This window comes from Adiantum capillus-veneris, chromosome 8, assembly GCF_014529385.1.
Source record: "Adiantum capillus-veneris isolate H3 chromosome 8, ASM1452938v2, whole genome shotgun sequence".
Taxonomy (NCBI): Eukaryota; Viridiplantae; Streptophyta; class Polypodiopsida; order Polypodiales; family Pteridaceae; genus Adiantum; species Adiantum capillus-veneris.
The window spans coordinates 35,723,339-35,795,427 of record NC_140938.1 but is presented as its reverse complement, the minus strand read 5'-3'; the positions used below and the strand labels follow the sequence as shown (position 1 = coordinate 35,795,427).

Below are 72,089 nucleotides of genomic sequence, written 5' to 3'. Positions count from 1 at the left end.
GGCTAAAAAGACCCTAAGGTTCAGCCCATTAAGACTTCCAAAATGCTAAGGTTCCAAAATTCAAAGGTTGTGTCCAAAGGTCAACCCTAGGGAAACTGGATGATTTGTGTGTGACCAAAAAGTCTTTGCAATCCCTACTTGGGAGGGGGCGAGCCTTGGGAGTAGGGGATGAGAGAGAAAGTCACACACACACACACACACACAGGCTCCCTTTACACAAAGGGAATTAGGGACACATGTGAGCTCCGTAGCCCAGATGCCCACAAGGTGTACCCAATTCCTATTGGATGGCCTTGGAGGTGGACCAATGAGAATTAGACTAGAGTAAATCTAGTTGCAAGAACAAATAGCAAGAGGGCTCGCCCAAGAGAGAGAGGGGGCTGATTTTTGCAAGGCATTATCACACACACACACACACAATCTCATGTGTGAAGAAAGAGAAGACTATCTCTTCCCAAGCTTTAATGGAGAGCTCATCACCTACTCCAAGCTTGTGAGATAGAAGCCTACATCAACACACTCTTGGCATGTGGATGGAAATCCAACCAAGAGCCAAGCTTCAATGCATGCTCATCTCCTCTACCAAGATAATTACTAAGCTAATCTATGCTAATATGAGTGATTATGTGAGGAGATGCACATCTTTCTTGTAAGATACTCCTTCTTCCTCTCAATCTACTCTCATACCCTGATAGCTCTCACCATCTTCGAAGGTGTGTGAGTTCTTGGTTCTGAGACCGGGGATAATTGATGTTGTGTTTGCTAAGTGTTTTGCCTAGTGCATGGAGATTTCATCTTCATTGCACTAGCTACTCTTGAAGGAACAGAAAGAATTGTATTGTACAATGTCTCTCTTGATGGGAGAAACCATAATACAAAGCCTTTTGGAGGGGGGACTGACTCCATGCAAATCCGGTCCTCAACTGTTGTCAATAGCTTAATTTCTCTCTCTTTTTAAAGTATTGTTGATGCTATCTAACTAGGTGTTATGCTTTTGTTGCTCTCTCCACCCAAGCACTCTTGTAATTCTTATTAGGAATCTATTCTAATGAAATCCCCTCTATGTTCATGCTGATTTCCGCTACACACAAGTTTTTAGGCCATTAAATGTTACATTGGTATCAGAGCACAAGGTTTCTCTTTTCTTGCTCAAGAAGGGAGGTCCTCAAGCTAGCTATAAATGGTTGGTATTATTAATTGCCTGTGAGTAAGTAGAATAGGGATTTTTCAGCCTTGCAGAGCGCCTGCCTTTGTGCAGTTAACGGGGCATTACCGTCGAGAGCTATGGTCTTAATAGTGGAGTCCTACGGGTCTTGCCTACGGCTTAACCACTATTGAGCTATTAGAAGCTTGACAAGAGCCGGTGCTGTTTTGTTGTCGAAAGACCCTCTCTTCTATTCCTTGCAATTAATGGTATTCGAGCCTCGGGTACAATAGCTTGCGTGCTTTTTCTAAAGGGGTAAAGAGGAGTAGCAACTAGGGCTTGAAGTGCCAAAGTACACCTAAAAGTCGTTAGAATGGCTGACAATAGTAAAGAGAGTGAAATTAATGTTGATAAATTTGATTTTGCTGATGAGCAAGCTACTAATGATGCTCCGATGCTTGTTAACTATCTTGTTTCTAGGCTTCAACAAGCCATGGGAAATCCATCTCTCCAAAGAGAAGTGCAACGGCAGCTCCGTGCTCACGGGATTCTCCAAGCTCATCACCATGACGAGAGAAAACCTAGGAAGCCTCCTTGTGAGACTCCCAAGGGAGGTCTCTCTCCGATTCGGGAAGAAGAAGAGAATCCATATGAAGGGCTCAAGAATTTACTTCTTGATGATGCATCTCCTTCCCAAAGGAGAACTCAAGAGCCTCCACCGAAGGAACGAGAAAGAAGTGAGTCTCCCACCACCTCGGCGGAGATGGCTCCACGAAGACGGCGGGCTAAACGCTCTCCATCACCACCAAAGCGGAGAAGACCATCATACTCTTCTCCGCGCCATAATTCAAAGAGGGATGATAAAAATCAAGAGAAGAAAAAGGCGAGAAAGAGGACACCCTCTTCTCCATCTTCTTCATCCTCTCCCTCTTATAAAAGTGATGGTAAAGACGACGAAGATCAAGACAAGAAAAAGGCGAGAAAGAGGTCACACTCTTCTCCACCTTCTTCAAATTCTTCATCTTCTGAAGAAAGTGATGGTGCAACCTTTGAACCATCAAAAAGAAGAGGCCATAGGAAATCCTATGCCGCATGGAAGAGGTCGTCCAAGCTCAAAAAGTTCAAAGAGGGAGGAAGAGCATCTCTTTCCTTACCTATGACGACACCTTTGGTGCTATGAACAAAGTCTTGGCCTTTATCCAACAATTCGATGCGGAGTTTGGAGATGACGGCTTCACGGAGTCCTCTAAGCTACGCCGGGTAGCTATGCACTTTAAAAAGTCCTCCAGGCAATGGTGGTCTAGCCTACAGGCCAACAATGAAGCTCTACAAACATGGAAAGCTTTAAGAGCTTCCATTGTGAATCAGGTTTTGGACAGCGATGCCAAATACAAAGTACTCACTGAAGAAATGACGGAGTATGTCAACTCCCAAAGGCCACGCACCATATCAGCGGTTATACACCATACTATGGTGGCTTATTGAATCAATTTCCAAATAGGGGCTAAAAGAAATTCTAAGCCCACGAAAAAAAAGGTTCCAATGAGCCTAAGGGGAAGGACAATGTCCAAAAGTCTCCTAAGGAAAATTCCAACAAAGCTAAGGAGAAAGAAGCCTACAAAGGCAAAAACAAACTCTCTCCTGAAGAGCTTGAGCATTATCGCAAGGATAGCCGATGTTTCAAGTGCGACGAGCAAGCGCATGTGTGCCATGCTTTTACCCAAAAGAACACCCGCCATGACCTCCTAGAGCTACCTTGGTCTAAATCCAAGAGGAGAAATGTAACATTTCATGGCCTAAAAACTTGTGTGTAACAGAAATTAGCATGAACATAGTGGGCATTTCATTAGAATAGATTCCTAATGAGAATTACAAGAGTGCTTCGGTAGAGAGAGCAACAAAAAGCATAACACCTAGTTAGATAGCATCAACAATACTTTCAAAAGAGAGAGAAATTAATCTATTGACAACAGTTGAGGACCGGATTTGCATGGAGCCGGTCCCCCCTCCAAAAGGCTTTGTGTTATGGTTTCTCCCATCAAGAGAGACATTGTACAATACAATTCTTTCTGTTCCTTCAAGACTAGCTAGTGCAATGAAGATGAAAGCTCCATGCACTAAGCAAAACACTTAGCAAACACAACATCAATTATCCCCGGTCTCAGACCCAAGACCTCACACACCTTCGAAGATGGTGAGGCAGGGTATGAGAGTATATTGAGAGGCAGAAGGAGTATCTTAAGAGAAAGATGTACATCTCCTCACATAATCACTCATATTAGCATAGCTTAGCTTAGTAATTATCTTGGTAGAGGAGATGAGCATGCATTGAAGCTTGGCTCTTGGTTGGATTTGCATCCACATGCCAAGAGTGTGTCGATGTAGGCTTCTATCTCACAAGCTTGGAGTAGGTGATGAGCTCTCCATTAAAGCTTGGGAAGAGATAGTCTTCTTTTTCTTCACACATAGACTGTCTGTGATAATGCCTTGTAAAAATCAGCCCCCTCTCTCTCTTGGGCGAGCCCTCTTGCTAATTGATTTTGATATCCTCCCATTGGACCTCCCTAGGGCTAGCCTATCACAATTAAGCAGCATAAGTGATAGCGTTCTGACATGTGTCCCCCTTTCCCCTTTTGTGAGAGCTTTAGGTAATTTAATAATTCAACTAAACTCTCATTGGACCCCTTTGCCTCCTGGCCAATAGGAATCAGGCAAGCCATTGGGCTGTTGAATGCTCATTGGACCCCTTGGGAGACTGTCCAATAGTCATCTAGGAGACTTAATTCTCATTCGTTCTTTTATTAATTGTTTTTAAATGAATTACACTAGATTTACTCTAGCCTAATTCTCATTGGTCCACCTCCAAGGCCATCCAATAGGAATTGGGCACACCTTGTGGGCATCTGGCCTAGGGAGTTGACATGTGTCCCTCATTCCCTTTGTGTAAAGGGAGCTTGTGTGTGTGTGTGTGTGTGTTTGTGTGTGAATTTCTCTCTCATCCCCTTCAAGAAAGGCTCGCCCCCTCCCAAGTAGGGATGCAAAGACTTTTTGGGTCACACACAAAGCATCCAATTCCCCTAGGGTTGACCTTTGGACACAACCTTTGAATTTTGGAACCTTAGCATTTTGGAAGTCTTAATGGGCTGAACCTTAGGGTCTTTTTAGCCCATTGTTGCACATGGATCTTTTGTAGATGGCCCCCCTTTTGGATCCCTATTTTCCCTCTTTTGGATCCCTACTGTGGCCGGTCTGCTAGCTTAACCAATATTCTAGCTTTTTCTGCCCTGACACTTCCCCACATTAAATGATCAGTTTAATATGAGAAAATCATTTAGGAGAATTAGATATTGATTATTATGACATTACCTCTCTCATGAAATCATAGTCGTCCTCGGCTATGGTGTAGAGAAGATAAAGCATATTCATGAGTCCTTTTCTTAGCGGGTAGAGGATCCCTATGTTACCCTATGACATCATTCCACAATGGATGACTAGTCCATTTGGCGCTTGAGAGCCTGAGGCTTCCACAAGCATGTTTGCACATTAGTCCTATCAGTCTTCCATAGTAGAGTGACAAGCTCTACTTGGTGTTTGGGAGACGTCGTTTCCGCAAGCTTGATCTAAGCATGCACACTACTTCATTTTTGTGCACAATAAAAAAAAAGAGAGTCTTATAAGACAAAAAAAACTTTCTTCATTTTTAACATTCTGTACATTTGCTTACTCTTGGGAAGCATTGTAAGCATTGACAAGGTTTAGGTTATCCTTTAATTGTATGCCTTGCATCCATCTAGCATCTTCAAAAGGATAATTCTTAAACTTAATAAGATATCGTCGGATAGTCTTACCGCCTCTTAATACCTTGTCTTCATGTCGGAGAATGGACTCGGGCTGCAGCACCTCCTCTTGGTCGTCGATCTCCTGTGGGTCTTCAATAGTTGGTTCTTGAGGTGGCTCTCCTTTGTAAGGCTTTACTAGGATCACATGGAAAGCATTGTGCATGAGCCAATGATTGGGCAACTTGAGTTGATAGGCCATCTCATTGATTGGCCTAAGAATCTGGAAGAGGCCATAGTACCTTTTTGCTAGTTTAGCATAGTACTTTTGGTGGCCCGTAGGATTCTTGCCCGTCGTGTGCCTTAATCGAGCCTTGGGAAACTTTAATAAGACCCAATCATTTTCTTTAAAGGCTTGGGCACTTCTGTGCTTGTCAGCAGCAGCCTTTTGCCTTTGTTGTGAGATAGAGATAGCATCCTTAATCTTTTGAAAAGATTCTTGTAGGTCTCGGCTATACTCATCTGCAGCGAAGATCTTCCCATGTACCTTAAATAGCAAGGGACTTTTTGATCTTCCCTCAATTACCTCGAAAGGTGCTTTTCCCGTGGAAGTATGTACAATGTTATTGTAAGCATACTCTACTAAGGGTAAGTACTTCTCCCATTGGGATCTTTGATCTACTTCCGTTACATAGGCTTTTAGTAGATCGAGAATTGTTAGGTTAGCTATTTCACTTTAGCCATCCGTTTGTGGATGATAGGCCGAAGAGAAGTTTAGCCTTGTCCCTAAATTCTCAAAGAGACCCTTCCAAAAATTACTGGTCATTCTAGGATCTCTATCCGACACTATGGACATTGGCAAGCCATGGTACTTGAAAATTTGTGAAATGAAGAGGGTTGCCATTTGATGGGCTTTGATAGTCTTTTTGACAGGTATAAAATGAGCTTGTTTACTGAACCTGTCTACTATCGTCCATATTCCCGTATTCCCATGGATGGACTTAGGCAATCCAAAGATAAAATCCATGGATATGCTCTCCCATGGTGAATTAGGGATTGGCAAGGGTTGAAGCCATCCAAGTTGCTTCCCTCTATCAAATTTTGTCTTTTGGCATACCACACATTTAGAAACATACTCTTGTATGTTCACTTTCATGGTAGGCCAATAGAAATATGTTTCAATTCCCTTTAAGGTACACTGAATCCCACTATGCCCCGCATAAGGTGGAGCATGAGATTCATACATTACTTTCTCACGTAGTGAGTTAGTAACGCATAGTCTATTGCCATAGAGAAGATAACCATCTTGTAAAGTAAATGGTTCTTCTTTCTTCCCTAATGCAAGGGCTGAAATCACATCTCTAAAATCGGGATCAATAGCATACTCATCTATCATTGAAGAGAGATCATTGTGAGTTGCTATGGAAACCGCATTCACTCTCCGCCGTCTTGAGAGTGCATTAGCTACTTTATTATGCTTGCCAACAATGTGAGCAATATGAAAATGAAATTGCGAAAGGAAATTTGCCCACCTCGTTTGTTTGTCGGAGAGCTTGGTCTACGTCATGAAGTACTTAAGACTTTGGTGATCCGTTCGCAGAATGAAAGGAGTCCCCAATAAATAGTGCTTCCATGAGTCTAAGGCATGTAGAACTGCAAGGAGTTTCTTTTCATATATGCCTAAAGCTTGCTCAATAGGGTCGAGCCTTCGACTCTCATAGACTATGGAGTGCCCTTCTTGGAGCAAAACAGCTCCAAGGCAATCACCACAAGCATCACATTGGACCTCAAATGCTTTTGAGAGATCGGGTAGTGTAAGCACACGTTGAGAGATAAGCTTTTCAAAAGCATTGTTCTCCTTAGCAGACCATGTATACCTAACGATTTTCTTTGTTAGGTCATGTAATGGTCCCGCAATTTGTGAGAACTTTTCTATGAAGCGTCTATAGTATGCACACTTACCTATAAAGCTTCTTAGTTCATGAAGATTCCTTGGTTTAGGCCATCCTTTTATTACCTCTAGCTTTGATGGATCCATTTGGATGCCATCTTGAGAGATAATGTGACCTAAATACTGAATCTCTTGCAAGAAAAATTCACTTTTCTTTCGATTAGCATAAAGTTTATTCTCTCTCAAAACTTGAAATATTACCTGGAGGTAGTGCTTGTGTTCGTCTAATGAATTAGAGTAGATGATAATATCATCAAAGAACACTCCAGTGAAGGTTCGATGAGGCCTAAACAGCTTCTCCATCAAGCGGTTGAATGTGGCTAGTGCATTGGTCAAGCCAAAAGACATGACAATGTATTCATAAAGACCAAATGTGGTGCGAAGTGCGGTCTTTACAATGTCTTGATCAACTATCCTTATTTGATGATAGCCACTTTTTAGGTCAATCCTACTGAAGTAGGTCGATCCTTGTAGCTTATCAAATAGGTCTTCCACCCGTGGAACAGGAAACCTATTCTTGATAGTGATCCTATTTAGTGCTCTATAGTCGACACACATACGATATGTGACGTCTTTCTTTTGCACTAATAGCACAGGTGAGAAAAATGGAGATGAGCTAGGCCTAACCATGCCCTTCTCAACTAACTCATGCACTTGCCGCATAATCTCCTCTTGTTGAGCTTGAGAAACTCTATAAGGAGGTTTGTTAGGCGCTGAACTTCCTAGAAGAAATTCAATTGCATGGTCATCACTACCTCGTTTAGGAGGTAGCTCACAAGGGATGTCGTCAATAAAAACATCTTGAAACCCCTTGAGAAAATTGGATAGCTCTAATTCTCTTTGGTGGCTTTTATTTTCTTTTGCTAAAGCATTAGGTTCATTTTGAGAATCTTTAACAAAAATCATGTACACGGAAATAGAGCTCTTTATTGACTTGTTGAAAGCTGGTGTATGTACAATGGGGATAGTGTTACCCATTTCCTTAGCATCTATATACATGTCTTTTTCCCTGAACTTAAAGGAGATTCTCCTTTCAGGAAATTTAACATTGGCAGCCAGGCGGTCAAACTATGGTGCCCCTAGGACTACATCCTCATGCTTGAGAGGAGAGATAAAGAAGTCCTCTTTGTCCACATAGCCTTGGACATGAAGCCTCGATTTCCCGATTAAGGGAGTGACTGAAGCTTCTTGCCCCTTGAAGGCACTATCTGCGGGTAGGACATCTCCCATCTCGTAAGCTTGTATGCCTAGCTTGGTGGCAAACTCTATAGATATAAAATTGTGAGTAGAACCAGGGTCAAAGAGAATAAAAGCATCATGTTCTCTTACCTTTCCCCAAGCATGGCATAGAGGAGATCCTTTGTGGTGAGTTTGGTGAGTCTCCTCCTCTTGGATTTCAACCAAGGAAGCTCTAGGAGGATCATGGGAGTTGTTCTCTTGGGGACAAGCGTGGTACGTATGCCCTTGTTCGCCACACTTGAAACACCAGTTATCCTTGCGATAACGCTCCAGCTCTTCAGGAGAGAGTTTGTTCTTACCTTTGTAAACTCCCTTCTCTTTAGCTTTGTTGGAGTTTCCCTTAGGCGACCCTTGGACATTGTCCTTCCCCTTAGGCTCGCTGGAACCCTTGTTTTCCGTGGGCTTATTATTTCTTTTAGCCCCCGTTTGGAAATTGATTCGAGAGGCCACCATAGTATGGTGTATTACCGCCGATATGGTACGTGGCCTTTGGGAGTTGACATACTCCGCCATTTCTTCGGTTAAGCCCGCAAAAAATTGTTGCTTTTGCTCTCCAAAATCCAACTTTTTGAAGACAGTGGCTTTGAGTTGTAGGTCCCAAAACTTGTCTACATATTTGTGGATGGATTCATAGGGAGAGAGCTTTAAGCTTCGCCATTCGGTGAGAACTTTGTCTTCGGCATCGGTGGCCAAAAGCTGCTTGATAATGGAAGCTCTTAAAGATTTCCATGTTCGTGGAGCTTCACCGTTGGCTCGTAGGCTAGACCACCATTGCCTGGCGGACTTTGGAAAGTGCATAGCTACATGGCGTAGCTTAGAGGACTCTGTGAAGCCCTCATCTCCAAACGCCGCATCAAATTGTTGGATAAAGGGCAAGACTTTGTCCGTATCACCAAAGGTACCATCATAGGTAAGGAAAGAGATGCTCTTCCCTCCCTCTTTGAATTTCTTCAGCTTGGACAACCTCTTCCATGCGGCATAGGATTTCCTATGGCCTCTTCTTTTTGATGGTTCAAAGGTTGCACCATCACTTTCTTCAGAAGGTGAATAATTTGAAGAAGGTGGAGGAGAGGGTGACCTCTTTCTCGCCTTTTTCTTGTCTTGATCTTTGTTGTCTTCACCATAACTTTCATAAGAGGACGAAGATGAAGAAGATGGAGAAGAGGGTGTCCTCTTTCTCGCCTTTTTCTTCTCTTGCTTTTTATCATCCCTCTTTGAATTATGATGTGGAGAAGGGTGCGATGGTCTTCTCCGCTTTGGTGGTGATGGAGAGCATTTAGCCCACCGTCTTCGTGGAGCCATCTCCGCCGAGGTGGCGGGAGACTCACTTCTTCTTCGGTGGAGGCTCTTGAGTTCTCCTTTGGGAAGGAGATGCATCATCAAGAAGTAAATTCTTGAGCCCTTCGTATGGATTCTCTTCTTCTTCCCGAATCGGAGAGAGACCTCTTTTGGGATTCTCACAAGGAGGCTTCCTAGGTGTTCTCTCATCATGGTGATGAGCTTGGAGAATCCCATGAGCACGGAGCTGCCGTTGCACTTCACTTTGGAGAGATGGATTGCCCATGGCTTGTTGAAGCCTAGTAGCAAGATAGTTAACAAGCATCGGAGCATCATTAGTAGCTTGCTCATTAGCAAAATCAAAGTTATCAACATTAATTTCACTCTCTTTACTATTGTCAACCATTCGAACAACTTTTAGGTGTAAACTTTTTAGGTGTACTTTGGCACTTCATGCCCTAGTTGCTACTACTCTTTACCCCTTTAGAAAAAGCACTCAAGCTACTATACCCGCGGATCGAATACCATTAATTGCAAGGAATAGAAGAGAGGGTCTTTCAACACCAAAACAGCACCGGCTCCTATCAAGCTTCTAATAGCTCAATAGTGGTTAAGCCGTAGGAAAGCCCCGTAGGACTCCACTATTAAGACCATAGCTCTCGACGGTGATGCCCCATTAACTACACGAAGGTAGGCGCACAGCAAGGCTAAAAAATCCCTATTCTACTTACTCACAGGCAATTAATAATACCAACCATTTATAGCTAGCTTGAGGACCTCCCTTCTTGAGCAAGAAAAGAGAAACCTTGTGCTCTGATACCAATCTAACATTTAATAGCCTAAAAACTTGTGTGTAGCGGAAATCAGCATGAACATAGAGGGGATTTCATTAGAATAGATTCCTAATAAGAATTACAAGAGTGCTTGGGTGGAGAGAGCAACAAAAAGCATAACACCTAGTTAGATAGCATCAACAATACTTTAAAAAGAGAGAGAAATTAAGCTATTGACAACAGTTGAGGACCGGATTTGCATGGAGCCAGTCCCCCCTCCAAAAGGCTTTGTATTATGGTTTCTCCCATCAAGAGAGACATTGTACAATACAATTCTTTGTGTTCCTTCAAGAGTAGCTAGTGCAATGAAGATGAAATCTCCATGCACAAAGCAAAACACTTAGCAAACACAACATCAATTATCCCCGGTCTCATAACCAAGAACTCACACACCTTCGAAGATGGTGAGAGCTAGCAGGGTATGAGAGTAGATTGAGAGGAAGAAGGTGTATCTTACAAGAAAGATGTGCATCTCCTCACATAATCACTCATATTAGCATAGATTAGCTTAGTAATTAGCTTGGTAGAGGAGATGAGCATGCATTGAAGCTTGGCTCTTGGTTGGATTTGCATCCACATTCCAAGAGTGTGTCGATGTAGGCTTCTATCTCACAAGCTTGGAGTAGGTGATGAGCTCTCCATTAAAGCTTGGGAAGAGATAGTCTTCTTTTTCTTCACACATAGACTATGTGTGAGTGTGTGTGATAATGCCTTGCAACAATCAGCCCCCTCTCTCTTTTGGGCGAGCCCTCTTGCTAATTGCTCTGGCTATCCTCCCATTGGACCTCCCCAGGGCTAGCCTATCACAATTAAGCAGCGTAAGTGATAGCGTTCTGACATGTGTCCCCCTTTCCCCTTTTGTGAGATCTTTAGGTAATTTAATAATTCAACTAAACTCTCATTGGACCCCTTTGCCTCCTTGCCAATAGGAATCAGGCAAGCCATTGGGCTGCTGAATGCTCATTGGAGCCCTTGGGAGACTGTCCAATAGTCATCTATGAGACTTAATTCTCATTGGTTCTTTTATTAAGTGTTTTTAAATTAATTAAAATAGATTTACTCTAGCCTAATTCTCATTGGTCCACCTCCAAGGCCCTCCAATAGGAATTGGGTACACCTTGTGGGCATCTGGCCTAGGGATCTGACATGTGTCCCTCATTCCCTTTGTGTAAAGGGAGCTTGTGTGTGTGTGTGTGTGTGACTTTCTCTCTCATCCCCTACCAGAAAGGCTCACTCCCTCCCAAGTAGGGATTGCAAAGACTTTTTGGGTCACACACAAAGCATCCAATTCCCCTAGGTTTGACCTTTGGACACAACCTTTAAATTTTGGAACCTTAGCATTTTGGAAGTCTTAATGGGCTGAACCTTAGGGTCTTTTTAGCCCATTGTTGCACATGGCTCTTTTGCAGATGGACCCCCCTTTGGATCCCTATTTTCCCTCGTTTGGATCCCTACTATGGCCGGTCTGCTAGCTTAACCAATATTCTAGATTTTTCTCCCCTGGCACTTCCCCACATTAAATGATCAGTTTAATATGAGAAAATCATTTATGAGAATTAGATATTGATTATTATGACAAGGAAACTCACCACAAAGGATCTCCTGTATGCCATTCTTGGGGAGAGGTAAAAGAACATGATTCTTTTATTCTCTTTGACGCTAGATCTACTCACAATTTCATTCCACAGAGTTGTCCACCAAGCTAGGCATAAAGCTTACAAGATGGGAGATGTCCTACCCGCAGACGGTGCTTTCAAGGGGCAAGAAGCTTCACTTCCTTAATCAGGAAATTGAGGCTCCATGTCCAAATCTATGTGAACAAAAAGGACTTCGTTATCTCTCTTCTCAAGCATGAGGATGTAATCCTAGGGGCACCATGGTTTGATCCCAGGTTTGCCAATGTTAAATCCCCTGAAAGAAGAATCTACATTCTCAAAAGGAACCTAATGCTTTAACAAAAGAAAATATAAAAAATCACAAAGAATTAGAGTTATCCAATTTTGTCAAGGGGTTCCAAGACGTTTTTATTGACGACATTTCTTGTGAACTACCTCCTAAATGAGGCAATGATGACCATGAAATTGAACTTCTTCTAGGAAGTTCACCGCCTAACAAACCTCCTTATAGAGTTTCTCAATCTCAACAAGAGGAGATTATGCGGCAAGTGCATGAGTTAGTTGAGAAGGGCATGATTAGGCCTAGCTCATCTCCATTTTTCTCACCTGTGTTATTAGTGCAAAAGAAAGACAGCACATATCATATGTGTGTTGACTATAGAGCACTAAATAGGATCACTATCAGGAATAGGTTTCCCGTTCCATGTGTAGAAGACCTATTTGATAATCTACAAGGATCGAACTACTTCAATAGGATTGACCTAAAAAGTCGCTATCACCAAATAGGATAGTTGATCAAGATATTGTAAAGACCGCCTTTCACACTATGTTTGGTCTTTATGAATACATTGTCATGCCTTTTGGCTTGACCAATGCACTAGCCATATTCAACCGCTTGATGGAGAAGCTATTCAAGCCTCACCAAACCTTTACTGAAGTGTTCTTTGATGATATCGTTACCTACTCCAATTCATTAGACAAACACAAGCAACACCTCCGAGAAATATTTCAAGTTCTAAGAGAGAATAAACTTTATGTTAATCAAAAGAAAAGTGAGTTTTTCTTGCAAGATATTCAGTATTTAGTTCACATTATCTCTCAAGATGGCATCCAAATGGATCCATCAAAGTTAGAGGTAATAAAAGCATGGCCTAAACCAAGGAACCTTGATGAACTAAGATGCAAAGAATCTCAATGCTTAGTACAATACAAGTTTTTGAGTTACCCATATGATCCTGGAGGAGGTCATGGGATGACAGGGGATACAATTGCTTTCACAAGTTACCATGAGGCTGGAACATACCGGAGGATGTGCAGGTTTAGAGGGGGTGGATGTCGTGCTGTGACACGTACATAGTGGGAACGCATGTTGGGTGAAAGCATGTTAACATGTCATGCTTTTTCATGTCCCAGACAATGCTAACTAGCACAATCTTGACATATGCTAACTAGTACAATAACTTGAGCTACATATCCAAGATCTATGACATATGATATATCAATAGAAAACACTTGAAACAAGGAATCCAAATGTACAACCTCCGACAAATTTTGATATTATTTGTAAAAATTTTACCGGACGCCCAACTTTTCGAATATGTGCTAACTTGAAACTGCTAACTAGCACAAAAAGCGTGACAGGTTAACATACTCTCACCCTGCTACAAGATCTATCTTGTAATTGTTTTAGATACATAATTATGTTTCCTATAATGTACATATGCATATTCAAGTATAATAATAAGCCTTCTTTCTCATTCTATTATTTTTCTCAAGGGTAACCTATTCTTACTTTACCATCAGAAAATACTATGGGAAAAGCGTCAATAGCTCCGCCTCTTTAACTTGAGGCAAAAAAAAACATTGATTCTTTATTTCTACTATCTCATTATCATCTCACACCTTAGCTAGATCTTATATCTAGGGTAAACTCCAATATATATATATTCTATGTATTTTTTATATTTTTCTTTTATTTCTTTTTAAATAGCTACTAAGGGGGAATCAAATCCTAGTGGGACACTAGGTGGCATGATTTCAAAGATACACTTATTTTAATGCATTATTGCAAGCATGATTACAAAGCTTTATCAAGGAGAAATGTCATGCTTTCATGTGGCATGAGGTGTCCTTTGGAATCAAATGAAAGTCTAAGCTAAGGGGACCATAGGAAGACTTTTGTTGCCAGAAATGGACCCTATTTTGATGATTTTTTTACACAAGGTTCCAATCCGAATTGGAAAACGATTTAAAAAAGAAAATCGTAGCTAATGAGCTGAATGTTCTGCCCATATTTTTACTTTTTTATTTGGAGCCACGATTGAGGAGATATGATCAAAATAGTAGACCCCAGTCTGCCCATATCATGCAGGGACAGCTCATTTCCAACTTTTCCAGTTTCTGTTCACACTGGCTCTTCTCTTCTTGTGTAAACCCTTGGGGGTTCCATTCAACTATAAAATGGGACCTCTTCTTCCTTGAAAAGAACTCAAGCATTCAAGCCATTGGGATGAGAGGAATTCATGAGGGAGGCAGTAGTAATGCCAAATTGTACTTAGTCATTAACATAAGCCTAAGCCTACACTTTCTCTTAGAAGAAGACTAGCCATTCTTGCAACAAGATAACCTTGGAAGATCAAGTCTAATCAAAGAAGTTCTTGCACTTGGTGTATCAATCAAAGTGGAATTATCCACTCTTCTTCTCTCTCCATCAATAATGGTGCCGAAGGGTTTGTCAAGTAAGATGCGTTCTACATTAATGTTTTCTTGATTTCTTGTTGTTTTCTTTTTCATCTCTAATCCTACATATATATATATATATATATATATATATATATATATATATATATATATATATATATATAATCTCATCTCCTTAACCAAACCTATCCCTCTCACTCTTAGTAATTCATCCTCTCTACAAGTTTTAGGTTCTCTTTGCTGTAGGTACATCTCTCCCCGTAGTATCTTTATTGCCTACGGGCAAGAATAGGGATTGGGAGGGAAACTTCTCATCTCTTCACTTCTCTCATATCTACATTTCTCACATACTATCCTAGATTAATAATCCACATGATGATAATTTCTATCGCTTTCACTCTGTACGATCTATTAGAATTAACGTATGGATTAGCTGTAAAATACACTTTTGGCCCAGAAAGGCTCAATGAAATACTTCTATCACCGGATCCCATTATACTACCTCTCTTAGACTATAACTTTTCTTTTGACGTAAGCATAGTTATCTTGCTATGAACCAAGAGGATTTGTATACACAATTAATCCTCATCACTAGAAAAAACATATATATTATGGTAAGCACAAAACTACAATTTCGAAGAACGATTCGTAGCCTATTTGGTCAGCCAAGATTGAATGCCATTAACTCATCTATTAACCCTTTCATATTACCCATGATACGATATGACCATAGCTTTGATGTTTTCATCTTTGTGTTGTTTTGATTTTCTCTTTTGTGTTCTTTCTTTATGTGTGTGAGTGCAAGAGAGAAAGAGTGGAACTTCTTTAATTGCACTTCCTTCCAAACGCTAGTTTTCCAGGAATCTATGGTTTAACTCCTTCATATAGTTTTTTGGAAGTTCTCTCACAAACTCTCACAGCCATAAGCCCGGTGCTTTCCTGGCAAGACCGCAAATTTCTCGACAACGAAGACCAAGCTCTCCGACAAACAAATGAGGTGGGAAAATTTTCTTTCGCAATTTCATTTTCATATTGCTCATATTTCTAGCAAGCATAATCAAGTAGCGGATGCACTCTCAAGATGGCTGAGAGTGAATGCGGTTTCCATAGAAACTTACAATGGTCTATCTTCTATGATAATGAGTATGCTATTGATCCCAATTGTAGAGATGTGATTTCAGCCCTTGCACTAGGGAAGAAAGAGGAACCATTTACTTTACAAGATGGTTATCTTCTCTATGGCAATAGACTATGTGTTACTAACTCCCTAGGTGAGAAAGTAATGTATGAATCTCATGCTCCTCCTTATGCGGGGCATAGAGGGATTTAGTCTACCCTAAAAGGGATTGAAACATATTTCTATTGGCCTACCATGAAAGCAAACATACAAGAGTATGTTTCTAAATGTGTGGTATGACAAAAGACGAAGTTTGATAGACGGAAGAAACCTGGATTGTTTCAACCTTTGCCAATCTCTAATTCACCATGGGAGAGAATATCCATGGATTTTATCTTTCGATTGCCTAAGTCTATCCATGGGATTATGGGAATATGAACGATAGTAGATAGGTTTAGTAAACAAGCTCATTTTATACCTGTCAAAAAGATTATCAAAGCCCATCAAATGGAAACCCTCTTCATATCACAAATCTTCAAGTACCATGGCTTTCAAATGTTCATAGTGTCGGATAGAGATCCTAGACTGACCAGTAATTTTTGGACGGCTCTCTTTGAGAATTTAGGGACAAGGCTAAACTTCTCTTCGGCCTATCACCCGCAAACAGATGGCCAAAGTGAAATAGCTAACCTAACAATTCTTGATCTACTAAAAGCCTATGTCATGGAAGTAGATCAAAGGTCCCAATGGGAGAAGTACTTACCCTTAGTGGAGTATGCCTACAATAACACTGTAAAATACTTCCATGGGAAAAGCACCTTTTGAGGTAATTGATGGAAGATCAAAAAGTCCCCTGTTGTTTAAGGTACACGGAAAGATCTTTGCTGCAAATGAGTATAGCCAAGACCTACAGGAATATTTCCAAAAGATTAAGGATACTATCTCTATCTCATAGCAAAGGCAAAAGCTGCTGACAAGCACAAAAGATCCCAAGCCTTTAAAGAAAACGATTGGATCTTACTCAAATTTCCCAAGGCTTAATTAAGGCACACGACGGGCAAGAATCCTACCGGACACCAAAAGTACTATGCTAAGTTAGCAAAAAGGTACTATGGTCCCTTCCATATTCTTAAGCCAATCAATGAGATGGCCTATCAACTCAAATTGCCCAGAAATTGGCTCATACACAATGCTTTCCATGTGAGTGTACTAAAGCCTTACAAAGGAGAGCCACCACAAGAACCAATTATTGAAAACCCACCGGAGATCGAGGATCAAGAAGAGGTGCTGCAGCTCGAGTCCATTCTCCGACATGAAGACAAGGTATTAAGAGGTGGTAAGACTATCTGATGATATTAAGAATAGGCGGTAAGAATTATCTTTTTGAAGATGCTAGATGGATGCAAGGCATACAATTAAAGGATAACCGAAACCTTGTCAATCCTTACAACGCTTCCCTAGAGTAAGCAAATGTACAAATTTTTAAAAATGAACAAAATTTTTGTCTTATAAGACTCTCTTTTTCTTTATTGTGCACAAAAATGAAGTAGTATGCATGCTTAGATCAAGTTTGCAGAGACGACGTCTCCCAAACACAAAGTAGAGCTTGTCACTCTACTATGGAAGATTGATAGGACTAATTTGAAGACATGCTTGCGGCAGCTTAGGCTCTCAAGCACCAAATAGACTAGTCATCCATTCTGAAACGATGTCGTAGGGTAACATAGGGATCCTCTACCCGCTCGAAAAAGGACTAATGAATATGATTTATCTTCTCTGCCACGTAGTCGAGGACGACTATAATTTCAAGAGAGAGGTAATGTCATAATAATTAATATATAATTCTCATAAATGATTTTCTCATGTTAAACTGATCATTTTATATGGAGAAGTGTCAGGGAAGAAAAATCTAGGATATTGGTTAAGCAGGAAGAGCGGCCACAGTAGGGATCAAAAGGAGAGAAAATAGGGATCCAAAGGTGGGGGGCATCTGCAAAAGAGCAATGTGCAACAATGGGATTCAAAGAACTTAAGGTTCAGCCCATTAAGACTTCTAAAATGCTAAGGTTCTAAAATTCAAAGGTTGTGTCGAAAGGTCAAAAGCCTAGGAAAATTGGATGCTTTGTGTGTGCTCAAAAAGTCTTCATGCATCCCTACATAGGAGGGGCGAGCCCTAGAATTAGAAGATCAGACAGAAACACACACACACACTCCAAGCTCCTTTACACAAAGGGAAAGAGGGACATATGTTAGCTCCCTAGCCCAGATGCCCACAAGGTGTACTGAAATCCTATTGGATGGCCATGGAGGTGGACCAATGAGAATTAGTCTAGAGTAAATCTAGTTTAATTAATTTAAAAACACTTAAGAAAAGAACCAATAAGAACTAAGCTCTCTAGAACACTATTGGACAATCTCCCAAGGGGTCCAATGAGCATTCAGCAGCCCAATGGCTTGCCTGATTCCTATTGGCCAGGAGGCAAAGGGGTCCAATGAGAATTTAGTTGCATTTATTAATTACCTAAAGCTCTCGCAAAAGGGGAAAGAGGGACACATTTTAGAAGGCTATCACTTATGCTTCTTAATACTCATTGGCTAATCCTAGAAAGGGCCAATAGTGTTGCAGCATGAGCAAATAGCGAGAGGGGTCAACCAAGAGAGAGAGAGAGAGAGAGAGAGAGAGAGAGAGAGAGAGAGAGAGAGAGAGGGGGGGGGATTATTTTTTCAAGGCGTTATCCACACACACTCACACAAACTCATGTGTGAAGCAAGAAGACTCTGTCCCTCCTTCTCAAGCTTTAATGGAAATGTTATCACCTACTCCAAGCTTGTGATAAGGGAGGCCTACACCAACGACTCTTAGCTTTGTGATGCAAATACAACCCAGAGCCAAGATTCAATGCATTCTCATCTCCTCTACCATGCTAATTACTAATCTAACCTATGCTAATATGAGTGATTATGTGAGGAGATGTACATATTTCTTGTCAGACTACTCCTTCTTCCTCTCAATCTACTCTCATACCCCACTAGCTCTCACCATCTTCAAAGGTGTCGGAGGTCTTGGGTCTGAGACCGTGAGGGAATTGATGTCGTGTTTAATAAGTGTCGTGCTTAGTGCTTGAAGTTTCCATCTTCATTGCACTAGCTAGTATAGAAGAAACGCAAAGAATTGTATTGTTAAATGTCTCTCTTGATGGGAGAAACCATAATACAAAGTCTTTTGAGGGGGGACGGGGCTCAAATCCGGTCCTCATTCTCATTAGGAATTTATTCTAATGAAATTCTCACTATGGTCATGCTATTTTCCGCTACACACAAGTTACTAGGCCATTAAATGTTACATATATAGCTTAAGTAGATACTACAGAAGCTATTATAGCTACATAGAGATCTTGACCAACTATCACAGAGCTAGTGTGTAGAACACTAACTCCTTAATAGGTATATGGTAGCTATGAAGCAGCTATGGGCTGGTAATAGCTACCTCATACTAGTAAAATAGCTAAACATTAGCTATTGGTTTCTTGTAGGGTATACCTTCTTATTCCCTTATTGAAAATATAACTATTACCTGTGTAATAGGCTATAGCTGCTAATAGCTGTCTGATTCTTGTTTAATAGTTGTACATCATGTTGAAAGAAATCTTCTAAACAACATTAGGTTGCTATTTTCTTTTTTAGCTAGTTGGTTATTGTTTTCAAAAGGTTACCTTTTTTTTTTTGGCAGCTTTATGTCCTCTCAAAACAGTTGATAGTGTTCCAAGCACCTTTGTCTTCACTCCACTCAAGAGCTTAGGTGGACTTGGAATGCAGTCGGTGGAAATCACAATCGTCTCTGAATGTTGGGGAGAATCTTCAACGAGGTTTTCTTGTAGCCAGCTAGGTAGTGAGGTTATCTTGCAACCAGTTCCAGGTATTGTTTGCAAGCTTTAGCCAATTAATTTCTAACTACTACACAATTATTAACTAGCTTGAAGGTACTTACTACTTTTTATCACTTATTCTATTACAGTTGCAAAGATTCTTGTAGCAGAGGCAAAGGGAGATGCCACAAAGGACAAGGCAAAACTGCAAAAGCCTACAAAAGGTGGGAGGCAAAAGAAAAGGTTGCCTATGAGGTCGATTGTAGTGGCACTTGAAGCGGACAATGAAGATGTAGGCAGCGATACATTCATGGAGTAAGGCACACTTGATGTTGGGGAAGATTGTGCAGACACTCTACAAGACATGTTTGCACAAGCAAGAAAAAGGAAACAAGGTTCGGCAAAGCCACCACCCAAGAGATAGAAGAAAAACGTGGTCAATGTGAAGCTTCTCAAGATGGTGGGGATGCCGCAATAAAAATTTCCATATGGAGCTCCATCATGGAGTATAACTTAGTGAATCGTTTTTGAGAACGCTTCCCTGGTTTACGTGCAGTGATGGAAGGATATATTGGGCCGTCCTTGTGATGTGCTCCAGAGGCACAAGATAGAGGACAAAAAACCTGTTTTCTTCAAGCATCAGGACAACTTTTGGAAAAGGTCTACTGGTCAATTTGGGCCTAAGAATACTGTACTAGTTGATGACATTGCATACAAGTGTCTATTTTATTATGATGGTAACATTTGTATTGTGCCAAAGTTTGGCTCCCATGATGATACATGTCAAAGGCCCTTCCTTATGTGCAGGCTTGGCCCATGGCCGTGGGAATACGTACAGTCAGAGGACAAAGAAAACTTTGTTGCTAGGGGAGGAGATGTGTCTAGCACTTGGGCAGGAATCTATTGTACTAAATTTAATAGATAAACATGGGAGCAAAAACCTTGAGTGTTGTAGTTTTTCCAGATTAGGCCGTTTTGAACTGAAGACCCTTGACAATATTATAAAGGAGGCAGATGACACAGTGGGGGACTCCAGTGTGCAGAAGGAGGCCATAAAGCAGGTGTGGGACCAGCCAGGTACAAACGGCTTGGACAAAAGTGTTTGGGCACATTGATGCTTGGGCACATGGATTGGGACATTTTGTAGTTATTTGTTGATTGCAAAATTTTTGTAATTATCTTGTACATTGTGAAATTACATAAATATCTCTTTTGGATTAATTTCAATTCTCTATTTCAAGTAAATCATCTTTAAGCCGTCTCTGGTGTGAGACCTACATGTATGCTGAAGGTAGTGTTGGTTAGGAGTCTTTCCTATCTACCTTTGTTTCACTCAATCAAAGAAGTCCACAGTTTTTCTTTAGTTGTCTTTCTTAAATAATGCATCAAATTTTCATGTACAATGTAATTTGGAGAGAGGCATATGTGGTTGCATTTGGAGAGAGGCCTTCACTTTGTATTTGACAAAAACGGTATAGATCGTCTTGACCTTGTCCTCATTTAGCATATCCTGCAATCAATGAGTTGCAAGGGACAACACCCTTGACAGAAAGCTCTATCAAAGCTTCTCATGCTTTTGTGAACCCATCACATTTGACGTACACACTAGCGATTGTGTTTCCTATGATGTGTGTCTTTGTAAAGTAACCAAGTATTGCAAATCTCAGTGTGTGTACTAGTAACACGTTCAAAAGCCATATTACTGGTTGCAAAATCCTTGATGCGGGACGTTTTTCATGGTAGCCTAGCTTATATTTGTATGTAGAGGACCAAGTTTCAGTGATGATACACCAAATATAGATTCCCACCAGATTTGGTGTACATATCGATTAAAGAAACGTACACACAAAGAGTTCATAATTTTGCAATCTATTAGTGAGTTCTTTATCGTCAAGGATTGTTGTGCTTTTGCAAGGATTTGATTTGGTGTATACTTTAAGCTTCCTTACCACAACCATGCTAGGCATAAAGTCACTCACTTTGCATCTGCTGAAAATAGCCCAGAGCTTCTTTGCCAAAGTCAGGTTGGCATATGGTGCTATGTGCTCCTAGCAACAACATTTCAGACAGGAAGCTCATTAAGGATTTCTTGTGCTTTTGCAAGAATGTCACATGAAGTATATATCTTTAGCTTCCTTACCACAACCATATATTGGCATTTCTGCAATCACTGCACTCCAACAAACAAAACCCTTGAAAGGAAGCTCATCAATAACTTATTTTTTGTTTTCTTGAGTTCACCCCTGTCAGGATCTTGCGCGACGCTACAGAATTTTAAGGTGCAACAGAGGTAATGGAAGTAGGAGAGAGGATCCAGCAATCAATGTGCTCCAAGAGACAACATTCCAGCCACACTCACCATAACTGCCTACCAAACACTACAATCAAGAATTTTTTTTGCATTTTTCATTAATCCCTTAATAGCAATGTAATCAAGAATTCTCTCACCCATGTCAATCTCTTGTACAACATCACATGCATTCAAGTCACAAGCATAGGTATGGGATTTGTAGAGGCTTGCACTCCACATCTGTTGAAAAAAACCCAGAGCTTCCTTGCCTTAGCCATTTTGGGCATATTTGGCAATCAACACGCTCCAAGGGATGACATTTGGACCAACAAAGATTGACAAAATGGGTGATAAGACTTGTTTGCTCATAAGAATCCAAATGATCTAGATTACATCTCCTATGGCATGCTATTGCATACAAATTCAAAGTCCTCCGGCAAGATTTGATACAATCCCATAGCACCCTAGAATTTTTTCATTGGGATTTTAATACAACTAGCAAGATGGGAGTACATGAAGCTTGTAACAATAATTGTCAGACTACTTATAATAGACGCCCTTCAAAATGTAAGACCCAGCTTCAACACACCACCCCAGCTGTCGACTTCATGTGTTTTGAGAATCTCTAATGTGTGGGTGCATTTGATTAGGTAAAAATCAACACCTTCTTTGCTTCCCTCCTTGGCATTGATAGTAAAGTTGTCACCCACTTAGATTGGGTCACTCAATGCTTCAAAGTGCCCTTCATAAGCAGGATCCTTCAATCTGTCGTCTCCATTTGCACCGACACTTTTGGCACTTTTGTGGAAGCTCGGGCTAGACACATGCGTTTTGTTACTGCATTTCCTCCACTCGATGTGGATGCATGCATTACAATAGCAAGATAGCTGCCTTAATGCGATGGAGCAACCATCTTGCTTGGATTAGCCCCAAACTGAATGCATGGAGTGTGTATTGGGGATCTTGTCACAATCCTAGCTATTCTCTCATGACACTTCTCCAAGATTTACCTCCCAAAACACACGCTCTACCTGCTTATGCTTGGACGGATAGTGAGCAATGGTTCCATCAGACTAATGTTGGCAATGAAATTGCACAACATCAGCTACGCATCTGAGTACAATCCATTTCACTTCAATTGCTTTTGTATAAGTTCCCTCTTCACAACTATCCATGCCCCATCATGTTCTCCTTTTCCGTGGCCACTTCCAAAGAAGTTCCACACCATCACTTTCCCTGTCAAACCAACATATCTACCAACAAAATAGAAAGGCCTCTTTGCCTTCAATTGGGATGTCGCCCCATTCAACCAAACCCAGTGCTGGCTAATATCTAGGCCTCTATCTTTTATCCATTACCAATGTAGCATAAAGCAGTGTTGGACAAACAAAGTGTCATGCATCTTATCATCAGAAATGAAAAAGTGCAAAGTCTTTCTTAATTCACCTGAATCGACATGGTAGTAGGTAATCTGTACAAAAATGGTGATCTGAATGGAATAGTAATGCATTGGTTGAATGAATAATTCTCAGCAAACTCTCATCTTCTTCTTCTTCTTCTTCTTCTTCTTCTTCTTCTTCTTCTCTCTCTCTCTCTATGTGTGTGTGTGCGCGCGCACTCTCTGAGTTGCCTATGACTTGGACGAGCTTCCCACTAGCCATTTTGAGCTCTACTTTGACTGTTTTTGATTTCCTGTTTGTAGTATTTTTCATGGGTTTTCCTCGTCTTGAGGTTTCCCTTTCGTAATTCAATCTGACATTACTATATATATAAAAAAAAGGCATGCATGCGTGCGTGAGTATTTGTGTACAAAAAGTGGGGTAAACCCTTTGCATTACATAAGATCAACATATACAAGAGATATGGGAAAAACCCTGAAAGATACACAATGAGATACAACAACATCTTCTATAAAAGGCCTGATGCAACAGATACAACAACATCTTTTATAAAAGGCCTGATGCATGCTTTGAACTGCTCAACCTGCCATTGATACACAACGTCATGTTTGGTGAACTTTTGAATATGCGTCTTGATTACCTGTAATAACCCAACAGTGCTCATATCCTGGCATATAAGCTCCTTTATTTTCTTCTTCTTTATGCCTTCGCTGTTTCTTACTTCCACATCCTCCAATAATTTCACTTTGGTGGTTCTTGAATCCTTGAGAAGCTCCTATGGATATCATACAAATTCATCCAATAGAAATAAACTATTCACACATATAAACAATTAGGCAATTCTCAATAGCTACTAACTGGCAATGTTATATAAAAATTATACATAGCTACTACATGGCATGCGCTTTCATTCATACCTATGATACTTCCAATAGATGGATGGGATGTGTGATAAACTTCTTTTGACCTGTTCTCTTTTGACATATGTCCTTCTTGTTGGGGGACACACGAGTCTCAAGAGTCTAGAAGTTCTCTACCAAATCCTTGACCTCCTTAGGTATGTGACTTCTTGGAAGACTTTGATGAATATCACAATGCACTATTCTCAATTTGCTAGAGTAGCTGGTATCTGGCTCCATACAAGTTCCTTCTATGAACGGAAAGGAGCTTGGAGGAAGCATTAACATTAAGCCCTCGTGCATCCTCTTGGTATTTTGAGCTCACAAGCATCAGCATGGTAGACCTCTTGAGGACATTTCATCTTCATTTTGTGGCCTCTTCAAGTATTGAAGCATGTTCCGGATATTTGCTATGAGTGTGTCTGCAAAACTTGGTGTTGGTGCCTTATCACCGTGAAGGTCTTCAACAGTGAAGGATGTTGAATCATGAGCTTTAAAATGTCTTTCTTAGCATTCATGTCCATTGCATTTTTTTGACGAAGAATATATCGTGCAATGTCTTTGGCTACCTCTGCTCTTTTTACCTCATCGTTAAATTTCGGACAGCCTTGTGGTTCTCCTTCATCCGCGCTGTTTCTTTGGCTACTTCATCCAGTTCTACTTTAGAAATGTTACATTTGTCTACTTTTTTTTTCATTCTAGCTCTTTTCTCTCTCTTGCGGAGGGACTCATATTCTCTGATTATCATGTCCTACTTCAAGAGATGGAATGCATGAACCTTTGGCAAACAAAGAAGAAACGCATGTCATTGAGACTTTTCCAAACAAGAACACTCAAAAAGAGAGGAAAAACTCATATTGCCAAAGCACCTGCTCCATATTATCCCCTTCAATTAATGCAAGCTACATTATTTCTTCTATTCATCCACAAAGCAAGAGAAAGAAAAATGGTTACGCATATTCCAACTACGAAGAAGAAGGAGGCCACAAAAGTAGTTCTGATCTTAGCAAGAAAATAGAATTTGATTGATTTAGATGCTATGAATCAACCATTGATTTAGATGCTATGAATCACTTAACTAGATTGAACTCTATGGTTTAGTTAGAAGTGGCTACAAGAAAAATAAGCAGAAGCTTATCAAGAGGAGCCATGTTCCTAATTTTTTGGTTGATGCTGCAAGAAATGTTTCTCCATGCCCAGAAAATAGAATTTTCACATTGATAGCTTCACCTTAACTTGTGTGTGTGTGTGTGTGTGTGTGTGTGTGTGTGTGTGTGTGTGTGTGTGTGTGTGTGTGTGTGTGTGTGTGTGTGTGTGTGTGTGTGTGTGTGAGAGAGAGAGAGAGAGAGAGAGAGAGAGAGAGAGAAAACAAAAGGCTTGTGTGTGTGTGTGTGTGAGAGAGAGAGAGAGAGAGAATGAGCTGCACAAACAGAACAAGAAGAACGGTTGTAATGTACCCACTATCATAATTTAAGTTTTTACTTTTTAAATGTTTTCACTCCCATAAAAGAGCTTCCTCACTCCCCTAAAAGCTATGTCGCGGACACAGCTTTGGTGTCCACCCTAATATGATTAATTTTTGTCTGCATGTGTCTCACAACAAGCCCACCCAAGCTAAGTCTTTTATGTCTTTCCAACCATGCCTGTGTGACATGAGCCTAAGGCTATCTTTAGGCCCATGTCACAAGAGGCCGACGAACATTAATGATCTGGCATCAAAAGTCCAGATGCCCATGTGCTTAAAAAAGGGCTTGCCAGCATATGGAGTCACACCAAGCAGTAGACGGAGAGCGGAATGTTGACAAGTCAACAGACCAGTGGTTCCCATGCACCATACACTAGATTGATATAGGAGGGGGGAAACACAGTCTCTTGCTTACTCTAAACAATGCCTAAAAAGTTCAAAAATTTATGATTCCCTTGCCTTGCACTCTTAAAAGTGTAAGTAGATCTCTCAATACATACCTCAATCCATAAACCTACATGACTTTGCACACTCTGCATTCAACTTCCCCAACTCCGCCATCATACTCCTTTTTGGATGCAATGCTACAAAGGCAAAATCCTCTTCTAATTTGCAAATGAGTAGCACTGCATGCATGGCTTATGAAAAAGAGTGCAAAAAAAACATAGATGAGATCCATAATTGTGATTAGTATATGATTCCAAACAAGGAGCTCAATCCTTCCCAAGACATGAATGCCTTAGGTTGCAAGCAAACAATGTTCTTCATCGCAATAGATCCTTCTCTTGTTTTCTTGGCATGGAAACCACACATTCTTCTGCTCAATTGGAACACCACAAGCATAGATTGGCTTGCTTTGACTTTCCAAGATCGTATGGAGTGTTTATCAAGTGATGGATCATGTGGCCACGACGGCCTTGGCAAATTTACATGTTCCACAAATATTTGCTCTTTTGAGAATACCAAGTCCACAAATTGCCGCTTTGCCTGCATGATCACCTACTTCTCCGCCTCTTCTGCAAGGTTCTCTTCTCCGGCTCCTCCCCATCTCTCTCTCTCTCTCTCTCTCTCTCTCTCTCTCTCTCTCTGTCTCTCTCTCTCTCTCTCTCTCTCTCTCTCTCTCTCTCTCTCTCCCCCCTCCATGTATGTGTGCATATCCATGGGAATACGTAATTGGCGTGGTCTCAACAAGAGTGGGAAAGATGCAAATGAGCTTAGGAACCACAACCAACTATGCACAAAGACGTCACTGACTTCATTCATTAACAGAAAGAGGCCTGCAACATTTCAACCATACATACATGCAACCTAGAAATTACATTGACATATGAAATGCTACAATCACAAAGGACATGGAAACTTGTAAAAGTGCCCAAGCTTGTTGTACCTCAGCCATGACACAAAAAATTGCAACACAAAACTCACAATCTAAAGTACCCATACTAAATGGAAAAAGAAAAAAATTCAGTTGATCAACCATACATTTCATCATCAGATGACGAGGCTTGATCTTTGCCGTCCTTAGTCTCCAATGAATCTCCAAACACAATTACTGCATTCCTCCTAGTATTCTCTTTGAAGAGTGCTGTAGCAAATTTTCACGTTGAATAGCTCCATGCGCTTTCTTCTTTCCATCTGCTGCACTCATTGATTTTTCAATGTGCTCTTCAATATCCATGTCGTCTTCTTTGTTTTCCATGACAATATCACAATCTTCTTCTTGCACATCGCTAGCCTGACCATGAGCAATACACTCCTCATTTGTCAATGGCCGGATTGCATGCAACTCCATTAAGCTAGTGGAAGTTGTCCTTCTCTGTTCTTCTATGTTGTCAGCACTCTGAAGGTTTTACTCTGCTTCAACAATCCAATCATTGTCAAAATTGTGTTGATGCACTAGACAAATATTATGTAGCACCAAAAAGCAACGACCACACTTGGCACATCGCTTAAGCAAGATATCAAACTGAGCCTTAAGCATGCCAAAATCTCTTTCAACAGGCATGTGTGTACTTGGCTAGATGAAGTTCCAATAATACCTATCCTCAGGAAGGCCTTTCTAATTTCCTTCGAATGGGACCAACATGTAGGAGTGTGCTAGATATGTGCAATCATCGACCAAGCAGTAATCTCCCAACTCTCCTCTTTGACATCTCTTTCCCAGCATACTCCTAGAGAAATTCTTTGAATCACGGACTGACCTGCCCATCCCACATCATAGTCCCAAATCATGCAATTGGTAGAGACTGTTAATTGCAGCAACACGGAGTGAAATCCCTTTGTGTTGAAGTAGTCAGCATGATTAAATTTTGGTGCTATGATGGGTATATGTGACCCATCAATTTCACCACAACAAGTAGTATTCCTCAAAGAGCTTCAAAGCCTACTACTAATTGTGTCATCCTTGCCATGGATGGCCAAAATTTGTCTAGATTATAAAGACCAACTCTTGTATGGTGGAGTAGAAGTCAAGAATGATAGATGTAGTTGTACTACAAGCCATGACTAACATGCCTGCTAACACTTCAATGTTTGATCCACTGGAAAGCGTGTGAACCGCAAGAGAAACTCTCTTCTAGATGGGGTTATAGCATTTCACATGTTAATGTTTTCTTCTTCATTTGTGGAGCCACCATCTTGCATAAGTACTCAAAAGTTTCCATGATGATTCGTAAAGGTCGCTTGAACATGAGACTTGACCATGACCCTAATAAGAAACTTTCAAGGTAGTTTTGCGATTGTGCAAAATCCCATCAGACCTTCCATTCATGATCTTGTCTGCGAGTTGAGATGCTATCCAAAAAAGACTTGATGTGCCCAACAGTTTGCACCAAATGCACCCATGCCCTCACAATTGAAGCATGGCTATTCATTGATCCTGCGACCTCCAACATAAGTAGCACACACATTCTTTTCATAGCCAAATTCTGGTCCTTGTCCATGGATATCTTGTGTAGCCTAACAAAGAGTGGTCTAAGTAGTCAAGTTAGGTTGATGAGAAGATGGTTTTTAAGCACTTAGGTTGGTAACAAACTGATTATAAATATTTAGAAGTACCAAAGCAAGTAAATAAGTGATCTTGATTGAAAAATTCAATAATTAAGTGTCCATTCAAAACAAATACCCATGATGAGAAAAATTTGAAATTAGTCTTCATTCAAACAAGTTTTTCAGGTGGATGAAAAACTAAACTTAGATACTTTGGAAACCAAAGCTGAAGATAAATAATCTTGACAAGATAAATCTGAAATAGGTGCTGCTTTGAAAGTAGTACTCATGAGATGAGTCAAAGCTGAAATTATATAAGTATGGATGAAAATGAAAGCAGAAACAAGTGTTACTAAAAAAGTCTGTGGAAAATCCATCCTACCAATTCTTCCTAGATTCTTCCAGAAGCTCAACAAGATTGACTTGCAATGCTGCAAGAATATCTAGCTTTTGTTTTTCAAGTGCTTCCATTTGCTCCCTCGACTCCTTCAACTCTTTGATCAAATGTTTACCACACTCAACAAGGTGCAAGATGGATTGGTCTTGCATTTTCCAAAGTCTCTTAGATCACAAAGTTTTGGAGCCCTCCTCCTTGCATAAGAGACTCAACTCTTCCCCTGTTACACCTTGCTCTAGAGGCAAGGATGTTGCATGGCTCATGAAAGATACATGATCCCTACTATGCATGTACTCATCAACAAAATCGTAAACATTTGCACAACATTTTCCTATCATTACTTGAAATGCTATTTTGAGCCTTGTCTCCCATGTAGTCATCATAGACCTGTCCCCATTTTTTTTGGCACGCTTCGTTGTTGTTGTCAAAGTCAACAAACATGGAGACCAACTTGGATTGAAATCTTGCTCCACAGATTGATGCCTTGGTCTCGGGGGGTTCACCATTTGGTACCTCCCTATATAACGTGCATTCGCGGGAGATTAACAAAACCCCTCTTTTAACATGTCTGATGAATACAATGACCCCTTATTTTAGGGTTTTTTTCCAAAATTGAATATGAAAACCCTTTATTTTAATGTATCTTTGTTAAATTGCCCTATTTTTTTTCATTTTAAAATCCCTATTTTTGAACTCACATTATACATTATCATGATTACATGGTGCACCCCATGATGCCTTGCTTTGATGGTTTATTGAACTCGTCGTGCGTTGATGCTCTTATGTGAATCAAATGCTCAACCCAGTAATCATGCCACTTTGACTTTGCCTCCTTTCCATCCTTTGCATTATTTGGTTTAGTAGTAACGGTGGAACTTTCTTGTGGTTTCTTTACTTTCTTCATAGTACTTGATGGAACATGGTCAGAAGGGTAGGCATGGAACAACGTAGTAAGGCATTCTTTTCATCGGTGATGGAACAAAGTAGAAGGAAGCTGAGTCCGGTGATGGAACAACGTAGTAAGGTAGCTGGTCATTACCAACTTGAGAACCAGCATTACATGGTGCACCCCATGATGCCTTGCTTTGATGGTTTATTGAACTCGTCGTGCGTTGATGCTCTTATGTGAATCAAATGCTCAACCCAGTAATCATGCCACTTTGACTTTGCCTCCTTTCCATCCTTTGCATTATTTGGTTTAGTAGTAACGGTGGAACTTTCTTGTGGTTTCTTTACTTTCTTCATAGTACTTGATGGAACATGGTCAGAAGGGTAGGCATGGAACAACGTAGTAAGGCATTCTTTCATCGGTGATGGAACAACGTAGTAAGGTAGCTGGTCATTACCAACTTGAGAACCAGCATATGAGTCACCATCACATTGTGAAAAATCTTTTGATTCCATTGCAAAAAGTTCCTAAACAAAATAGAGATGACAAAACATAGACAAGGCACAAAAGAGAAGGACACGCTCAGAATCACACATACCACCAATCCCACAAAACAAACACTAGGCATGTATATATATCACCTTTGGTAAAATTATGTTTATTTGGTGAAATTATATTCCAAGGAAACTTATTTACAAGGGAATTTTAATAGGAAAATAAATAAACTCCAACTCTTAAAATGAACAAAGTGCAAAGGACATTACCTGATGAAATGTTTTTAGAAAAGGCATAACTAAAAGCAAAGACAACCATCTAGCAATTGTGATCTATGCAAAATAATGATAAAAAGTATTACTTGTTGAGATTAAGATCAATGTACTCTCAACACATAGATAAAGAGGTCTTGTGTTTATACTTACCCACATATCTTTGAGATGGTCTGCCACAGTTTCTCTCCAAAGAAACTTGCAGGGGTTCTGCTGCTTATTAGCTATTGATGGGATTTCAAAGATAATAGCAAGAAACATAGATTTGGTTAGCTTGCTATAAGCACACATAGACAAGTGTGATTGAGAAAATGGTTTTGAAAGAAAACTAGAGAATTTGATGGAGTAGAGAAAAATTTTCATCAAAAAGTATTGAGTACCTTCTCCCTTCTCACAATCAGATCTTCACAAACTTCTGAGACTGTAGTGGAAGTCATAACTAGCAAGGAGAGATGGGCAACCTACAACAAGCTTTTATAGCGACAAAACTCAAAATTAAAAAATTATTTTGCACTTCTATTGGCGGTCTTAGCATAATATCAATCTGGTGGATTAGAACCTGGCTACTGCATGGAGGTATGGATGCACCAAATGTGATGGATTGAGGACTATAATAAGAGAGTAGGAGTTAGTGATTAGAGAAGAGGGAATGCAAGAAGAGATGGGAAGATCTTTGCGCACACACCTTGATCCATCACTTAACTCTCACAAGCTCAAGGACATGATGATAATCTCTCACTAATGACTAACATTCACACATAAAATCATTCCCACACAAGCATATGGAAGCCAAGATTAGAGAAATGCAATGCCATTGCCTCAACCCACACACTCTAATCAAGCACACACGTGAAGAAAGTGCACAATACATGAGGAAATTAGCAAGAGAAGAGAATGATTAGATGAAATTAGAGACTAATAATCACAAGTCTAAACATCACAACACATAGAGATATGGGAGAGAATCATAGAGAGACAAATAGCTTTGCATTATCAACTCAATGCTAGCTACAATGTGAGACAGGAGCTCCATCTCCATTGCCACTTCTCTTTTCTACTCTCAACCCTAGATGTCCAAACAATGAGCTTCACATTGTAGCATTTGACATTTATACCTAGGGTTTTTTAAAGAAGTGTCCGACCGCCCAAATGTGCATAAAAGGCCTAGACTCACAAATACAAGCTAGAAATCTCATAGAGCCCATAGATACAAGAAAGGTACGTATACACATGTGTGTATACATCAATGGAAGCACAATGCATGTTTTTGATGCTCGCTCGTCAACACTGCCCCCTTCTAAAGCTTTGTCATCCTCCTTGACAAAGCCATGTCGAGGTAGACGTTTTAGAGGTGAGAAAAAGATCAAATTTTGTATACCAAGCTTGCGAAGCTTGTTTGAGACCATATAGTGCCTTATGGAGTTGAGAAACAAGGTCTTCTTTACCTGGAATAGCAAACCCTTCTGGTTGTTCCATATAAATTTCCTCTTCCAAGTCAGCGTTAAGAAAATAAGTTCGCACATCCATTTGATGAGATTCTAAATCAAATTGAACAACAAATGCCAATAAAATGCGAACAGTTGTAATGCAAATAACTGGTGAAAAGGTCTCTTGATAATCAACACCAGCTACTTGGGAGTAACCTTTTGCAACTAAACGTGCCTTGAACTTGTCAAAAGATCCATCTGCTTTTACTTTTGTCTGATACACCCACTTACACTTAATAGTTGTAGGACTAGGAGATAATTTAGTTAGTATCCATGTACCTTTAGAGATAAGAGAATCGTACTCTGCTTCCATAGCCTCTTTCCATTGATCCTTTTGTGGTGAAGAGATAGCTTCATCATAAGTAACGGGATCTTCAGAAGTAGAAAAAGCATTATCAACAATATCATCATCATAAATTTGACATAAGCCATGTTCAAAATCAATAGGTAGATCAACAAAAATATCAATATCATCATTGGGAGCATTTGGAATGGATGGTTGTGAAGAGGAAAGTTTCTCTATAGGAAGAGTTTCATCATCTGAAAGAAATGGAAAATCCTGAAGCAATGATTTAGTATCATCAAAATCATCCATGGACCATGAGCCTCCCATAAGCTATTCGTTAAAAGTAGCATCACGAATTTGTAGCCTTTGGAAGTGTCATAATATCCAATAAAAATAACTTTAAGACCAGGAGCATCAAGCTTTGTGCGTGTTTCTTTGGGAACATGAATTTAAGCAATACATCCAAAGGTTCTGAAATGAGATACAAAAGGAATGTCACCTGTCCATGTTGTGATGGGTATCTTACCAGAGGGTGCAGTAGTAGGAAGATGATTCTGAATAAATACTGCTATCAAAGTAGCTTCAGCACAGAAAACATGAGATAAACCAGAATGAATTAGCATACATCTTACAACATTCAGAATAGTGCGATTCTTTCGTTCAGCAACGCCGTTCTGTTGAGGTGAATATGGAATAGTGTGTTCATGATGAATTCCACTATCAACACAATAATTCACAAACTCTCGAGAAACATATTGCCTCCATTGTCACTACGAAGCTTCTTAAGGTGACGACCAGTTTGAAGTTCCACAGCCTTGTGGAATTTTTTGAAAATAGATAAAATACAGTCGTATACCGTGAGAAATCATCAATGAAAGTAATGAATTAGAGATATTGTGATCTCGAAGAAGGTAGAGGTCCACATATATCAGTATGAACAAGATCCAATATGTCATGAGAATGAGTTTTATTTGAGAGAAGAAAGGGTTTATGATTATGTTTCTCAAGAGCACAAAACTCACAAATTCGCATATGGAGATGAGATTTAAGATCCATGCCATCAACAAGATCACGACGCCGAAGATCAAGGAGTTTGGAGAAATCACCATGAACAAAACGGTGATGTCATACTTTGCAATCATGATCACCTGGAGCAGTAACAACATTTGCTACAGCATCATTGAGAGAGAGTTCAAACAAATTACTGTTTTGAGGAGCAGTGGCTATAGTCTGTCCATCTTTCTCAATTCGGCATTTGGTATGATCAAATCAAACAAAGAGACCAAGATCAACAAGTCTAGCAACTGAAAGAAGATTACGTTGAAGATCTGGTACATGTAATACTCCTCACAAAATTCGAGTGGAATAAGATAAGGTACCAATATATAAATCTCCAATACCCTTTACTTGACAAGTAGTATCATCAGCAAGATAAACAACACGTTGAACTGGCAGTGGATGATAGTTATGGAGCCACTTAGACTGATATGTCATATTTCCTGTAGCATCAGAATCAACAATAAAAAGTGATCCATCACGTACATGAAGTATTCTATCTGGAGCAACTGAACATAGGATGAATCTTGTTTCTGGTACAATGTTGTTTCGATGTTCAGTAGCATATGCTCTATTACGATTTGTGTCAAATCGACGCTTATAGCACATATGAGTGGGATGATCAGATCATCCACAATATTCACAAGAAGAAGAAGCAAAGTCTCTAGATAAACGTGGTTGTTTCGTGGTAATACTGTGTTCTTCATCATATTGACGTTCCCAAAAATCATCTTCAGTATGGCCATTTTTGTTGCAATAAGAACATTGCTTACTAGGAAATTTGAGATGAGAAAAAATATTACCACAACGGCCACCTCTGCGGTTTCTTCTTTGAAACGGGTGCCTTCGAGCATAAAAAACACGTTCCATCTGTTGTGACTCAGTCTCCTCTTGTGAAATCATAGTTGTATCATGACCAGCATTACGTCGTTCTTGACGTTGAGAGTATTCAATTAAAGACATGCAGGCTTGGTCGATATCAAGACCATCTTTATTAGAGAGAATAGTAACAATGTTATCATAAGAGGAGTCCTTCACCGTATCAAGGAAAAGTGTAATTAGCTGCTTTTGTGGAACAGGATCACCGACAGCAGAGAAAGTTGATTAATAATAGATTTGAAAGACTCAATATGTCCCGTCATGGCAGTACCAAATTCATATTGTTTTGTTAAGCAACCCTCTCAAATAAAGTATTTTTGTAACAGATTTCTTCTAAAAGTTTGCGATAAGGTACTTCCATACATCATGGGAAGTAGGCAGCTCATATATATCAAGCAAAAGAGAATCATTAAGAGCAGAAATAATATACTGACGAGCTGCTTTATCACGTCGTTGCCAATCCGTATACGCAAAATTCCAATCTTCAAATATAGGTCCTTCCGTGATAAGCACGTTATCATGATCAATATCAATAGGCTGAGGCGGACAAACACGATTTCCAAGGACAACATCAGAGAGTGCATCGCCTTCAAGAATTAACAACATCTTTTCTTTCCACCCTAGAAATCCTTGGCCTTGGAAAGGAGGAACATAACGCTAGCCAGAAGGAAAGCCATTGACGAGAATAGTCATAGCCATATCTGGTTGCGAGAAGATGTATAAGATAAGATCGGAGAATCAGCACACCATATATGGTGAAGGTTGCAATTGAGAACGAGAGAAATATGATGACTGTGTTCTATCAACGATAAACACAAGAAGGATGCTCAATACACGTCTAAAGATGTGAAAGACGTTATTCAAAAAAGCAGGGAAAAGGAGATGTCAATAATAAAATAGTCCTCAAAATAGAGTGACGTGAGACGAGAGTCCTCAAAATAGAGTGACTTGAGATGCAATATTGACGGCCACAATATGAATAAAGCTAAACTTGATCGAAAAAGTTAACACCAAAAGTAGAAAAACGATCGCGAACGCTTCACGAAGACGCACGACGAAGAAAGCTGCGTCAAGCTTAATTTGCAGTAAAAACAACATAACTTTCTTCTGTTAACTCTGATTGATGCAAACCTACAACTCAAAATGAAGAGCTTCAGGAGACGAACAAGTTTTGGGTAAAAATTGCCATTGCGCTACGCTCCATCGCGCTTTTCTCGTTTCTCCAAATTTTGAGCAAAAGACCCCCAAAAATTGAGACGAAGTTCAGGGTGTCTAAAAACAAATCGACAAGAAAACGTAATCAATGATTTATTATATCGATTAGCAATAAAAACCATAGAAAACACTAATCATATTCTTCTTAACACAAAACAACCACAGTTACCAAGAATCAATCCTCAAAAAATAAAATTTGTAGCAATTTTGAATCTTACATGCGAATCGCATACACATACTGTTTTGTCACCATGAATTGAATCGGCGCGTGATCTCTACTGCTCTGATACCATGTTGAGATGTAGAGAGAGAGAGAGAGACGAGACAAGAGACACATCATGTATGCTCCCAAAGATAGATTCATATTGAGGACAAGATACAAATATATAGGTGAGACCAAGTTGAGTACAGTGAGCCATATATAGCTCCAGCAGCTTCTTCTTCTACCTTGACTCATTTTTGCTTTATAGGCTCCAACTTCAACCCATAGGCGACTGCCTCAGTCATGTCCTCAACTAGCTTCTTCATCCCTTCTTTGCCAAAGTTTGTTCCGAAGAGCTTACTTGTTTCACTTAAGTGAATTTTTCCATCTTTAAAGAAAACAAGCCCCTTTTCAAAGCATCTTTAAAAATTTCACAATCCCTTCTTGTATGGTCAGTACTATCACACCATATGCATCTATTTACAAAACCTTATCTGCAATGAGATCGTTGCCCTGTAGGTGGATGTGATGGTTGCCCCTTCTCTTCTAGCCTTGTAAGCTTTAGCTTTAGCTCTTGCATTCCTTTAACAATATCATCTAGGATGGATTTTTCACTCTTTGGAACCACAATCATAGGCTCTATAGGAATCTCAGGAACGCTTGGGACTTGATTAGGGCTGATTATCATCTTGTCTCTTCGTAGTTGTCGCTTAACTAGCACTAAAATGGTGTCTTCGACCTCATTACAATGGTTCTTTAAGTCTTGTTCAACATCTTTGTCCTCATGTAGTAACTCTAGCTTCTCTTCAATCTCTTTACCTGTTGCCTGCAAAAATAGCTTTGTCTTCTCTTAGTTCAGGGTAGCCTTTTCATTCCTTGAAAGTTGTTCATAGCAGCGTTCAAATTCCCTTAGCAGTTGTGTAAGCAAAAGTCCCTCTTTTGGCCGAACTACCCACTCTAAAAAAGTCCTCTTTGTCGCCCTTTTGGATTCTTCCATGAAATAATCTTCTTTTAAGAATAATTTCAATGCTTCCCAAGCTGCTCCATGCTCATTTTTAATTCCCCTTACATGCTCTCTGATCTTGGGAGCCACAACTGGTTCAAAACTTTGCACCATCTCTGCTTTGGGCACTCGATGAATCTCCATGTACTTTACATATCCACAAAGTTACTTTGCTAGATCTTTACCTTTAAACTGGTCCATTTTATGCACCACATATTGAAGCGCTTTGGTTGAGCAAAGCTTCTTTCTTTCCGTAGCTTGCTGCTGCTACATAAACACCACAAAAGCTTGAAACATTTGCATTGTGACTGGATCCAACCGAACCCCCTGTTGCTCTTGTTGCTCCATAGATTTAAAACTTTGTTTTGATACCTTCAATGAAGATTTTGAACCCACACGTCGGGTTCACCAAAAATGTGTCAAGAAGTGCACAATGCGACTAGGAAAGCGTCAAGCCTCTCACTGTGAGGATTCGTAGGAAAATCAAGCAAGGCGTAGATGATTTAAAGACAAAAACACACTCAAATAAAAAAATACTCCAGCCATGAAAGCTGCATTTTGAAAAAGAACCAATACTAACTCAAAACTCTTGTGTGTGTGAATACAAGGTGTAGCCTCGCCCCCAACTGCACAGATGCAGTGCTCATTTCACCTATTAAAAACCCTAAATTGACGCTTAGATTCTTCATTGTGACCATTTAATAGAAGCTTAAAAACTTCATTAGATAATCCCAAGTAGCTATTTGAGGAGGAGAAACCCTAATTAGAGGCCTCATAGCCTCGAACATGTAGTGGAAGCAGCACGGGACCGCACTAGCACCCTCTATTGAAATGATTGTATCTCCTTGCTTATATGCCCAAATGAGTTGATTCTTGGCTCTACAAGTTCCCCCTTAGCTGAGAAACAACCGAAACCTCATTGATGTGGCATTTTGAGCCATTGTTGGGCTATTTTTGACCATTTTTTGCCATTTCTCCCAAAAAATCTCCCTTTTGTCTGTAAAATGCCCAAACGAGCTGGGAAAAATCCCTATATTTGTGGAAAATTTGAATTGGGCTCAAGTTTCATATTGAGCATTATTTTCCCACTGGGTAAGCACTTTAGACACATCTTTTATCCATGCGCATGAAACTTGCTATTTTTTGCCAAGATCACCCACATTGATATTTCTAGGCAAAATGAGCATGCCACTTCGAAACACTTGACATTTGTACATTCCTAAAGAAAATTAGGCATGCGTTAATGTGGTAGAACATGCAATGATTCCACGTTTCTGACCTCGCCTACCTCATAAGGTATGTACACGCCTGCAACCATGGCATTCGTTCTCGCATATATCACACGAACTACATTGTAGCATTTGGTCCCACACATCAAAAACATTAAGAGTGAGGTATATTTTTAAAAAAACATTATGCACATGCCACCACAACAACAACATGTGTAGCAGAAGTGTGAGATAAGGAGTTAGAGAGAAAGATAGAGATCTGCAAACGTTACACCAAATATCACATCAAAACTCATGAGTCACAAGCATCAAATGCATGCGTATATTTTACAAATAGAGTAGATGGTCATTTACAAAAAAGAAATCTCTTGTCGTTGCATATCCATTCATGCTGGCATGCCCACAAGGATGCTTTATTGTCAGTGAATTCAAATTACTTGGCCGCATGGTGCACGACGCCATCTAGAACCCAAGAACTGGGTATTCCATAGCGCTTCCCCAATGGTGCTAGTGAAGTACATGACGTGTCATGCAGTTAAGACTACTGGTATGATCTATGAGATTCCATAATGGGAAGTACGGTGCTATGTGCTAAATATTGTTCATACTACACCTTTATGCTACGAGAGAGAGAGAGAGAGAGAGAGAGAGAGAGAGAGAGAGAGAGAGAGAGAGAGAGAGAGAGAGAGAGAGAGAGAGAGAGAGCTATTGTCAATGTTTCATAGTGGATGCCTAATGATCATCAGCATGGTGATAGCTATCATACCCTCCTTCTTTAAAAGCTTCTAGTGGTATAGTGACTACTTACTTGTGATTGTGATCCCTTGAGAGTGACCTCTTCTCCCTTTAAAAATCCGAATAGAGGACATTTCAATAGAATATTTTAGTGCCGATCTTATCTTAGACGCATGGGACCAAGCACATGGATCTGGCGCTTATCGTTGTTATTTCCCGATCAAATGTGATTGGCTTTGTTGTTTTCCTTCAAGATGCCCTTTTACATGATCCCAATATTGCCTTTTTCCTTTGTGTTGATTGTCGTTTGGGCCATCACAATCTTGTGCATTTAGTGCATGTTAAAAATGAGTGCATAATGTTTGTGGTGTGTGTGCGTAGGTAATACAAGAGATGAGGAAGTGGTGATGAGAGGTTGAGAGGGAGGATGTGCCTTGATTACTGGGTGTGTGTATGTGGGCTAGTTGTGTGTGAATCAAAAAAAGAAAACCAAATTTTTTCTTGCTTTGAGGCGGTCGACAAAGAGAGAGAGAGAGAGAGAGAGAGAGAGAGAGAGAGAGAGAGAGAGAGAGAGAGAGAGAGAGAGAGAGAGAGAGAGAGAGAGAGAGAGAGAGAGAATGAAAAGGAGTGGGAGAGAGTTGCAAATGGGTGTGAGGGGGAGGGTGCATGTGTGCAAGTCCATGAGTGTTTGTGTGTGTGTGTACAGAGAGAGAGAGAGAGCAATGAGTGTGTGTGTGTGTGCAGAGAGAGAGAGAGAGAGAGAGAGAGAGAGAGAGAGAGAGAGAGAGAGAGAGCACTCAACAAGAGAGAGCAATGAGAGGGAATGAGAGAGAGACGAGAGGGGGGTTGTGAGGATGAGGGTGTGTATGTAAGGTTGATCTAGATTTTAAACTCTCTGTCAACGTGGCAGCGGGTCCCGCTCACCGGCAACCAGATGGATTTTAAAATGTAAAACAATCCCTCTCCCCGCCGGGTTTTTAAACATTAAAGTTGTTTGAATTCAAGATTGTGGATGAACAATTGTTCTATGCTAATGGTTAAGTCCTCGCCTTTGTCCGTGGGCATGTTGTTTGAATGTCACAAAGTTATGTGTCTGCTGAGATGCTTAATCATCTTTTTGATTGAGCATGCGCCCTTTGTGCAAGGGGTGGAAAGTTCAAGTGCCCGAAATAATGACCTGCTGCACTGGCTAAATTGGTCAACACACTCGCCACATGGAGGACTTTCAAGGATGTCACATCCTTGAGAGTCAGATATCTACTCAGAGCCGTGTATGTGTGTGTGTTGAGAGAGAGAGAGAGAGAGAGAAAGGGGGGGGGGGGGGGGGGGGGGGGAGAGCGAAAGTGAGAATCTAGGGGGGCTGAGAGGGGGATGAGGAGGTGTGTGTGTGTGTAGCTTATCAAGCTATTCAAGAGAGGGGGAAAGAGGGAGACTGGCCATGAGCTGGCTAATGACAAAGGCGGGGGGGTGGGGAGAGAGAGAGAGAGAGAGAGAGTGAGAGAGAGAGAGAGAGAGAGAGAGAGAGAGAGAGGGAGGGTGGTGGCACGAAGCAAGAGGGAGAGAGGGCGGGTAAGGCCGAGGGTGGCGGCCAAGCAACAGAGAGAGAGAGCGTGTGTATGAGAGACTGAGAGAGTGTTGTTTTTTATAATGGACGAGAGAGAGAGGGAGGGTGGTGGTGCCAAGCAAGAGGGAGAGAGGGAGGCGAGGGAGGCTAAGGCTTAGGGTGGCGGCCCCTTGAGAGCACAAGGGAGGAAGGTGACAGCCCTGCTTGCAGCTTAAGAAAACGTTTTCTTCTTCAATATTATGCTCCTCATGGGCTAGCTCCCACGGCCAAAGGTGGAAATATCTTCAAGGCTCCCTTCCGTAGGGTAGCATCCCAAACTTGTTCAAGCCTTGAATGCATTTTTGAGCACAAAGCTCGTCAAGCCCTTTTAGATCTTCCACTTAGAGCTCATAAGTCGCGCGAGCTTGCAATTGTGTCGAGATGTGAGCATAGAAAAATGCATTTGGGAGAAAGACCTTCTCCTGTGAAAACAGTTTTCTTTGAGAACCATCTGCTTCTTTATTTTCCATGACGGACATAAATCAAATGATTGTTGAGGACTACCCCTCTTGACTAGTTTCAATCTCTCACCTACATCGGTATCCCGAATAGTGTTGAACTGCTTCAACTTCCAAGATGGAAAAAATTATTTTCTTTATTTTTTTAATTTCATTTTCTTCCTAGCTATGTTCAAGCGATGACTTCTGGTGGAGGGGGGGGGGGGTGAAAAGCATGCATCAGTGTATATATAGTGATGCACCTAAAGTGTGTCACCCAAACAATAAACAAACAAACACACCCAAACCCACAACCAAACTATATAAAAATTTGGGGCACCACCTAGTGTTGGATGAAAACTAGGACATGTAGTGAGAGAGAGAGAGAGAGAGAGAGAGAGCATGCGTGTGTGTGCTTGGGCTGCTTTGAAGCTTAACAACTATGATAAAGAAAACCCGGTATACACACACAGAGGGGAGAGAGAGAGAGAGAGAGAGAGAGAAGAATTGGTCTGGTTTGAAACATAATGACTATGATCAAGGAAACCTAGTATGCACACACAAAGGAGAGAGAGAGAGAGAGAGAGAGAGAGAGAGAGAGAGAGAGAGACACACACACACACACAGAGGAAATGCTTGTTGCACTAATACCTGCTCACAAAGTAGCCATGACCAAACAAGGTGAGATTAGCATTTTGTTCAACATAGATTGAGTAAATTACATCACAACAAATCACAAGAAAATCCCCCCCAATCACTCTTTTAAGGCCAAGGGAGTCCTCTCCACCTTGTCACCCTCTTATAGTATGTGGGATTTATGGCCAAATCAATAACAACACACCAGAAACAAGCTATCAAGACCTTAAGTTAAGAAAACACCAAGAGACTTACATCACATCATTGTTCTCCATGACTTTATGTTGAAAGAGAGATAAGGTAGCCATGCTTAGTCCAAATCCACCTCCTTGATTCATCAAAATTGTGTGTTTACAATTGGTAGGATAAATGAAGGCTTCCTACTCTCTATTGAATGATTACTCTGTCTTAAATGGCATAAAACTCCCTTGTTAATCACACCCCTAAGTGAAACACATGCATGTGCATAAGTTAATGACATTCCACTCAAGAGCTCCTTCTCAAGAGATTGAGCTTGGCTTCTAAATCTATAGCATAGCACTCTTTCTTATGGCTCATCGCCCTTTGAGGACTAGGGTTACTGATCTAACCATGGATGGATTATATTTTCAGCATTTTATCCATTTTATTGCTTAGAACTATCAAGAAGGTTGTGGGATAGAGAAATAAAAGAGAGGAGATAAGTGGAGGTGATAGGAATTTACATAGAAGGGTTAGTGCTAGTAGATTAGTAGAGTTAAGGTACTTTTTATCGATTTACAAATGGATTTGGATACTTACAATGAGAGTATCCATGTAGAATAAAAATAAGAAAGATAAATACTTGAGAGGTAGGAAAAGATAGATTTCTTACAATGTTGATGTTCCGAAAAGCTTGAGTAGACCAGTTTTTCACGCTTGTTGACGGTCCACTAGCTTTCACGGCATGGTTTCTCTCCATTCTTGAACTTTCTTAAGAGCCAAGGTGATTAAAGATGAGTAAGACATCACCATGATGCCATTCTTTAAGAGAAGAAGCTGAATTTTGTGATTATTTCTATAGAAGTTAATTATTTGGAGGAGAAAAAATGAGACTAAGAAAACAATTTTGAAATAGAAGTGTGTGTAAGAGGAATGAGTTCTTCATGGTTTCCCTTATTCTTCAAGGTCAGGAACAAGGTGAGTATGGTGCAAAGAACAGAGGTGAGACAGATAGGGATGATGAGAGGAGAAGTGTGTGTAAAGGAGGAAAATGATAAAGTGGAAGAGGAAGTGTGGCTGCATGGCATGGGCAGATTGGGATCCACCAATTGAATCATATCTCACAGACTGTAGCTCAAAAAATTATTATAAAAACATTTGAGGTAAAAGTTCAGCTTTTGGAGAGGAAGTGGACGCTAAAAATTCTGCAAAACTGGTTGTCTTCTTCCACTACACAGAGTCTTTGTGGGGTCCTTCTTTGGATGATTCTTTGAATGCCTCAAAGAGAAAGCCCCCCATAATGCATGCATGCATGCCACATATTCTTGACCTTATTTTGTGGGTCTCTAAGTGAAGATATTGGTGAGCTCATGATATAAAAGAATAATACAACTTAGAAAATCAAATATTGGAGGTCTCTAAAAATATCTACATGTGAATATGAAATAAAAATAGATGTAGGTAGAAAAAATATAAAGAGATCAATTTTTGTAAAAAAAAATCTCTCATTATAAGGGTACCATCAAAATATGAATATTTTGGTGTTTTAATTTATGAGAGTGAAAATGAGAATAATTGTAGAAAGGAAAAAATCACAATAGTAAAAATATACTCACACAAATGAAACTAGTTTTTTAATTTGTGTTGGGGTGGAGTTACACCAAGGCTAATTTATAGCCATTTTGTTATTATTATTTGAAATATTTCCATACAAGCATACACATGTAAAAAAAAAAGCAAATTATTATGTAGGGTAAAATGTCAAAAATCGACGTATGTAGGCTCAATAAAAACCCATACTTCAATATAGGTATGTACACAAATTTTTAAAATAATTACAGAAGCACACAATATTTAGGTCAAAATTAGGGTGAAATATTAAGTACAAACTTGGTAGTAATACTTATCTATATATTTTTTGTCTCCCCTAAATAGATAGCTAGCTACTTGAGGTATCTTCCATGAAAATAATAGGTCCCATAACACACACAGACCCACACACACATACATATGAACAAGTGAGGATATCTCCATAGTATTAAAGTAATTTTTCTTGGTTGAGGGGGCTCACTACGGTAAATATGGAGAGCCAAAAAACGGCTATCAATAGGTAGCAACGGAGGTGTATGCCTCAAATGGTTTTTAAGGCCAGAAGGGAGCCAGAAAGGGTCTAAATGGGATGGCATTTTCAGAGGTGTGAGGTAGAACTTCAAGTGCTAAGAGAGATTGTCTAGAGGGCTCCTCAAACGAAGCCACGGGTTGCGAGTTAATGAATTTGAAAGCTATAGATGGTTGCAGATCCAAGACAGATGGGAGAGATGATCACATGTGTTCAAGGTTGGTTCCAGTGGATAAATGTGTAGATCTTGAGTTATGGAGCCTCTCAATCATTTGAGATCGACAATCAAAGTCTTGGATGTCAAGATATTACCAGATGAAGTTTTGTCGACTATCGGTTCTGAGTCAGTTTGACTGCATGGAAAAATACTGTATCAAAAGGTTTTTGGAGTTTGACATCATTTTCAAGGGTAGTATCAATTGTGTGGAGCTGATAAGAAAAAACAGCATGTCAATTGTAGCTATGGATGCCAACATACGGTATGTTGAAGTTTGGATCATTTGTTGGGCCTTTTTTTTCCCGTTTTGGGGCGCTTGGTTGAGATTATCTGATAGGCAAAATGGGGAGGGACTGGGTGGATTTGAAGCCTAGCATATCAGCTTTGATTTGGGCTTGAATGCTTGTTCACCAATGCTAGGAGCACCAAGCGGCAGAGATATGAAGGTTGTAGAAAAAAAGGTACTCTTCATTTTTTTTTTGGTGAACTTGGAAGACCTTGGGGTAAATTCACCCATGGATACCACATAGCGGTGCAATTTTCCCATAAGCGCTACCCCAATGAAGCAAAGCACATTATATGTGCTGGAACATGTGGTCCTCCTAATAAGTACAAAGGGAATAGATCCCCTTGGAGCTCTCACGAGCTCAATGATGGCAGATTTACCATGGCACTGCGAGCGTGAGTCATGGTGGAGCTTTTGGGCATGAACCGGTGGACATGGCTATTGTTGATGCTATTGTTTCTAGGGTGTCATCCAAACAATGATGCATAGCAATTGCTGTCGTAGTGGTCCAGTTTGGGGCTTGTCACATGCGGCCTTTATGGTAGGAGGGGGGTCTCTCACCCCTTGTCCCACCACCATGACAACAAGGGATGTCCCCAAGAGGTGATTCCCATGTTTCCTTCCCAAAGAGAGTGGTTCTGAGTCATTTGTGATATTGGGTCCCTCAAAAATATTTTCATTGTGTGTCTCCTTCTCACACACATGCTTCATGCAACAAAACTTACATGAGATGGTCACTCTTTGACAGATCTTTAGTAGATCCTTTGGTAGAAGGCGACTCAAATAGGACTTTAGCTGATATCCATTAACCTTCTTGGAATGCTCTGCCATTCAAGTCCATGAGTTAGTAGTGTAAGGTCTCCACCTTTCTAGCTGCAGAGAAATGAACTCAAAGATTTACGAGAAAGCATTGGACATACAAACACGTAAAACACTATCTCAAAAGCAATTACAAATGGTATTTTGGAATCTTAAGCACATCAAACCCAGGGCTATAAATTTTCAGAATTAAGTTCGGACAAACAATGAACCCGGTAGTCCCTCCAGAAGACTCAATGTAAATTAATTTTCTACTAAGAAAAATTGAATGGTTGCAATAATCATTAACACTAGGTTGGTAACCTAACAGGACATAAAAGTGTCCTTTCAGGGTTTTGAAAAAAACCTCCAAAACCATAGTAGATCCACTTATTTTGTAAAATCCTTTCATGAGGTTATAGTTCAAGGCCTACTACACATGGAAAAAATAAGAAACTTGTAAAATTTATCATCTTTTGGTCACACCAAGCCTCCAAAGTTGATGGACTAGTGCATTTTTATCAAAACAGTCATTTATTACGTTTTGTTGCACAAAAATAAGATTAGGGATTTTTGTAGGACTTGATATAAATTCCCTAGTTAACTTCAATGAGTTGGTGATCATAACATATGATTGCTTCTCACTCACTATTTTTTGTTTTCCCAAAATAAATAAGTACAAAAAAGTTGAATTTTTACCATTCTGCAAACCTATCATCAAAGTTTCTATAGCCACGCTCAATACAAATAATATATGCATGTTTTCTTAGTTCCCTATTGTCCTTTATGTTCATAAGGAGCCATGGAGCATGTCAAAAGAATAATACATCTCTTACCAAGGGGAATCTTGGGGACAAAGATGAAGTGCTAAATACAGCAAACATGAAAAAATTGGGTTCAACATTATGAGTTGTAGAATCCCATAGAAACTATTCAATATCTAGCCAAATTTGATCCTTATGACTAGATATGGTTACTACCTACAAAATGCATGTAGTTGTCACAAGAAACTAACAATATTCAAAAAACTATACTTGATATACTAGAATGTTTCATTTTCTTCTATAATTGAAAAAATCAACCATCGTTCTATACTATGCAAAATAGGGTATTAGGTGCCCCAAAACTCAAGGAATATTAGCTTTATGTTACAATATGCGACATAGAAAATAAAAAATGCATTTGGATATCATGAAATCCACCAAAAAAATCATAGAAGAGCTAAAATTGGCTAAAAAACAGGATTTAACAATTTTTGTAATTTGGTCATAACTTACAACTTTAATGTTTATTTCTCCCTAGAAGCATCAAGACATGTTGAGGACTACTAAAGATAGTTCTCTAGCATTATAGACCTTACCAACATAAATTCTAGAGTGGTATAGTTGAAAAAAGGCAAAAATAGGACCAGTTTTTTTACATAGTTTAGGTTGTGAAATGTTGTGCAAGGACAATGTTAAAGATGGAATTGATATTCCAAAAAAATGTGGAGTTTTTTTCATCTCATGAGACAACTTTCTAGATAGATAGCACCTCAAAATCCATTTTGAAACTCTTGACATAATTCAAGGAAAATGGTCACTTAACAGGACATAAAAGTGTCCCAAGACATAAAAGTGTCCCATTACCAACCTAGTGTTAAAGCATAGACTTTTACTAAGGCCTCCCATATATTTTTTCATATATTTATGAAAATAATAGAAAATAGCCTATAAAATTAGCACAACTAATTTTTGAATCAGACAGGCTGTGGGATGAGATAGCAGAAGCTTCTAGGCACGGATCTAGCAGCAGATGGTGCCTTCTTGAGGATGGGGGATTCCCAAAGAGAGTGGTTCTAATTCATTTGTGATTGGGTCAGATGTAGCTAGAGAGAGCCTGAAAAACTATAAATAGGACCCTAGGCCTCTCATTTTATTTTAGACTTAGATACTTGGCTATTTCTCTCTCACATAGAGAGAAACTCTACTTAAAAATGAGTTCTACCAAACATCGAGCGAACTTATCCGAACAAGTTCAAAACCGAGCAAAGTTGCCAAGTGAGTTTCTCACGTATATATATACTTCTTTTCTAAAAAGAGATTTCACAGAGAGAGAGAGAGAGAGAGAGAGAGGTAGAGAGGTAGAGAGAGAGAGAGAGAGAGAGAGAGAGAGAGAGATTTCTCTAAATCCAATCAATAAATGTCAGCACCATTGCTCCTTAATCATGACTATACAAATCTTGTCGTCCTTATACATGTCACCATTGTTGGCAAAAATCTAGTCGTCCTTATACATGTCACCATTGTAGAGAGAGAGAGAGAGATTTCTCTAAATCCAATCAATAAATGTCAGCACCATTGCTCCTTAATCATGATTATACAAATCTAGTCGTCCTTATACATGTCACCATTGTTGGCAAAAATATGTTTTTTTGGGAACTTAAATATAGATCAATTGAACAACTTAGTTCATAAAGATGAAAGATGCAACTCCTTTCCATTTTGGATCATTGTTTGGAAAAATCTAGCAAATGTCTAGAAGGCCATAATTTGTTTGTGGCAAATTTCAAACTCTTTTGAGCTTGTGTCTGCTCAAGTCAAGGTGGTAAGGAAATCTTGCTAGTTGGATGAGGAAAAGGGTTGCATCGTATTGACATCCCAATTTTTGCAGATGATAGAGACTTGCCAAACCAAGAACTACCATATATGCCCACTAGGAAGAGCGCTATTAAGTGAGAGAAGATGCTTAGATCTCTCTCTCTATCTCTCTCAGAAAAAAAAAGAAACGAGAAACAATATCAGTATCACCGACTATTTTCATCATATACAAAACATCTTTACAACAAAATGTTGATCTTGGAGAATCTCCAAGAAAAAGTCTTTTCACTTCTAGGGACCAAAGCTGATGAGGTCTACTTCGATCTTTGACTATATTTCTTCTCTTTCATTTCACCTTGCACATTCTCCCACTTAAGTTTTAGTCCTCGTGAAAACCAATCTAACGTGTGAGCACAACGAAACCCCAGGGGATTCACTCTATAAACAAAACGGGACGCCACCTGTGAGAAAACAACTTTGATAAAACCCCTATATACGACTCATATTAGGGAATATGACCCCCCTTTCTACGCTTATGCGACAACCCATGCAAAAAACTATCATATCACTATCTTACAAATAGAATTTAGGTCTTACATTATCTAAATGATTAAAACTAGTCAAAGAGCGTGTAGCAAGTGACTGGAAACGTATTAAGGAACCACTTCTATTGATAACTCGATGTACCCTCAATGTGTCTTCGTTTGACTTTGAAACTATGTGCCCATTCAGCTTGCACTCTACCTACTCATCCACTTCGGGTGGGTCTAATTCTGACCCATCTAAATTACTCAAAAAGAATGGTTATAAAGTTTTGTTAGGTTCTCCATGTAAATTTGCATCTATACAAACTCTTTATAGCTTTCATCCTTCAACAAATGAACTATATACAAAGCAATGTTAGTTCTTGCATGTATCTTTGTAGCTATTGACTCACAAGTTCGAGGGAAGAATCTTTTGGGAAGCCGTGATTTTGAAACACAAAAGCTTCCTCTCATGTTTCTCTTTTCTCACCCCCCCCCCCCCCCCCTGCAAATAAATATGATACCCCTAACTTATACGCTTATGTAACTTGTAAAAAAAACCCCCTCCCCTACCCTTACGTGGTGCGGTAAGTTTTCCATGGTGAATCCCCCAGGAACGAAACTACCTTGTAGGATCTTCTCTCTCTCTCTCTCTCTCTCTCTCTCTCTCTCTCTCTCTCTCTCTCTCTCTCTCTCTCTCTCTCTCTCTCTCTCACAAGAGCGATTGAAAACTCAAAACAACCGATTGAAGGGAGGGAAAGAGGATAGAATCCGGCTTGAAATTTCAAGAAAATAGAGTTTAATTGTAAAAAATGTCATTATTTTGAGAATTTTCCCCTATGGATGTTTGTGAAATTGATTTTTCCCGGGAACACTATCTGAAGCATGTGAACGGGTGCTCTCTCTCTCTCTCTCTCTCTCTCTCTCTCTCTCTCTCGTCTTTTAGAGAAGGATGTGTTCACACCAGAGCACAGGTGCCCACCACAACAGTACTCGTTATTGAGAAATGATTATAACACGTATAGCTACTATTTCAGACCCGCGAGGAGCAGCACCTGCAGAAATGCATTCATCTTCTTCCTATGGCGCTCGGGCTCCTTGAGGGATTTGATCACAAGGGCAGCGGTGCTAGTTGCTCCCTTACTTCTAGTCCAACTCCAATTTAGAGTCACCATTGAGGGAGTCACCCGTAAACTCCACTAGACGGTAGACATGAAGCTGAGTGATGTATGTTTTGCACCCACGATGAAGATTCAATGATGATAAAGAAAGGGCAACAAGAATATGAGGAGGTGGTTTTTGTTTGTTTAACAGGAGGGGAAGTTGGAGATGCCTCTTCATTGGCGTCCAAGATCGGGCCTCTGGGCTTGTCGCCCAAGAAGGTAGGAGAGGACATTGCAAGGACTAGAAGGGCCTGCACATTATCGTCAAGCTCGCTGTCCAGAATCCTCAAGCCTAGATCGATGTCGTCCCTTCCACTATCTGCGAGGGATCCAATTTGGATGGCATCTCTGCTGGTTTTCTCTCCTTTCTTTCTGTTGCTTCTGCTTCTGCTCTCGCAACCCTGTGTTGCCCTCACTCTCTCTCTCTCTCTCTCTCTCTCTCTCTCTCTCTCTCTCTCTCTCTCTCTCTCTCTCTCTCTCTCTCTCTCTCTCTCTCTCTCTCTCTCTCTCTTTGTCTATCTGAACGGGTGCAAACCTCACAAATTAAAAAGTGTCATTCTTTGCACTCTTACATCTACAAGAACATGCCATCATAGCCCACAGTAAGCATGACACATTTCAGTTGTATGTATGCAGCACCCCTGAACCTCATAAGACACGACAAAGCAAAAGGTTGCGAGAGTGCCTGATCTATCTTTTTTTGAAACCATACAGTTCACTGAACAAATCAGTTTTGGCACTACCAAGGTTCACAATTTTGGGCCAACCATCTCTATCCTTGTCCTGCTGGGTGCACTCTTTGCAGTAGTAAGCCTGAGAAATGCTAGTACCTCCGCAGATGATGCAACGCCCTTGGAAGGATCCATAATTGCACTCATTGCACACTCAAACCAGAGTACAGGGGTGCATGTATGAATCATAAATCACGCACTGACTCCCATGTCTGCTCTACTGAGAGAGGAGGAAAAGGATGGAGGCAGTAGTCTGCCTGTGGGGTTGAGGGTATTTGAAGAAGCGCTGCTTGCAAGGGAGAGCACTCGACACTTGAGTTTTTTTGTGAGCAAGGACCTGACGGTGAGGTCACGAACATGGGACATTTTAGAGATGGTTGGGCTCTAGGGATAGCGAGTAATGGTGGGACCCAAACAATGTAGCGCCCCTACGGCCAGACATTCCCGGGCTTCCCCTTCGCACGCTTCAGTGATGGCCGCCTGCTCGTCGACCTCTTGGGTAGGTTTCCCTTGCGCTTCTCGCAGAGTCACCCTTTGCCATGGATGCTCATGAGTGGCCACTTGCCCCACGTATGCTGAGAGACTCTCTCTCTCTCTCTCTCTCTCTCTCTCTCACTCAACTCTCTCAAAGAGCGCGTGCTGGCATGCGCTCTTTGAGAGAGTTGAGTGAGAGAGAGAGAGAGAGAGAGAGAGAAAGAGAGAGAATCCATCACTTGCATTCTGAACCTCTAGCAAGGTATTCACTAGTCAGTAGCATTTGAGTCTGCCATACTACTGCAATGGCGAGCTCTTCCTATGTGGGTAGCAACAAGGGTCTGGCACTGTTGCTTCTTGCCATGCTTTTGGTGATGGGGATGGTGAGCCTCACGAATGCAGTAGTAGCGATGAAGAGGATGCCGGAGAAGAGAGAGAGCCATCTTTCGGCCTACAGCATCCCTTGGAGTTGGCCTCACCAGACACTCAGGCATGCCAGGAAGACAGCTATAACCCAATGATGGCAGACCCGTATGAATTCCTTGTGAGAGAAAGCACGATAAGTTCCTCTTAGGAGGATGTTTTGCAGCTGCTTTGTCGCCATTGCAGAAAGATCAACCCCTTTCTAGGCTCTGCGGCACCTCTGGCAGCAGGTGGGGACAAGGGCCACTATGGCGGCAAGGGCAGCGGTGGTTATGATCAGCATGGTGTTCAAGGTGGCAAGGGAGGCTATAACAACGGCCATGGAGGCGACCAGGGCAAGGGCCATGGTGGCAACTGCAATAAGGGTCATGGCGGTCATGGTAGCCACGGCCCGCATGGCTAGCTTGCTAGCTTCCAACTATAATCACTGGCTAGTCCTCTCTTGTATCTAAACTGCTAGGTCTCTTTAACATGGTTGCGGGTTGAGTAGATTGTTCTCTCTCTCTCTCTCTCTCTCTTTGTTTAGTGATATCTTTGGCTTATTCTGATTAAACAACAATTTCAAGATGTCTTATCATGTCAACATAGGGTAATGTCTTATCATGTCAATTTCTCTCTCACAATGCAAGTTTAATGTCTTATCATGTCAACATAGGGTAATGTCTTATCATGTCAACTGCTCTCTCACAATGCAAGTTTAATGTCTTATCATGTCAACATAGGGTTCCCTTATGCTGCACAACACTTGAAATTGGTGTTTAATCAGAATAATCCAAAGATATCACTAAACAAAGAGAGAGAGAGAGAGAGAGAGAGAGAGAGATCTCCATGATGAAGAGAAAGTAGAAGCAGTTGCGGCATAAGCAGTCATGATGGTCAAGCATCGCAACGGTGGACCTAACAAGCATGGAAGAGGCCACACCAACCACATGAGGTGCTCCAACTGTGGGTGATGTGGGCCCAAGGACAAGGCTGTCAAGCGGTTTCTTGTAAGGAACATTGTTGAACAAGTTGCTCTGTGAGATGTGCATGATGCTCTCATTTATGATGGGTATGCACTTTCCAAGCTTTACACCAAAATGCAGTACTGCGTTTCATGTGCCATTCACTCTCACGTTGTCTGTGTAAGATCCCGCACAACAAGAAGAGTTTGGGAGCCACCACAGAGGTTTAGACGCAAGGAGGATATGCAGAACCACAATTACCGTACCAATGTTACTGTTGTTAGGAAGTGAAGAGGTGTCTAATTAGTGCGTAAGCCATGAGGGGAAGAAGGCTCATGAATTTTGACTTCTATCATAGAACTCTTATAAGACACATGCTACGAGCATTGCCACTGTGGATGAAGCCATCAATAAGATGGATGTTGAAGGACTTTTGAGTCTTTTGGACTGGCTTGTATCTTATGTTTTTGAAATGTCTTTCTAAAGTTTTTTCCAAGAGAGAGAGAGAGAGAGAGAGAGACTCACTTGCTTCTAAGACACTAAGAGTGTGTGACAGAGAGAAGCCCTATGAGTGAACAAGAGACACGACACTGAAAATTCACTAAACTCGACCACTGAGAGTGAGTGACCACTGCTCGAAAAAAACTTTTTTCCAAAAACTTGTCAAACCTACATGTTAGAAACAATAGAGGTAAACTGACTAAATCTGAAGGTTTCTATACCAATTTACACTAATTTTTTTTCAAAATTTGGAGGTTTTCTCACCTTCAACTATAAAATTTAGAGGTAAATCTCTAAATTTGTAGGTGGGGTTACACTAAACCTAGGTTTTTCGAGCATTGTGAGTGACTTATAGAGGCGTCACTGAGTCTGAGAGAGAGAGAGAGAGAGAGAGAGAGAGAGAGAGAGAGAGAGAGAGAGAGAGAGAGAGAGAGAGAGAGAGAGAGAGAGAGAGAGAGAGAGAGAGAGAGAGAGAGCGTAATTGGATAGATTGGTTGAGAGCATGCACACCCCTTCCATGTAGAGCTCGCTGCTCAGTGGTGGAGTCAGGCCCACTTTTGTGGAACTCTAGAAGAAGGTGTAGGTAGGGATTGTTGAACAAGGGCATCAATGCATCAAAGTCATTTTTGATGCGCGACCAGAAAGGCTGGTCTCTGAGAAAAGATTCCTCAACTGTGATCCCACAACTGTGGAAGACGAACCTCATTCTCTCTCTCTCTCTCTCTCACACACACACACACACACACACACACATCCAACCTCTTCATCTTTGTTCTCGTTGAAAGATGGTGCCGAGGTGATTGTAAAGGCATTGCATAAGAGCTGATTGCCAAGCTGTTGCATGCAAGTGGTGATTATCAGTCATGTTGACAGTACCTTATGATGTTCATCACCTCTCCCACCCTTGTCCACAAAGTCCTCATGATTGGGGCCTCCTCTTTTGCAACTCACCATGAAAACTCTAAGGGTGTCCATAGTCCATGAAAACTATTATTTTCAAGTATGTGATGTGAGGGATATTTTCCTTTTCCTCTTCGTTTTTCAAGTGTCATGATTATACGCTGAAATATCTTTTTTGCGAGCTAGACAAAATGGAGTCACTCACTCAAAAACAATTATCTCCAATTTCAATAAGGTACAATCTAACACCAAAGATTGCAAATATACATTGTTCATATTAGCTCCAATCTACCAATACGATCTACGAAATCTACTTCTTCTATAACTAATAATATGTATTGAGAAATCCTCCTTCCCCCTCCACAACATTGCCCGTGCACACACACACACACTTTTACTTGTCCAAGCATCTACCATGGCTTTGATATTGATGACCACAAGGTGTGATTCAGGGGAGGGAGCATAACCTTGGATAACCAAGGAGTTAATATAAGGGTGGATGATTAGATTCTCCATAAGGAATGCTCTAGACATTTAGAGACAATGATAGATAGATTGTAATATGTAATTTGATGCTAAATATTTCTATTATGATTTAAGTTCTATGTACCTTGTGGGGTTTTGCTCTTTTTTATGATTTCTCAAAAAGGTTTTCTTGGAGTTTGAAATTTCTCATCCTGTAGTCAACCATGGCTAGACACATAACCATTTATAGATGACAATGTGGCCACAAGATTGTTCTTAGGTTTGGCGATAGCATCTATGCACTTTCTATATCTTTTGTGATACAACGTTATGAAATAATAATACATTCAATTTGTATCCATTAACTCTAATGTGAGAGCATGTGATAAAGGCTATAGAACTTGGTAGTGGTGAACAAATCTTGCTTCTCAATCATGGCCAATGTCAATTCTAGAAGGTTCGCATTGCTATAGAAATCACACAAGGAATTCAGATGAAGGACACACTAGTAATAGTCCGATGGTCCCTCCAAGGTAGCTGGTATACTACATGCAATGCCTTCACACAAAGCAACCTACACATGGCACTCAAGCAAGCAATGGATATCGTTCAAGTTCAAGAGCTACCTATGCATTATGATGTACATGTGGCATTTGAGTTACCATCTTTTGATCTATTTGTGCACGAACTTATGAAATTTGCAACATGTGAATTTACCATGGAGAATAAGTTTGCACAAATAGACTTTTGGAATATGCTCAGCAAGATGGTTCCGTAGCAAGGATATGATTGTGTATCAATGTGTGTGTGAACCATTAAAGGAAGAGTATGGATCTTTTGTTTGAGACTATTTGAGATGCAGCATGGTTACTTTGCTACACTATACTCTATAGAGTGACCATTGAGATCTTAATCTAATCTTTTTCATTGCTTATGCTTGCTCGGTTTCTTGTCCGCTCAGAAATACTCGCTCAGGGATTGGGATTCCTCCTTAAAAATCACTGGAGATCAAGAACTCTAGCTGATTATCAACAAGAATTAGCCTAATCTCTTTTTAACTAGAAAAATTATGTAGAATTATCTCTATTTTCTTAATTAATCTGATTAAATAAGAAAGCTAAACCTCTTTACATAATAAATTAGTCTTTTAACTCTTAATATTTTGTTGATTAAGATTAGGGATATTAATCTAGTTACTTATTAAGCCATATTAGTGTTAGGAAATAAGACGTAGCTAAATAGATTTTTGAGTAGATTACTTAATGGAGAGAGATAGATTTCACACACAAGAGATTATAGAGTAGAGAGAGAGAGAGAGTACACACGATATACGTGGTTCACCCAATGTGGGCTACGTCCACGGGAAAGCAGCCACTCAATGGCTTTAGCACTTCAAAAGAAGAAGTAGTTTACAAAGGGATTAAACCCTTAATAGAGCCCCCGTCTTGCTTCACTCTCACCACCTCACACTCACCTTGTTGCATCAACTTCACACTATAAAATGTGTGTAGAAATGGCCTCCTTTTATAGGCCAAAAGGGCTGCCCTCTCTTATGAGAGACAGCCATGTGTAGCCGCCCTCGTGCGAATAAGTCCAAATTGGACCCTCCAATCCGCCCATGTGTGGCCGCCCTTGAGAAGACAAGTCCGCTTTTGAATTCGGCCACCAGCCATTGAATTCAGCCACCGGCCACCGGCCATTGACTTCCGACCACCGGCCACCGGCCATTGACTTCCAACCACTGGCCATCGTCCATTGACTACTGGCCGCCGGCCAACCGACCGGTTGTTTTCCGATCACTTTCCGGCCGCCGTCCGGCCATAATATTCCGGCGAAAAAAAAGTATCGAGGGCCTCTAAAGTTGCCCATGATTCTTGTCCGCAAAAATTTTGGTTTCCAGTGAGTGATTTTCCTTCACGCACGATGGCTTCTCCTCATAATGGGGGCATTACAAATGTGCGCTTTTACCACAGAAAATTACAAGGGTAAATCAGGCTCCATACTTAACAATTAGGACTTAAATGAACTATTTTAGTATTATATTAAGAGTAAATATACTAACTAAGCTTAGATTAGTGAAATATAATTATTAGAGCTTGATTAAATTGTTAAGAAGATAGAAAAATTATATCATAATTTTGTGATTGATTAAACAAAAATTAGCTATTTTGAGCAAGAAAACTAATAGGAAACCTACTTATTTAGCTCAAATATTTATAATTTCATTGTCACAATTAGGAAACACTATTTCAAGCATGGGGTAATTACCTCATTAACAAAAAAATAGTCTATGTATTTGATTAAGCCAAATCAAATTGATTTAGCTAAAAATATATAGGGGTAACTAGCTTTCAAGTTAGATAATTGTTTACTATTTATAAGAGTTAGTATACATCATAAGTAGGCTATAATATTTAGCTTAAGGTCGAAAAAACAATCTAGCTATTTAATTAAGCCCAAAAAAACTGATTTTAGTAGAAAATAAAAAAGGAAAACTAGCTAATTGAGTTAGATAATTATGTGCTATATTTCAAAGTTAGTATACATAATAAGTAGGCTGTGATAGGTAGCTTAAGGTCAAAAAATTAATTTAGCTATTTAATTAAGCCAAAGTAGAGTGACTTTAGTGGAAATTAAAAGGTAAAAACTAGCTAATCAGGTTAGATAATCAAAGGATATTTATCAGAGTTAGTATACACTATAAGTAAGCCGTGATATTTAGCTCAAGGTCAAAAGAGTTTATTTAACTATTTAATTGAGCCAAAGCAGATTGATTCTAGCTGAAAATAAAGGGGGGAAAATTAGCTAATCATGTTAGATATTTATGTGCTATTTATCAAAGTTACAATACATTATAAGTAAGCCATGATAATTATCTTATTGTCAAAAAGATAATCTAGATATTTAATTAAGCTAAAATAGATTTATTTTGGCTAAAATTAAATATGGAACTTTAGCTAATCAAGCTAGATAATTATGGGTTATTTATCAAGTTAAAATACATCATACATAATCTATGACAATTATCTTAATTTCAAAAAGCTCTCCAACTATTTATCTAGGTAAAAAAATACTAGTTTTAGCTGAAATTAAAAGAAAAAAATAGCTAATCAATTTAAACAACTATGTGCTATTTACCAAAGTTAGTATACATTATAAATAAGTGGTGATAATTATCTCAAAATTAGAAAGCTAAGTTATCTATTTAATTAACCCTACATAAGATAATTTTAGTTGAACATAAAAGGGGAAAACTAGATAGCTAATTTGGATCATTAAAAGTTAATTACCAGAGCTATAAATACTATTATTTACTTGTGATAATTATAGCATAATTAATTAGTCAATTTAAGTAATTACATTAGATCAAGAACTTTGTTTTAAGTGTAAACTTAATTGGGATAAATAGAAATTATAAAGAAAAGTCTCTCAAAAAACATTAAACATTAAACATTGCATACATGAGAGAGGGAGTAAGGAGTTAGGAAAAGTAAAAGTGATTGAAACGGAAGACATCTTCTAAGAAACCAACGTGTATTTGTTTCTAAATTAAGAAATAATTGTTTGGATTAAGGCTGGTTGATCTAGGAAAGATATGATTGATCATCCTTAAGACAGCTTGTCTCAAGACACCTTTGACTCCTTTATATATTTTGATGAATACTGATGGCTTTCCAACCATGGATAAGTCTGTTACCCCCATGAACGATAAGTTATGACTTTGTGCCATGTCTTGATGTTTCTACATAAGCTATAATACCGTTGTTATCCTAGGGGAGCTGCCCGGTAGTATGGGCAATTGGTTTGGTGTATGGGCACCCCGAACCTTGGGTGGGGGTTTATCCACCCCGGATTGTGAACAAGAAATGGGTGCCGTTTTTTTCACCCTTAGGTGGTCTTGAAATAAGAAAAGTAATGTCCATGGTTATTAAGGACAATGTTTTGACTGACAGTACCTTGCCTTAAGTTTAAAGATGTTTCTCTGCTAAAAGAATGTTCTTGAATGTTGTCTTTATTAATTGATTAAAGGATCATTGTGATGAAAAGTTAAAAGAAACCATTTTTGAAAATAGTAATTAGAAAACAAAAAGAATCATGTGTGAGTGCGGGGTGGTAAGTGGGGATTGACTAAGGTTGTCAATCATGGACAGGTGGACGTGGTTAGTGAGGTAACTATCCATTCCCGGGTGCTAAACCCATTAAGAATACTTCTCCAATTGGAAGAGGAGCTCATTAGCGGCTCTGCCGTCACATCTGTTAGGGGGATAAAAGCGTTGGTTGAGAATACCTTAGCTGATGTTGAGCATGATAGCAGCCTCTTGACCTTAGACCAAGTGAAATGGTGTGAACTCTGTGGCCTCCCTCTATGTGGTTTGATATGCAAACAATGCTCTATCCAAGAATAAATCCCTCAAGTTTGTTTTGTTTTCCACCATCTTTTTGTTGATGATGCTTGTCATGACACCATTAGATTTTTCTACCAAGTCATTTGACTAAGAATAGTAGGGTGTATTGTGACGATGTAGAATGTGAAGCTCTTCAGAGACGTTTGTGAGTAGGCCCTTTCTAAACCCTGGACCATTATCAAAAATAACCTCCAAAAGTGTACCAAATCTTCAACAAATGTGAGTGTAGACAAATTTGCTCATTGTCCTCTCATTTACATTTGCCACACTTTGTGCTTCCATAGTCATATAGTCCACAACCACTAGAATATAGAGCTTACCATTTTAAGTTCTAGGTAGTGAACCCATAGCATCAATGACCTACTTTTCAAAGGGTCCATTTGTGAGCACTATTTGCCTAGGAACATGCACCAATCTTTTGTTTCCATTCACCTGACAATTGTCACAGCTTATACACCAAAGTTGCACATCAACATGCAAGCTTGGCCAAACATAGCCTGCAAGAAAAATCTATTTTACAGTTAACTCATGGGTAAAATGACCACCACATGATTCCTCATGTAAACCTTCTAGAATGACAAGAATTTTCTCAATTTTTGGAACTCTTCTACACACTTGATCCTTTTCTCTTTGATAGAGGGAGCGTTCTTGGAAGAGATAAATGCTTGTCTTCTTCATGAGCCCCCTTTTTTGAGCCGTTGTGAAGCCTTGTGGAAACTCCCCCTCCAAAATGTCACCAATAATGGAATCCAATGACTCCATTCCATGGCACCTCGATTGCTTGATAGTTGTTGCTACCATGAGGACCTTCACTTCTTCCTCAACACATGCAAATGCCTATTGTGCAAGTAAATCAACATCCTCATTTTGTTTCCAAGGAATATGATATAGTTGCACCTCTTCAAATTGATTGAACAACCTACAAATGACATGAACTCTTTTCCTTAGGATTTCAATTTTGCATGCCGAAATGCCTAAGATCTTCTTCAAAATGAGAAGTGCATCCCCCTTTACCATGAGATGTTGTATACATTGACTAATGCACATCTTCAAACCATGAAGTAATATATCGTACTCTGCATCATTGTTGTTGCTTGCTTGTTGAACCTGGTAGATTGACCTTCTCTTTCATGAACACCTCTCCACTTGGGTTGAGAAACACCAACCCTCCCCCTGCTTTACATGTGTCTTGTCAAAAATCTCTATCAAAGAACAAGATAAATGCATTAGGGATACTTTTAGGTGGTGGAAATGGTAGGGTATTTACTTTAGGTACTTTAATCTCCCTCTCATGCACCCTATAAGTGAGAATCCCTACCAGTTTTTCATGCACATTGTCTTCTACCTTGAAAGAGTATTGAAACTCTTGCAATTTCATAATCCACTTTGAAATCCTAGCACTAAGGTTCATTTAAGATGACACCCAAGGGAAAAAAAATTCCACAATGAGTATTACAAAGGGTTTTGGCAACAAGTAGGATCTAAATTTTCTCACTATAAACATGAGACAAAGCATCATGAGTTTTGCTTTGGTGTAGCCTCTCTCCAAGGCATTCATGACCCTACTAGAAATATATATAGGCTATATCCTGGTATTGTGGGGATCTTGTTGTAATTGAACATCACCAATTGATAACAAAGAATGTGTACTCCCAAGAAGGAGCCATGAGTGTTGGTAGCTCTGAAAAAATGACTTTAATGTTACAAAAAGTACTCCTCAAGCTCAACAAACCATGCAAAGTCTACTTGTTGTGTCAACTTTTGCAAAGGGTGAAGTAACTCCAAGGCTAAGTGAATGAAACCGGACATGTACTTCACCTTTTGAATGAATGAGATGACCTCTTTGAAATTCTTGGGTGATGATAACTCAATAAGAGACTTTGCCTTTGAAGGATCCACCTCAATACCTTGATAGGAAACCTTGTGGCCAAGCAAGGTCACCTCATACTCACTTATATGGCATTTGTCAGGATTGAGTTGTCCTCCCATGTCATACAATTTCATCAAACCTTCTTCTACCCTCTGTAAGTGCAATGATTTTGAACTATAAATGCAAAAGTCATCAATGAAAACCCACTAGACCTTTCCTAACCAATCCTCCTTTCTTGTAGCAATCTAGCATCGGTGTAATGTCCTCATTCATTTCAGCTTGTGCAATATCTACAATAGGCACACTCTCTTTTACCTTTCTCCTAGTGCTAATTTCCTTCATTAATTCCCTCCTAATTTAGGGACATAATGCAAGAAATTGAGGCAATGAGATATCAAGACCCTTACCTCTCATGTCTTCCAACAAGTTATATGGGGTGATACCATGTCCAAGAGGGAAGTTTTAGAGGTTGATAAGATGTTAAGTCTTCTTGGCTTCCTTGGTCTGTTTTTCCTTCTTCCGCTGATCGTGTTCACTTTGCAATGTGAATCCTTCTTTCTCCTTACCTTTTCCACGGCCATGCTTGATGCCATTTTCTTCCATGTCCACCTCATTTGAATTGTCACCTCTACCACATGCAAATTTGGATCTGGCAAAGGTGAAACTCTTTCCACTCCTCGTGGAGGTGGTCTTTCCACATCTGGTCTTTGCAGAAGCATTGGTTGTTAAATAGTTTCTTCACTTTCATTCATCACTGGGTAATGCAAGTTAGGTCTCCCTGGCTTCCCACGAGGTCAAGGACAATTATACATCCTCGGGGGGTTCACTATGTGTAAACCTACCATATCACGTGCGTTGAAGACATGTTTTTAAAACCCCTTATCTGTGAATTTTTTAAGGATTATAGTGTACCTATTTCTTTTCAAATGTGTAAGTTTTTCCAAATTTCAAAAAATATTATCCTTCTGTATATATATATATTTGTAAGTTTTAAGAAATTTAAATACCCTTTCGTTGAGCTCACGTAATAAATTACAATTTTCTTAGGTGACCTCCTCGAGTAAACATCCCATACCTAGATTCCCTACAAATACAGCATTGTAATACTCTCCTAGGTGGTGGCTCTCATTCCTCATCTTTCTTTTCTTGTCCCTTGGGACCTAAAATTTGTGCAAGATGAATTTCAGAGCAGTTTCTCAAGGACTCGTTCAATTTCTCAATCACCTTGACTATTACCTTGGGCATTTGTTTAGAACTTGATGCTTTCGTTGTGTCCTTAGGGTTATAACCCTATACTAGAAGATCTCCCTGAATGCACTTCAATTTCCTATACTTCAAGACTACCCTAGTGTTGAGCTTATATGTGACGCTACTCAATATATGGCACTAAGGTCCCCTCTATATATACATCATCTCATGTGTGTATTCTACACACTTTGGGGTTCTATTTTTGTGCTCTCTCTTTCTCTCTCAACATGGTATCAGAGCAGTACGTTTTTATTTTCAATTTTTCTCCTGATTGAAAAGGATTTTGCAGAAACTACTCGCAAATGGCACCGGAATCTATGTGGTCTATATTTTTGCAGAAGAAATTTTTTTCCAATTTTGCACCGATTTTGAGTTATCATCGGACTGAAAACTATGCGCGTGAGGCATCGGAATCGATGTGGTCTACAACTTTGGAGAAGAATTTTTTTTCAAATTCTGCACAGATTTTGAGTTATCGTTCGCGCTGACTGCATACATACCTAAAAAGCAACTTTCATTTTATGTTTTTGTTTTTTTTGCTAATTGAAAACGATTTTATAGAAACCACCCAAGCAAGACACTGGAATCGATGTGGTCTACAACTTTGCAGAAGAAAGTTTTTTCAAATTCTACACCGATTTTGACTTATCGTTCGCAGACTGCCTACATGCCTGAAAAGCAACTTCGCTTTTTGTTTTTAATTTTTCTCCTGATTGAAAACAATTTTGCAGAAACTAGCCATTGTTGGCATCACAATCGATGTGGTCTACAACTTTGCAGATTTTTTTTTTCCAAATTCTGCACCGATTTTGAGTTATCGTTGGCGGACTGCGTACATGTATGAAAAGCAACTTTCGCCTTTTCTCCTAATTGAGAACGATTTTGCAAAAACAACCCGTGAAGAAACCATTCGCTTGAGCCATCGGAATCGATGTGGTCTACAACTTTGTAGAAGAAAGTTTCTCTAAATTCTACACCGATTTTGGATTATCGTCTGGGACTGCGAATATGTTTGAAAAGCAAAACTTTACTTTTTGCTTTTGAGTTTCCTCATAATTGAAAACTTCTCAATTATATTTTTTCTTCATCAATCATACATTTGTTATTGACGTAACTTTGTTGCAGAAGCCAGTTACATATCGTTCTGATTCAATCGAGCCGTTGATGATCGTCCAAATTCTATCGAGCTATTGTTGGTACATGATCTTTTGTTATATGAGTTCATTGATTCTCGTATAATTATTCTTCTAGAGATATAATTTACGTCGTTTTATTGATAATTTCTCGTTGATACCATAGTGATTTTGATGGTACCATGATGATGTTCTATTAGTACTTTGGTCATGGTGATTTTTGTTGATACCATGGTGATATTTCATTGATACCATGTTTATTCTTGGTGATGCCATGATGATATTTCGTTGATACCATGGTTATTGTCGGTGATGCCATGATGATATTGCGTTGATTCCATGGTGATTCTCGGTGATACCATGATGTTGTTTCATTGATACCATGGTTATTCTCGGTGATGCCATGATGTTGTTTCGTTGATACCATGGTTATTCTCAGTGATTCCATGATGTTGTTTCGTTGATACCATGGTTATTCTCGGTGATATCATGATGTTGTTTCATTGATACCATGGTTATTCTTGGTGATACCATGATGTTTTTTCGTTGATACCATGGTTATTCTCGGTGATATCATGATGTTGTTTCGTTGATACGATGGTTATTCTCGGTGATACCATGATGTTTTTTCGTTGATACCATGGTTATTCTTGGTGATATCATGATGTTGTTTCATTGATACCATGGTTATTCTCGGTAACACCATGATGTTGTATCGTTGATACAATGATTATTCTATGATGCTTTTCGTTGATACCATAATGATTTATTCATTTTTATTGATACAATGATGATATTTTGCTAATACTTTGATGATACTCATTGATATCACTACGTTGATAAATGTCATTTTATGTAGTATATACACATGTCATTTGCATCACATATCATGCATCTTGTACTTTTTATGTTCATACTTTATGTCCACATATGTTGTCATGCGTATATATGTCGTCAAAAGAGTGGTGTCGAGAACCATCTCTTATGGCATTGTGAACGTAATTATTTCACTAATGATGCTAATAATTTTCATGACTATGTTTTTTGAGTCTATGATCTTTGTAGAATTGATCAAAGAATAGATTTCATGAAGACAAACTTGGTGACAATAAAAGATTTATGAAGACATGTTTGGTGATGCCATATTGATGACAACATGAAGATATGTTTGGTGATGCGATAGTGATGACAAGCTACATAGCAGATTCATGGAGACACTTCTGATTACGAGCTAATCAATAGCCTTTACACCTCTTTATTGAATGTTTGTATTCATTATTGTATTTGATAGGATAGGAGTAATGTAGATCCTCATAAAACACTCATTGTAAAAGGAGTGATGTAGCTCTTCATAAAATATTCATTGTAAAAGGAGTGATGTAGCTTCTCATGAACATTTGTATATTCAATGATTTTTATAATATAACGGTGGGTGTATATAGAGCTGTGGGTTTTTTCCTTGATCCCCCAAGGGTTTTTTCATCCACAATTAGGAACCCTTAGTTGAGCGGGGGTGTTGAGCTTATATGTGAAGCTACTCAATATATGGCTTCTCTATATATGGCACCCAGGTCCCCTCTATATATACATCATCTCATGTGTGTATTCTACACACTTTGGGGTTCTATTTTTGTTCTTTCTCTTTCTCTCTCAACACCTAGTTTTGGCAGCATCAACAGTAGTAGGTGCACAAGCCTCAATTTTTACCTTGAGTGTGGGAAATAAGACCGTTATAAATCTCTCCTTCATTAAAAATTCTACACTATCCCTGGGGTTAGCAATGTTTCTTATCCATATAGCATAAAGATGTAGAAACTCCTATTTTTAGATGTAGTAGTCATCTAGGTCTTTCTGTTTGTGGTGGGAAATAATTTCCTGCCATAGTTTTTGAGCTTTTTGGGTTTTAAAAAAGTATCGCTTGAAGTGATCCAAAAACTCCCTATAGCTCTTGGTTGCATGATTCGTTGTTCGACATTCGTTTTATTCTTGAATAATGGTCGATGAATACATTATAAAGATTTATTCGTGTGTATTATTCGTTGCCACATTAATTTTTTTGGAAAAAACGTTTTACTGCTTGCATATCGATTGATAGGCTGTCCATCGATAGGCTTTTGATCGATAATAAATTCGATCGATATAGTAGTAGTATATAAAGCCCAAATTCCCATGTTTTAGCTACAATTCCCTTCACCAAAGTGTCAGGTTACCTTTGACATAGAAAGGCTGAGTTGTCAACTTAAAAAATCTTTGATTTTTTAAGAAAAGAATATTTTTAATGTTTATACATTAAAAATAAGATAAATATATAGATTTGAAATATCTATAATTCTTAACAATAGAGTTTATTCTTTAACTCTATTGCTATAGTCTAAATAAATTACTCTAAGCAATAGAGACTTTACTTTTAGCTCTACTTGTTTAAGAATAGATAAATAAATAATTGTATGCATTAGAGGCTACTTTTCTAGCTATAGTGCGAATGTATAATTCTAAACATTATAAGCTATACTCTTAGCTTTATTTGTTTTAGAATAGATACTAAAAGAGATATTTGATGGTTAAAATCTATCATACCTATAATATGTGCATAGATTTAGTGGTAATTCACACATTTTGGAACATATACACATACATGTAGTGTCTTTGGTGGTCATGAACAAATGTTCTTGCCTACATATAGACATAGAATAGGTCCACTTAGTGTCTCTTCGTTGTTATGAGATGATTCTCTTACTTCCAAATGAGGTTTAAGGTATGAAGTAGGATTCACTTTGTTGCATAGAATAGGTCCACTTAGGGCCTCTTGGTTGTTATGAAATGATTCTCTGACTTCCAAGTGAGGTTTAAAACTAGGTTGGTAACCTAACAGGACATAAAAGTGTCCTTTCAAGGTTTTGAAAAAAACCTCCAAAACCATAGTAGATCCACTCATTTTGTAAAATCCTTTCATGAGGTTATAGTTCAAGGACTACTAAACATGGAAAAAATAAGAAACTTGTGAAATTTCTCATCTTTTGGTCACACCAAGCCTCCAAAGTTGATGAACCAGTGAATTTTCATCAAAACAGTCATTTCTTACGTTTTGTTGCATAAAAATAAGATTAGGGATTTTTGTAGGACTTAGGATAAAATCCCTAGTTAACTTAATTGGGTTGGTGATCAGAAAATATGATTGCTTCTCACTCACTATTTTTTGTTCTGCCAAAATAAATAGGTACAAAAAAGTTGAATTTTTACCATTCTGCAAACCTATCATCAAAGTTTCTATAGCCACATTCAATACAAATAATATATGCATGTTTTCTTAGTTCCCTATTGTCCTTTATGTTCATAAGGAGCCATGGAGCATGTGAAAAGAATAATACATCTCTTACCAAGGGGAATCTTGGGGACAAAGATGAAGTGTTAAATACAGCAAACATGAAAAAAATGGGTTCAACATTATGAGTTGTAGAATCCCATAAAAACTATTCAATATCTTGCCAAATTTGATCCTTATGACTAGATATGGTTACTACCTACAAAATGCATGTAGTTGTCACAAGAAACTAACAATATTGAAAAAGCTATACTTGATATACTAGAATGTTCCGTTTTCTTCTATAAATGAAAAAATCAACCATTGTTGTGTACTATGAAAAATAGGGTATTAGGTGCCCCAAAACTCAAGGAATGTTAGCTTTATGTTACAATATGTGACATAGGAAATCAAGAATGAATTTGGATATCATGAAAACCACCAAAAAGATCATAGAAGAGCTAAAATTGGCTAAAAAACAGGATTTGACAATTTTTGTAATTTGGTCATAACTTACAACTGTAATATTTATTTCTCCCTAGAAGCATCGGGACATGTTGAGGACTACTAAAGATAGTTCTCTAGCATTATAGACCTCGCAAACATGAATTCTAGAGTGGTATAGTTGCAAAAAGTTGAAAAAAGCCAAAAACAAAACCCGTTTTTTCACACAGTTTAGGTTGTGAAATGTTGTGCAAGGACAATGTTAAAGATAAAATTGATATTCCAAAAAAATGTCGAGTTTTTTTCAGCTCATGAGACAAATTTCTAGATAGATAGAACCTCAAAATCCATTTTGAAACTCTTGACATAATTCAAGGAAAATGGTCACTTAGCAGGACATAAAAGTGTCCCATTACCAACCTAGTGTTAAGGTATGAAGTAGGATTCACTTGGTTGTTATTGAGCTTATGCTCTTAACTCTAATTTAATATGGTGGATTACCTATAGAATTCACTAGGTTGTGATCGAGAAAAAGCTCTTACCTCCTAGTGAATATTAGTCATGCGTAATACGTAGGAGTCACATGGATGTTATCGAGCTCATGCTCTTACCTCTATGTTGATATAGAAATTAGAGACCTCAGTTATTTAGGGGTCGATTGGTTGTGTTTGAGTAGTAGATCCTACCTCCAAGAGACATAGATAGTGGAATGTGAGAGCTCATCTACGTTTTCTTGAGCAAACGCTCTTTACCTCCTAGTAGCCAGGACTGACATATCCATTGGTGATCTTCCCTAAAATATTATCTTAGCACTATTCAATCATCATTTTAATTTAGAAAATCATATCTATAACCTTTTATCTTTCTCATTGCGCTATTATGGTGAAAAATTATAATCATAGTGTATCTATTGATTGTAGGATATATTTTGTTGAATTCAGAAATCATGGTGCGAGGAAAAGAGTGGTCGTATGTGGAGGAAAAAGAGAGAGGCAAAAATAGTTTCGTTTATGGAATGCAAACATTGTGGGCATCAGTGGCACGGCAATGCAACTTGCATCAAAGAACATTTATTTAGCACTAGTCCCAATGTGAAAGAATACGGAGCACCACCTAACGACATATGGGTCCGTTTTTCAGAGTATGTAAAGAGATGCAAACAGGGAGGAATTCTTCCTAAGAGACACATGGGTATGACAGGTGCGTCATCTGCCAACATAGAAGAAGTGAGTTTAGACCAAGAAGACATGCAATCTAGCCAAGGACCTTCAATGGAAACAACCCGAACACCTCAAAGTCCTTACAATTTTCCAAATGGTTCCATGGGAGGGATAGAGGCAAGTCCGTGGACATCCAGCAAAGCCGATACACTTGGGACTCTACAAGCAACATCTAAAGTGGACACAAGCCTTCATGGCTTGTGGAATCCCATGTAATGTCATAAGAAATCCTATTTTCAAATATGCCCTAATGTCAAATCCAAAAAAAGGATTCATCTATCCTGATTATAATAAAATGCGAACAAATTATGTGGAAAAAGTCAAAGCAGTACAAAAGCGAATCTGAGGTGAATAGGGCTTGACTTTGTTCTAGCGTTTGGCTGTACCATAGCCCTCGACAGATGGACCAACTATAAAAAAAAATCCATTGATTAATATCATGGTAATTTGTCTCAAAGATGCAATGTTTTTGGAGGCCATTGATACCTCATTGAAAGAGAAGACATCTCTCTACTTGACAAAGGTATATGAAAGAGCTATTTCTCGGTTGGGTGGACCGAAGAATGTGATAGACATTTCTACAGAAAATGCTTCCAACTACAAAGAATTAGGTTTATCTTTCAACTACAAAGATAGCCACACATGCGACCGAAGTACACTTTGGAGTGCTTCAAACTCATGAAACATTGGCAGAACAGAGATGTAGCGACGATGAGATGGATTTGGAAGTCGCTATAGAATGTTCAGACAATGAAGAGGCTGATGACTTGGTGCCTCTCAATATAGATGGTGAAATGTAAACATCGTTTCATGAGAATGTATCTACTCTATCTCAATGTAGCTGCCTATTGAGCTATATATCTCACTATTTTGATTGAGCAGCAACAAAGTCAACTATTAAGAGAGTTCGCATAAACATAAGTATTGAGGACATGATGTGGCAATCAAATAAAAAAACATTCTCAAATCCTGAACAAAGTGACATCTATAAACCGAATTCTCAACAAAGTCATCAAGTAGCTAGCAACTTAAAACAAATTCATTGCCATAAACATAGAGAGAATACAATGCGTCTCAAAAAAAGGGGATAAATTGCCATTAAAATCTTCAACTACAGTCTACAATGTCTTTAAGAAATTGTGACATCCATCGCTTCTTCAAGATCTGCCTTCAATGCTACCTCAAGCATATCCACCGTTTCTTGAATATCTGCGTCGTGACTTGGTCCTGCCTCCTCAAGCAAGGGAGAGAGACGATCGTAGTGCGCTTCGTATCTGGCAAGTTGTTTCTTTAAAACAACTACTTCTACTTCTTTGGCTGCTAACTTCTTGCGTAGAGAAAGAACGCTCTCTCCTTGGCTGGCTAGTGTAGCCCCTTGAGACACAATATTAACAATTTGTTCATGGTCATCTGGTAGGAGCACAATTGGCCTCTTTTGTGCAGGTGGATCTAACTCCCCAGGACGGGCTTGTGCCCTTCCATTAGCTCTTCCAAGTCCGACACCAGCATTGAAAGGACGGTTTGTCCAAAGGACGTGCTTATTCATTATATCTTGCAAGAAGACTTGCTGGATGAAGTACCATGGCAACTTGAATATTGCTAGGAAGATTGTGCCCCTTTTGGATGAGGCGTAAGAGCAACACACGTGTGATCCCTTTGTGTTGCAAATCTGATATTTTCAATGGTGCCGTTGCCTTGGCATGACGTGACCTCCTTAACCGTACATCTTTCACACAAAAAGAGGGACAACACTTGCGTACGTCTTCCAATTTCATTGGTTTTCCCTTCAAACCTTTGGACTCCACAGCCTCAACAAAGAATAAGGAGAGTTCTTGAGCCCCGTAACATATGCTCTCATCTCTAAGGATGTGATGAGACTCTTCGTGGTCGAGCTCACCGCCGTCGATGTGGGGAGGAGTGTATGGGGCTGCCATTTCTTGTCAAATCACATGACAATAAATAATTAGATCAAAATAGTAGATACACATTGATTAAAAAACTACAATCAATGTTCAACAGACACAATTTTAAAATTCACATCTCTCTCATCAATTTGACAGCACCAATGTAATAAAATAGCATGAAATTTCAAGACAATGGACATGAGACAAGACAAAACTATTTCAGTGCAAAGTATAGACACGTTTTCAAATTACAAGGTATGACTTTAAATTTCAATCATTGGATGGTCTCAATCCTGCACTATCTGGGAGTGTGTGACCAACACATTTAATGACTTGTAACATGCTGAGGAGATCAGGTAAGGACTTGCGCAGGGTGGGATTGATAGATACACAAGTACACAAGACTTCCTGAAAGTGTTTGAGAAAATCCATATAGTTAGTGCCATCATCCTTCGGTAAATATTTGAGGAGTTCTTGAATGTATTTACAAAGGGAGTAGATATCTTGGTTGCGCGTGTAGACAAGAGGATTTGTTGATATACATTTGGGAGCCACCCACCAATATTGCTTGCTCCAGGCTTCTCTTGTTGATGGGAGAAGATCTAACAAATTCGGAAATGTGTTCTCTATGGGGAACAAGGTTGCACTACCACAATCACATACGCCTACATATACTCCAGCCCAACCAAAGTAAAACAAGATATTACTCCTATGAACATCATTGTGAGTGGTGTTATTCGCATGCAAAAAGATGAAGGTTTGGAGAAATCTATTATGATAGGCCACATATTCTTCTTGACGCCTTCAACGGTCCCCTCGGCCGTCTCTGAAACCCTTGCTCATGGACACATTCTTTCCCTCCTTTTGGAGTCTCCCTAGCCACTAGTAGAGGTTTCCACCATTCCACATCTTGAAGATGAGGGTGGGAGCTTGTGTGTCATGTCTTGCCAATCCCAGAGTAGCAATGATTCCACTATGAGTGATATTCATAATTGTGGCCTCATGTCATTGGAACGCTTCTGGCCATCACCCTTGATTAGCTTGCCAATGTAAACTTCATCTGTGAAGGTTTCATGATTTATTTTCACCTTCGTGGCCATGTTGTATCCACCTTCTCCAATGCTTGCCATTTGTGGAAATTCAATGCAAGCCATCGTGTGACATACCACCCTCTTGAAAGAATTGTAAGCGTACGTTGGATTACTGAAGAAGGCTATATTCAACTCAGTCCCACAATTGTCCAAGCAACACAAAGACAGCTTGAGGACCTCCCTTCCTGATCAAGAAAAGAGAAACCTTGTGCTCTGATACCAATGTAACATTTAATGGTGTAGTTTGCCCATTGCCATGACGGCAAGGCTTTAGTGTTGTTCCTCCACAAGAGTCTTTTAACAGGTTTCAAAAAATCTAGCTCATTGTATTCGCTCTATGTCTCTTCAGTGAAAGAGAACTCTTTTTGTGTAGTTGAGATTGGGTACATCCTTGGGCTCTTCTTCGATCCTTGGTCTCTTTCCCTCTTTCTTCATGCTTCTGTAGAGGACCTATACTTCCTTCATGCGGTCCATGAAGCCAGACTTCCCTTTAATCTGCTTGTGAAGGGTTTCTACAACTCTACAAACTTGCCCTATGATTCAACTCACGTCATGGCAGAACTGACCACCTATAAGTAATTTAATCTGTAACATTTAATGGTCTAAAAACTTATGTGTAGCGGAAATTAGCATGAACATAGTGGGAATTTCATTAGAATAGATTCCTAATGAAAATTACAAGAGTGCTTGGGTGGAGAGAGCAACAAAAAGCATAACACCTAGTTAGATAGCATCAACAATACTTTCAAAAGAGAGAGAAATTAAGCTATTGACAACAGTTGAGGACCGGATGTGCATGGAGCCGGTCCCCCCTCCAAAAGGCTTTGTACAAGAGTGCTTGGGTGGAGAGAGCAACAACAAGCATAACACCTAGTTAGATAGAATCAACAATACTTTCAAAAGAGAGAGAAATTAATCTATTGACAACAGTTGAGGACCGGATTTGCATGGAGCCGGTCCCCCCTCCAAAAGGCTTTGTACAAGATTGCTTGGGTGGAGAGAGCAACAACAAGCATAACACCTAGTTAGATAGAATCAACAATACTTTCAAAAGAGAGAGAAATTAAGCTATTGACAACAGTTGAGGACCGGATTTTCTTGGAGCCGGTCCCCCCTCCAAAAGGCTTTGTATTATGGTTTCACCCATCAAGATAGACATTGTACAATACAATTCTTTGTGTTCCTTCAAGACCAGCTAGTGCAATGAAGATGAAAGCTTAATGCACTAAGCAAAACACTTAGTAAACACAAATTTAATTATCCCTGTTCTCAGACCCAAGACCTCACACACCTTTGAAGATGGTGAGAGCTAGCAGGGTATGAGAGTATATTGAGAGGAAGAAGGAGTATCTTACGAGAAAGATGTACATCTCCTCACATAATCACTCATATTAGCATAGCTTTAGCTTAGTAATTAGCTTGATAGAGGAGATGAGCATGCATTGAAGCTTGGATCTTGGTTGGATTTGCATCCACAAGCCAAGAGTGTGTCGATGTAGGCTTCTATCTCACAAGCTTGGAGTAGGTGATGAGCTCTCCATTAAAGCTTGGGAAGAGATAGTCTTCTCTTTCTTCACACATGAGATTGTGTGAGTGTGTGTGTGATAATGCCTTGCAAAAATCAGCCCCCTCTCTCTCGTGGGCGAGCCCTCTTGCTATTTGCTCTTGCTCTAGCCTTATTGGCCCTCCCCAAATCAAGCCAATGACCATTAAGCAGCATAAGTGATAGCCTTCTGACATGTGCTCCCCTTTCCCCTTTTGTGAGAGCTTTAGGTAATTTAATAA

General features: G+C 39.5%; 3 pseudogenes; 2 read left to right on the top strand and 1 right to left on the bottom strand.

The window, feature by feature from the left end:
* The first annotated feature begins 26,190 nt into the window (after nt 1–26,190).
* On the top strand, nt 26,191–49,894 carry LOC147451963 (uncharacterized; annotated as a pseudogene).
* Nucleotides 49,895–49,939: 45 nt separating this feature from the next.
* On the bottom strand, nt 49,940–50,737 carry LOC147451962 (uncharacterized; annotated as a pseudogene).
* Nucleotides 50,738–50,759: 22 nt separating this feature from the next.
* LOC147451961 (uncharacterized) lies at nt 50,760–51,280 on the top strand (annotated as a pseudogene).
* Nucleotides 51,281–72,089: the final 20,809 nt, after the last annotated feature.